The 72,089-nt window shown below is 36.6% G+C and overlaps 5 protein-coding genes across 6 annotated transcripts; 1 reads left to right on the top strand and 4 right to left on the bottom strand.

Annotated features, from left to right (window-relative positions):
• Positions 1-17,017: 17,017 nt before the first annotated feature.
• LOC142172712 (uncharacterized) lies at positions 17,018-17,461 on the bottom strand. The gene has a single exon (XM_075236386.1). It carries the CDS (start codon positions 17,459-17,461, stop codon positions 17,018-17,020), a length of 444 nt encoding a protein of 147 aa, XP_075092487.1.
• A 4,123-nt stretch (positions 17,462-21,584) lies between these two features.
• Positions 21,585-22,483, bottom strand: LOC107826388 (uncharacterized). Its single transcript, XM_016653353.1, has 2 exons — positions 21,944-22,483; positions 21,585-21,899 (listed from the first exon to the last, which is right to left on the bottom strand). Exons 1-2 carry the CDS (start codon positions 22,481-22,483, stop codon positions 21,585-21,587), a joined length of 855 nt encoding a protein of 284 aa, XP_016508839.1.
• A 1,619-nt stretch (positions 22,484-24,102) lies between these two features.
• Positions 24,103-35,405, top strand: LOC107826389 (ABC transporter G family member 3). Of its 2 annotated transcripts, none has more exons than XM_016653354.2 (12): positions 24,103-24,290; positions 25,747-26,367; positions 26,461-26,540; positions 27,182-27,468; positions 29,189-29,360; positions 30,073-30,186; positions 30,484-30,612; positions 32,005-32,196; positions 32,536-32,622; positions 34,278-34,550; positions 34,852-34,959; positions 35,069-35,405. In XM_016653354.2, exons 2-12 carry the CDS (start codon positions 25,896-25,898, stop codon positions 35,324-35,326), a joined length of 2,172 nt encoding a protein of 723 aa, XP_016508840.1. In that variant the 5' UTR covers positions 24,103-24,290; positions 25,747-25,895; the 3' UTR covers positions 35,327-35,405. The 2 variants fall into 2 exon arrangements, with proteins under 2 accessions (XP_016508840.1, XP_016508841.1); XM_016653355.2 differs by having other exon boundaries at positions 24,104-24,290; positions 25,744-26,367.
• A 1,870-nt stretch (positions 35,406-37,275) lies between these two features.
• Positions 37,276-39,974, bottom strand: LOC107826390 (elongation factor 1-alpha). Its single transcript, NM_001326165.1, is given in 3 exon segments — positions 37,276-38,458; positions 38,535-39,013; positions 39,965-39,974. Coding segments are annotated over 2 exon segments (1,344 nt in total). The 5' UTR covers positions 38,997-39,013; positions 39,965-39,974; the 3' UTR covers positions 37,276-37,576.
• Positions 39,975-49,863: 9,889 nt separating this feature from the next.
• On the bottom strand, positions 49,864-58,887 carry LOC107826392 (protein disulfide-isomerase 5-1). The gene is made up of 5 exons (XM_016653357.2): positions 58,570-58,887; positions 57,188-57,246; positions 54,698-54,873; positions 50,392-50,497; positions 49,864-50,176 (listed from the first exon to the last, which is right to left on the bottom strand). The coding sequence occupies exons 1-4, from the start codon at positions 58,687-58,689 to the stop codon at positions 50,403-50,405; spliced, it is 450 nt and encodes a 149-aa protein (XP_016508843.1). The 5' UTR covers positions 58,690-58,887; the 3' UTR covers positions 49,864-50,176; positions 50,392-50,402.
• Between the last annotated feature and the right edge of the window lie 13,202 nt (positions 58,888-72,089).

The following is a 72,089-nucleotide window of genomic DNA, read 5'->3' as shown; positions in this document are numbered from 1 at the left end:
CGTTCGGAGTAAATTGGAAGAACTCGAACCCTCGGAACGCATAGAATAATATCAAAACTAAGAATCACACCCCAATTGGGGTTGGGTAATTACTCAAATAGTTAAGTTATGAACTTTCAAACATGTATTGATTAATTTATATAATATTTGTCTAGTTTCGGATCGCTTGGCACCGAGTTGAGGCTTTAGAACGAAATTTGTGACCTGAAAGTAAGCTTTGAGACGAGGTAAGTCTCTTTTCTAAACTTGTAAAAGGGAATTAACCCCATAGGTGAATTGAATTAATATGTGCTTCTAATTATGGGGGCTACGTACTCACGAGGTGATGAGAGTTCGTGCGTAGCTACTAATTATGCTTATATCCGGGTAGTTTAGGACCCAAATCATAAAATACTTGTAATGTGTGCACTCTACTTGTTAATTTAAGTGCTTATATTATATTGGAACTTGATGACGGAATTTTAAAGGATTGAATTTCATTAACTTAAGTTGTGACGGGTTACTTGAATGTTAACAGGAACTTGTGCTTCTTTGTATGTTAGCCTCATAATAACCTCTAAATCCAGTGTTTATAAAATATCTTTCCTTCTTGTGGAGCGAGACGAACGTTTCGATAGTGGAATAGATGCATCTATGGTTCGTGTCGTTCGACCCTCGGTAGTGCACAATATATATGTTTATATTTTGGATCGGACCGTACGACCTCGATATAATTCGTGCGTAATAATACTTGGAGCTCAATTATACCTGATATTGTTTCATTGGCTTGAGAGGTTAAATTGTTAAATGATGGAAATTGATTTGGGGTTTTTTATCAGTGAAAGAATTGTTTAGTTGCTTCTTGTTATTGAGTTTCAACTTCATTTATGTAGCCCATGCTTAATTATAATTTCAGTATTTTATTGTTAGCCCATAGTGAGTGTCGAAGTCGCCCCCTCGTCACTACTTCTTCGAAGTTAGACTAAATACTTACAAGGTACATATTATTTATGTACTCACGCTACACTTCTGCACAAATCGTGCAGAATCTGAGGCAGGTGCATCTGATTATCATCCCGGCGCGCACTCCTGATACTTGAGACTTTGCGGTGAGCTGCCTTCCGAGCCCGTTCTACAACACCCGAAGTCTTTCTTTTGCTTTTACTTTCTGTCTTCTTCATTTCAGACGGTAGTCTGTATTTTTTTGTATATTCTACTAGTAACTCATACACTCGTCACACTAGGTCTTGAAATTGTACGAGTAGACACTTGATGATTTTTGATTATTTACTTCACCTCATTTGCTTTTAAAACAGTCTATTTCTCATATTATTTAATTTTTTACTTCTTATTTATTCAATAATTAAAAATCAACTTGCCAAGCGGTAACGTTGGGTGCCATCACAACCTATAGGAGAAATTTGATCGTGACAAAAAAAACCTGTGTAAGCTAAATGTCTTGTATTAAAGCATTACAAGATTGTAGGTAACTTCATTATATTTCTTGTGTCTTGGATCGTTTATTCATTTATCTAAAAACTTTACATGTGTTATAAATATATATATTATAGATGTTCATTTAGTACTCCGTTATGGATAAATATTATCCCTGGTAGAAGATTATCTATATCTGGTATAGTAGCAGCTTACACAGCAACTTGCAGTAGTAGCTTACATGACAGCAGCTTCCTTTCTTCTTTAAATAGAGGAGATTTCAGTTCATTATGTACATGAATTTGAAGTTGAATAATAAATCTCTCCTTCTCTCTATCTCTTCTTGTCTTTGATTTCTTTACTTTAAAGTCTTAATTTTATAACACGTTATCAGTACAAGACTCTGTCATTTTGAGCACTTACTTCGAATTTAATTTCTATTTCAGTGTTCATCTGTGATGTATGGAGACATTCTTACATCCGTGGTTAGATTTTGTTCATTCCAAGCATCATAAGGCAGACTATATCCTTGAGGTGGTGAGCTTTTTTTCTTGGCGTTAGAGATGTGGATATCACTTACGTCTGGAGGGGCCAAATTTGTGTAAAGTAACTTGAGCCTTTTGCTTATATTTGATTTAATATCTTTATCATCGCTTGCTTGGTTATATGCTACGTATACAGTACCTATTTTAGTATTTATTTTCTTTATCTTAATAATCATAATAAAGGATTATAAAGTGGATAACATTGTTAGATCCACTTAAACTCCAGCAGAGTTTGCAAAAAATATATAACCACCAGAAGTGGTTATGTTTTGTATATCTCATTGTAACTAAATTTTGTTAACCACCAGAAGTGGTATATGCCTATAACCACCAGAAGTGATAATTTAGGCTTTCTATGGTTACAATTGAAGATAAGTTAGAGAAAATTTCTCTATATTACTTGCATGCCTCGATTTGCTCCTGAAGTAGCAATATCTTAAAAGTGGTTCTAAGCCGTCATACAATCTGGTGTGATTAATACACATTCAAATAATTATGTTCTGTTCCCCAAAGGAAGAGAACTTTTGACAAATATTAACCATTCCCGAAGTGAATGTGACAATATTAATAAAGCTCTCATAAATATGAACGCGCTTTTGATGTGAATATATTACAATTCACCTCTAGAAGAGGTAATATAATTGAGGGAATATATACTCAATATTTCGTATTTTAAATTTGCTCCTGAAGAAGTAACACAATTGAAATTTTCTCCTGTAGCAGGAAAATATTATGAAATTGTGTCTTTCTGTGCTTAAACAAAATAATAAGCTATTCAAAGTTATTTTTGAAGCACATTTTTATTCCCTGGAGTGAACGAAGAAATACCATAACTCACCTCCTGAAGAGGTAGATAACAAAGGATATAAATCTTGTTTTTGTGGCATAAAGATCATTGTCTCACGTACCCGTTGTACGTAAAATATCTTGAAATATTTTATTAAATATTATTCCAAGGCAAAAGTATTCTTGTAGAATGCTTTCTACTACAACCACATCAGTACATTATGGTTAGTTATTGAGTTCCCCGAAGGAAATAACAACTCGTGTATCTTTTCTTAAAGGACGCAATGACTATGTGATTGCCGCATTGATACAAGATATTTAGATGTTAATGGTATTTCTCCTTGAAAGAGATATTTGTCACGAAGTTAGTAGTAGAATATTAAAATTCTTGATTTTCGTCATTTATAAATTTAGGATTGGCTTTGTATTGTCTATTTGATTATGATTTTCTCTCATGACACCAAAAGTGTTTGAGCAATATTTGGTAGTACAAAATTTATCAAAAGCTCCCGAAGAGCTATCTGTTTGTCTAGAAGACATATGACACCAGTAGTGTCCGATAAATATTAGATTGTGGATAATGAATGAAGGCTCTTGAAGAGCTTATATATAAATATGTCATTCATATTATATGATTATGGTCAAAACACATGTTGTAGTAAACTTGAAGTTTACTAATACAAATGACAATCATACTCAAGACTACAAATGATTGAAAGATTGAAAATCTTCATGTTTCCACAATCATAGGGGGTAAATATGTATATGAGAAGTTACCTGCCTTATTTTTCAATTTGTACTACATCATGTATCACAGTAAACCAGAAGTTTACTAATGCAAAAGCAGCTACAGTAAATCAGAAATTTACTTATACAAAAGTAGTCGCAGTACATCAGAAGTTTACTAATGCAAAAGTTTGTGCCATAGTAAACCAAAAGTTTACTAAAAGATAGCACATGCCATGATAAACTTGGAGTTTTCATTTGCCATTTTTAAATGAGCTATTTGAGAATTCATATAAGCATATACTGAAGAACTAGAAGATTCTTCAAGAATTCTCCTATGTTGCTTGTTCTCATAATAAATTGATTATACCAGCTAAAGTTGGGACTAAGACCCTTGATTCTGAAATATATAATGGTGAATATGGGCCCATTCACCTATCATGTGAACCACTTATAGATGCATATATAAGATTGTTACATGTGTGTTCATTGTCAACCTGCAGTTTGGCATTTGAAATTGCTTTTCTCAACTAAGAGCAAAACTTTCAGATTATGAAATCAAGACAGTTCATCTTGATAATGCTAATTTATATCCAAACTGGTTTAGCATTGAATACCTCCTATTAATGGCTAAACCATTGCTTATGAGAACAAAGCTTCATGTGTTGGTCTAAGATTTTCTAAATTGCATATAGCAGCACTTGTATGCATCAGACCAACAATATATGATATGTCCTCCCCTCACAATTGGTTTATGATCAGAAACCAAATACTTTTACTATCTTTTGATGTGTGGTATATGATTAGTTTCTCTACCACAATGCACAAAGATATGTTTCCCAAAGAAGATTGGGGATATATGTTAGTTTTTCTAACATTTGGGGGATGGAATAAACAGCTGAAAAATATGCTATATGAATCGATTTATCATTAATATGATCCTCACTTAGAAGATAATTCAAGTAAAATGTCAGAAGCATTTGCTGATCCAAAATTAAATATCATATTTTAGCTGCAAATGCTCCTATTAAAATTTAAAGTCCTAAAGTTTATTGTACGCATGAAGCGTGGTAGACCAACCGGTTCCAAAGGTAATAATCCTTGAAAAATGATAAAGAGCTAATGATCAAAATGATCATAATGAGGAGGAAATGAGCTCTAGAAGAGCCTAAGACATAACATTTCATGAAACTCCAGAAGAAGTTTAGGTATTTAAAAATAAAAAAAAGTGATGAGATCTCAACAAGTTATGTCGCTTGTGAACCGATGCAAAATGATCGTCGACGATATATTTGATACAATATAGTGTACAATACTGTGAAATATTGTGAGGATCAGACCGGTAGTCCAGACACTTGAAGATGCCATACCATTTAAATGCGAGTCATAACCTATATGACTCATTTGATCAAATCTCTATAAAGATCTCTGAATGATTTAAAATGCCTGAAGCATATTCAAAATCTCAGGAAATGTACTCAATCAAATTACAAAGATCTTTGTACGATTTAAAGCAATCTGGGCTCATGTGGTATAATCGCCTCAGTGAATATTTGCTTAAAGAGGGCTACATAAATGATGTTATTTGTCCATGTATTTTTATAAAGAAAATGGCTTCAGAATTTGTTATATTTGTTGTTTCTGTTTATGACATAAATCTTGTTGGAACTCCAGAAGAGCTCCAAAAGGCAATTGAATATCTTAAGAAAGAATTTGAGATGAAAGATCTTGGGAAGACAAAACTTTGTCTTGGTCTGCAAATTGAACGTTTAGCAGACGAGATCTTTATCCATCAATTTGCCTATACAGCAAGGGTCTTAAAACGTTTTTACATGGACAAAGCGCACCCATTGAGTACACCAATGGTTGTTCGATCACTTGAAGTGGATAAGGATTTGTTCCGACCTCCAGAAAAGGATAAGGAACTCTTTAGTCCTGAAGTACCCTATCTCAGTACAATTGGTGCACTAATGTATCTTGCTAATGCTACAACGCTTGATATAGCATTTTCTGTTAATTTACTAGCAAGATATAGTTCTTCCTACACGGATTAAGGATTCGTTCTTACCTCCAGAAGAGAATGATGAACTCCTTGGTCCAGATATACTCAAGTCTCTGCACTGTACTCTTTTTCCCTTGCTCGGGTTTTTTCCCACTGGATTTTTCCTGGTAAGGTTTTTAATGAGGTAGCTTGCAATGTATATTATTAGTGTACTCTTTTTCCTTAATTAGGATTTTTTCCTACGGGGTTTTTCCTAGTAAGGTTTTAACGAGGCACATAATAATGAACATCCAAAAGGGAGTGTAATGAAGATATTATTGTAGATGTCCATTTATTACTCCGTTGTAGATAATCTTCCTGAAGAAGATTATCCATTTAGTACTCCATTGAAGTTTTATACAAGCAGCTGATGCATGCAAGTTGCAAGGAACTCAATGAAATGACTTGTAGTAGCTTCTTGGTTTGATGAGATTAATTTAAATCGATCTGAAATAGTGGTGGATAATATTCTCTAAGAACTCAACTTTTTGAGAAGATGGTATACAAGTTTGGAATTCGGTGACTCAAATATTTGAAACAAGGTTTTCATCAGGGGGAGTAAAATACGCGATGCACTCTTTTTTCCTTGCTAAGGTTTTTTTCCCACAGGGTTTTCCTTATAAGGTTTTTAATGAGGCACGTAGCAATGCGTATTACTAAATATGTGTACTCTTTTTCCTTCACTAGAATTTTTTTCCCACGGGTTTTTTCCTAGTAAGGTTTTAATGAGCCACATTATCCTTTAAATGAACATCCAAGGGGGAATGTTATAAATATATATTATGGATGCTCATCTAGTACTCCATTATGGATAAATATTACCCCTGGTAGAAGATTCTCTATATCTGGTACAGTAGCAGCTTACAAGCAACTTACACAACAACTTACAGTAGCAGCTTACACATCAGCTTGCAGTAGCAGCTTACACAGCAGCTTCCTTTCTTCTATAAATAAAGGAGATTTCAGTTCATTATGTACATGAATTTAAAGTTGAATAATAATTCTCTCTTTTGTCTTTGATTTCATTACTTTAAAGTCTTAATTTTATAACAACATGCAAAATCTTGATCCACGAATATGTATAAATTATAGAAACAAAAAATAGCTAAAACACATGAGCTAGTTGACGTGAATACAAGGTGAGTGGGGCATAATGGTGCCCACTTGAGCACAACCTCTGTCTATATATGGTCAAAAGTTGGTTCAATCATAAGACAAAATACAAGCTCTTCCTTTTGATTCGGGGAATCCCTGTAGGGACCATTCCCGGCGCCTTTTTATTCGTACTAATAATAATAATAATAATTTCAGTTTACGTTGATTATTGAGCCATTAACTTTGTTTTTTAGTTCTGGGGCAAAATTAACTTTGTTATTTGACCACAAAGCATAAATTGATGCAATCTTATCTATCATTCTTTGTATTGACTATTGAGAAGGAGCCAACACGGAAATGTGAAAAATTGGTCTTGATTAGTGGAACAAAAAAAACAAAGATCTATATTCAATATGGAATCAAAGGATTTCTCCTTTAAAAAAAAAAAAGAGAAGAATTCGGTTGTTTTTCTTTCTCTGCTCGTGCGTGATTATTTACAGAGTGGCATACTGGGAAAAAAATATCAAGATTTTATATATACAAATAATAATAAATAAATTGCTTTTATTCGAATCTATTAAGTATAAATCCTGAATCTATTAACTATAAATCCTGAATTTTCTTAATTCTATTGCTTATTCCTCCTCCTCATCCATCTCAATCTTCTTAATAAGAGTAATAATTCTTCCAATGATGATGATTAGCATGCAAACTTTCTCAAATATCATTTAGTTAAGTCATCCAATATTTTGTAAAATAGACTTTACAGAACAGTTGCACATTAATACTATTTGATAAAACTTTAATTAGATGGAATAGTTCCTTTATATCATATGAATGTATTCTTTGCTAAAAGTATGTATAGAACTTCCTAAAATTATAAATAAATATCCTAGAAATGCTGGGTTAAGAGGTAGTTTTTTTTTGGATTTCTCACCCGGTATCCGGTACTCACATTGGGGCCCGATTAATCCGGATTCGCGCCGGAAAAGCCCACATTAGGGGTAAAGTGCTCTCAAACAAAGGCGACTCCATACTCAGGGGCTCGAACTCGAGGCTTCTGATTAAGAATGAAGAAGTATACTTGTCACTCCACCACAACCCTTGTTGGTGGAACAAGAGGTAGTTGTTTACAGTACAATAGCCGTTGCTAAATAAGTTGAAACAAAGGTCTTTATTCACTTTATTTATGTTCGATTAAAGGCAATTTGAAGTAAAACCTAAATATACCTATTTATACAAGGGAAGGAAAAGGAAACAACAATTGCTAGACCATTTCCCTTTCAGTTCCCTGTTTACCTCTTTGGGACCCAAAAATCTTATGGAAATATATTCCAGACAGCACAAAGGAAGAAAAAAAAAAGATAAAAAGTACAGAAAAAAAATGTGCAGAAAGATTCTGATAATATTTTTGTTGCCTCTGCAATTGTTGAGTTGGCATTTGTAAAATATGCCCTAATCATGAAGATCCAAGCTGGAAAAAGAAAGAAAAGAAAAAGTAATTACTTTAATTATACCACTAACCATTTCTTTATTATGATATAGGGGTTGTAATTATAATTATCATTAATCTTATTAATAAAGACACTTAGCTTCTACTCAACTAAATTCAAATTGCAGATGTATCTTTTTCTTTAACACATTTTTCTTTTCAAGAAAAAAGAAGAAAAGGTTCGTGTTCCCCTCTCTACTTTGACTTTTCCCCCATTAATAATTCACAAGCTCTAACCATAGAGCGTACTACTAGACTGCTAACTTATTTTCATAATCAATTGAGCTACACAAAGTAGTACTAAATGCTAACAGTTCTTCATTTGAATTGGCACTCATACGTTTAGAAATTACATAAATAAACCACATAGTAAAAGCATCTGAATTTAAATATAACAATGATTAAAAAAAATAATAAACAAACTCCTTTTAATCGAGTTAAACATAATGCAATAAATTCGCAATTAATTTGTATTATTCGACTAAAATGATAAAAGAATAACACAACATTAAAAATATACCACATCCATTAGGAAAAAAGACAATGAAATCATGTAATTGTAGTTGTAACCACAAATAATTTATGTAATTGTAACCAACAAGGTTGGAAAAATACATAAGTACCCTCTGACCTATGCCCGGATTTCCAATTACACATTTTTTCTTTGTGGAAATCTTGTTACCCCCCTAAACTTATTTTAAATGGAATTATTTGCACCCTAAAATTAGACAATCAAACTCTTGGCAAGTGGTTAGCTACATGCGCCCCACTTATACTTTTAGTACTTTTTTATTCTTTCTTCTTTTTCTTATCCTTTTTTCCTATTTCTTATTATTCTCATTTTTTTTGGTTAATTCATTCTCTTTCTTTTTGTTTTGGTCACCGGCGGCATAAAATGGCGGTCGTCGGAATTTCACAAACATCATTTTTTCCGGCGATAAATTTTTATCCCGATCTAAGTATGTTTTATTTTATATATATAAATTTTTCTTGAAAGTGTAATTTATGTGTGGGAGGAAGAGCAAAAGAAATAAAAATGAATATAAGCTGAGAAAATTTTTTCCAGTTAAAATTTCAATACATCATTTTTTTTTCCGGCATGGGAAGGTTTTCCGATGATGAATTTTTGCCCCCAAATCTGAGTATATTTTGCTTTGCTTGTGAATAGATCTTTTTGAGAGTTTAATTTGTGTGTGAAAAGAAAAAATGAAAGAAAAATGGTTAGACAAGTCACCGGTGAAATAATATCCGCGGGAATTAGAGAAGAAACGAAAAAAAAAAGTAAAAGAAAAAAGACAAAGAAAAAGGAAAAGGAAAAGGAAAAAAAATAAAAAATGGTAAAAAGGAATAAAAAATAATCTGAAAATCATTTTTTCTTGCTTCTCACTCTCTTTTGGGAGAGTGAAATACACACACTCTGCCACATCAGAGTTAAGGGTGTAAATAATTCCATTTAAAGTAAGTTTAGGGGGGTAATAGAATTCCTCCAAAGAAAAAGTGTGTAGTTGGGAATCCGGGTATAGGTCAGGGGGGTACTTATGCATTTTTCCCAACAAGATTTATAGTGAAGTGATAAGTATTCCACCATAATCTTTAATCAGAAGTCTCGGGTTCTAATATGTAGTCATATTTGTTAGGAAGTGCATTATCCCCAAATATAAGAATTTTCGACGCGAATAACATTTAATCGAATCCCAATATAACTACCGAATATCGAGTAAGAATTCCAAAATTTTAATTAGATCCTCCACTTGTGGGACGATACTGGGTATGTTTATGACAAAATACCTTAAAACCTCCCTAAACTTGACACAGATTATTAGTTACAGCCTTAAACTATTCGTGGTCTTAATTACCTCCCCCAACTTGGCCTTTTGAGAGTCGTTACCCCCTGGATGCTGATGTGGCAAAAAGGGTGGGTGCACTCGCCTGCCACGTGGATTTTTCTGTATATGTGAAATTTTTTTGAAAAATAAAATATATTTTTACCTTTTATAAGAATGTTATTTTTTAGATAATTTTTTTCGAATACAATTTATAATAAAACTTGGATAGAACTACATTATTTAGACTAAATTTTTTATCTGGCTAAAAATAATAAAGTTTTAGTTAATCTTTTTTTGAATTTGACCTGAAAATAAAAATTTATACAATTGAAATAAATAGTCACGACATCTAAAAAGTTATAAAAAATAAGTAATTTGAAATTAATTATTTTGGCTATAATTTCTTATATAGCTCTAAATTACTTTGCTCTAAAAATATATTTTATTTTTACAGAGTTTACCTGTAAAAGTAAAATACACAATTGAAATAAATAGTCATTGCATCAAAAGAAGAAATAAAAAGAGTGTACAATTGCAAGAAATAAAATGAATCACATGCATTATACTGCAATTGTACACTCATTTTATTTATTCTTTTGATGTTTTTTTATTTCATCTGTAAAAAAAAAATTAGAGCACCGTAATTTAGAGCTATATAAAAAGTTATATCCAAAATAATTAATTTCAAATTATGTATTTTTTATAACTTTTTTAGATACCTTGACTATTTATTTCAATTGTATAAATCTTTATTTTCATGTCAAATTCAAAAAGAGATTAACTAAAACTTTATTATTTTTAGCCAAATAAAAAAATTTAGCCTAAATAATATAGTTCTATCCAAGTTTTATTATAAATTGTATTCAAAAGAATTATCTAAAAAAATAACATTCTTAAAAAGGTAAAAATATATTTTATTTTTCAAAAAATTCCACATATACAGAAAAATTCACGTGGCAGGCGAGTGCATGTTCGCAACAAATTTTCGTAAGACGAGAAATAAACTGCAATAAAAATAATATAAAGAAAAAGAGATTTTATTGATAAATATTTGCGAGTACAATTCTATATATCCCTTGATTCTCCTCTCTAAAATTCTCCGTGATTCGAGGGCTTGAGAAGCATCTTTCTCGAATGCAGGATGATGCGGACCTCCTTGTGATGTATTTAATCACCAAGAACGTCGAGCAGCACTTTGTTGTTACCGGTTGATCTCCGGGAAGAACTCCGTTGATCACTCCTTTGTTGAAGAACTAAGCACTTGATGATTAATCTCTCTGTTTGTGGATGCCTTCACCAATTGCAGAGTGTTCTTCTCCAACTCTTCCCATTGAGAGTTATGTGACCCCTCTATTTATAGTTGTAGAGGATGGACAGTCAAGCTACATAAAAATTCTCTTGCTTGATTCTGATTGGCCCATGTCATTTTAGCCACTTGGCGACTTGTGGTTGGTTCTTGCTTTTTGACTTGGATTGCCACATCATTTAACACATGGCGTCACCCTATTGGCCTGGAGTTTGACTGGATATTCCATGTCGTATGGCATGAGTCTGGGCCTTAAGATGAAATGGATTTTGGGCCTGAAAATAATAAAATGGACTTATTTAATTTGTAAAGCCCAAACTAATTATTCAACCCAATTGAATTAATCCAAATTTTGTATGGACTAGATCCAATAAATTTTATATGTCTACAGATGCCCCCTACTTCAAGGCTTGTCGCGGTGTAGGCTTGCTGAAACGAACGACGAGACTTGAAGTACCCGTGAACGTTGATATTTTTGTTTCAGCACTTGTGGTGACTTCTACCGGTCAAATCTAAACTTTTATCGAGTTGCACAATTATGTGAAATGCTAAATACAAACTCCAAGCAAAAATTAACCTTCCAATACTTTGGTTGTAGAACTAAATTTGTAGCAACTAAATTTCGCTCCTGAAAAATAATAATCAAGACAAGAAATATAGCGACAAATATTATATTCGATTTCAAGTGATGGGGTTACAATCTCTAAAATATCTCTAAATCTAAAGAGATGTAGTCTTTTGATTCTTCTCCTCACGGTCGATAGTTCAAGAACTTGAGAACTTGATCTTGAACTTGACAGATTTCAGATTTGTGGTTCAAGAGCTTGAGAGCTTGATCTTGAACTTGACGGATTTCAGATTTGTAGTACGTCACAAACTATTTGAAGGTCGTCACGAACCAGGATTTGGTGTTGGGTTATTACGAACGGAAGATTTGAAGCCACCCGCCTATGATTTGGGTTCGCCTTTGGAATTTGACCACAGACGATGATTGCAGATATGGATGGAGACCTTGATGTTATTCTTTAGAGCTTTTTTAGCCTTTCCTTCTGCTTACTCGCTTCCAATAGATCTTGGACTTGGTAATGGTGGCTTCTCCATATGTCTTTTACTTCCATGTATAACATCTTTCAGATTTGCAATTGACCTTGAACAACCTGATCTACTTACTGTCTTTTTCGTCGATATTTTGCTTAAATTTTTTTTGTTGCCATCAGTTCTTGGATCATGAACATATCTTAGCTCTGATTTGCATTGTAGTAATCTCTTTAAAGCAAACCAAACTGCTGGCATTTTTTCCCCTCCTCCTGTCTTCTTCTATAAGATCGTATAGTATGAATCCAGCATTAATAACTTGACTATCACAAACATGGAAAATTTTACTGTCCAGTGGCATCAAATATAGAAAATTTTAAAGCTTTTCCCACTTTCCCGTAACAACACTTGGGCTAACAGTAATTTTCCTTTCCTACTTTGAATTCCTAGTTTCAAACCTATTCATGTACAAATCGGACATGATATTTCCTTATTTTCACATGTTAGTAGCTTGAATATCAAGAATTTCTTTAATTTCTTCCTTGCTGGTTCCTATAAATTGGCCACTTTCTCCTTGTATCGTTACCATAGCAGTAGTCCTCCGCTCTTTGATGAAAGCAATAGTACTACTTTTTGGTTGGTTTTAAAGGTACTCTTCAATAGTTGGCAACGCAATCCTATCGCTCGATTCTCCTAACCTTTTTTTTGCAACTGCTACCAGGAATTTCAGCTTTGCGTGTTTTAACCAAAAAAATCATATCTTGGTATAGGAATGTCGAAATCATGAGCGGTTTACGGCTGCAGAAACTAGAATCAAAGTACTACAACATATCAAAAATTTGGATTTAAGTTCATATTCTACCATCCCAGGTGAGCTTCCTAAACTTGGCTCAAGTTCTGTCACGTTTGATATAGATCAGTTTGCGCGCCTTAACTAAAAAAATCATATCTTGGTGTAGGAATGCCGAAATCATGAGCGGTTTGTGGCTATAGAAACTAGGCTCGGAGTATTATAATATACCTAAAATTTGGATTTAAATTCGCATTGTACTATCCCAAGTGAGCTTCCAAAACTTGGTCCAAGTTCTATCGCGCTCGACATTTCAGTTTTGCATGCTCTTGCTAAAAAAATGCATATCTCAAGATAGGAGCATCTGAACTAAAAGCTGTTTACACCGTTGGTAAGAAGACTCGGTGATACACAACATATATAAAAGTAAAAGCTCCATCCCTTTTGATCCAGACGCAATAAATCTTTGATCAATCAAGGGCCGGAATCGAGATGATTGTTCCGGCAACATACTTCTTTTCTCCCTTTTTTTTATTGCAGGCTCGGAGATGATACATGGTGAGTTCTCCAATATGCATCATGAGAAGATGGGGATGTTCACCACTCCTTTTTTGTAGGTTCATGAAGCGTATGATCCATCAAGATTTGACGGAGAAGTGCACGTCACAATGCTCACCATCCGCATTGAAGCGTCGTGTCATTGACACTGGTACTTGTTGTTGAATCAAAGCTTTGTGTCATTGGAACCAATCAATCATGTGGGATTAACAGCTTCGTATCACCGGAATCGTATCCATCAGTCGAACTGAAGCGTCATGATATTGAAGCATTGTGCTACTGGTACTATATTCACATAAACTTCATGTTGTTGGCATCGAGAATTTCGACAATAGTTTTCATTTGCAAGTTTTTGCGAGAGTACTGGAAGTCTTTGATATCCCTAAGAAGATGCAATATTGCTAGCGAACAACTCTCCTATTTGTTGCGGCTTGGCGAGAGAGACATATGGAGTAGGACTTTCCAACATCGGCGAACAAGCACTTGGCGCATCTCTTATGCTTTGACTTCATAGCATTTCATGCTCGCATTGAAAAAAAATCGTACCTCGACTAGGCGTGTCCAAACTGCGGTTCTACAGAATTAAAACTTGCACCACATCGACATATCCAAAATTTAGGGCCAATTTCATCAGGACAAGTCGGAATGAACTTTTGAAGGCGATGCACAAGTCTGTCATTACGGCTTCACAGCACCATATGCTATCATTGGAACGCACATATCTCAAGCTAGGGACGTCCAAATTGCAAGTCGTCTACACCATTAGAAATAAGACTCAGAGATAATTAAATTTTCAAGATATCATGGAAGGATTCCAAGCAGATTAGCCGCAACAATATTTTGAAATTGACCCACTTGTCTGCCAAACTCGCTATTCAGCTTTGTGCGCACTCGTGGAAATTCATATCTCGATCTACAAGTGTCGGAATCGTGAGCCATTTGTGCCATCGTAACACTTGAAGATATCATGTATGAACTCCTTTTAGATTGCCTGCAACAGTAGTTTGAAATTGCTCCTAACGTTTGCCGCACTTGCGATCCAACTTTGCATATTTTTGTAGAAAACTTCATATCTCAAGCTACGAATCTCCGAATTGCAATACGTTTGCACCGTTAGAAAGTAAACTCAGAGACCTACAACATATATTAATTTCATGGAATAACTCATTTTGATTTGGAAACAGAAAATTCTCAAAGTCCACCTAGCAGCAGTAAACTTTTTGATTCGTGTAGTTCCGGCGGAAATAAAATCATATTTTGAACTAGAAGCCTCCAAATCACAAACGGTTTGTGTTGTTGACACTAGGTACATGCAGATACAACATTTGAAAAGTTAGAGGTAGAACAAATTTAAGATGGACTGCAGTGGCTTTTTGAATTTGATCGAGACGTCCGTTGAGCTTGATTTCCTACTTTGCGCACACCTGCGGAAAAATTTCTAGCTTGGGATACGGGTGTCTAGACCATAAATGACTTGATTCTATGACATTTAGATGTGAATAAATATAACCATGTCGAATATCAAGGCTTCATTTTCTCTGAGTTGTCCTATTTTGAGATTGACTCTACATTCTTGTATGTAGTAACTTCAAGTACCATGCCTCACAAATTTTATCTCTTGTTTATTCCTTTTGTAGAGTCGCGAAGGAGCTCAAAGGGTTCAGATGTCAGACTGAGGAGTCATACAGATGCAGAGTCAACCCTATAACAAATGTTGCACTTGATTTGATAGTCTTAAATTCATCAATGACGGCTCCCATGCTGATTAAAGGTTTTTCAAGAGAGACGACTTCTCATATGTGGGACCTTCAACCCACTTGCACAAGAGAAGCAAACTATCATGCTCGAGGCCTAACAACAATATATGTGGTCAAGAGATCATCACAACTACTGAGCACGAGAGATATACATCGAGAATGGCATCAAATGTGGAGACGTCATACGGAAAGGCATTTAAGATGCATCAGCAACAAAGCCTAGTTTATAATCATCTTTATGATTTAGGCTTTTGTATAGAAAAATGTCTAGTTCCTTTTGTCTCTACATTTTTGAATGTATCCACTTTTGTACTATTGAAACAATAAAACATCTTTTATATTTCAACGCAAATCATCTTCTTTTCCTTATAGATACGTGCCTCTACACTTGGCAGAATTAATGTAATGATACGATGACGCCAAACTTTTATTTTTTTAAAACTCATGCGACTGAACTTAGAATAAAACTTTAAGCTGCCTACGTACCTCGGTGAAGAGGATCAAGTCATAACGTAGTTCAGAGGGATGAGTTTTTTTTGTCTTGACTTTTGCCTAAGCCACCTCTTTCGAGGTTTTCAACCTAGCAGACTCTTTTTTTTTGTCGTACATAGTTTAGACTCATGCAGGCCAGGAGTGTAGCAACGTGTAGTTTAAGCTCATGCATCAAGGAGCGTCATGACTTGCAGTTTAGGCTCGTGCGTCGAGGAGCGTAGGTGACTTTCATGGGAAGTACTGCTTCATAAATTTTCCGTTGATCGGACCAAGTCTAAGACCATCCTTATCGACAATTTTGTATGCGCCACTTGAATAGGTTTCTTTCACAACATATGGCACATCCCATTTTGAGGTAAACTTGTTGCCTATGCATTTGTTGAGGATTATGGGTCGTCGAACAGCTAGGACTAAGTCTCCCACTTGGAATGATCGTGGCCGCACTTTCTTGTTGAAGGCTCTAGCTAGTCGAGCTTGATAGCATTCCATTTTTTGTTGCTCTTCCAATCTTTTCTCATTCAGTGCCTCTAACTCTGCTAGGCGAAGTTGAGCATTCTCTTCGGACGTGAGTCCTTCTTGGATTGCTTTCCACAATGATGGAATTTGTTGCTCCAACGACAGGACTGCTTCTACTCCATACACCAAAGAGTAAGGAGTTGCTTATGTAGCAGTTCTAAAGGTTGTCCGGTATGCCCACAAAGCTTCACCAAGTCTCTCATGCCAGTCTCTCTTATTCTTTGCAACAACTTTCTTCAAAAGGTTACCAAGCGTCTTGTTAAAAGCTTCAGCAAGGCTGTTGGCAGGTGCATTATACATTAAAGACTTATGTTGTTTGAAACTAAACTTCTCGCATAGACTCTTCAAGAGCTTGTTGTCAAATGGCGCTCCATTATCAGTGATTATGTATCTTGGTATGCCGCACCTAAAAATTATATATGACTTGATAAAATCGACAATGGCTTCCTTTTTCACCTCCTTGAGTGGAACAGCTTCCACCCATTTAGAGAAGTAGTCTGTAGCAGCCAATATGTACATTTGTCCCTTTGATGACTTTGTAAGTGGTCCAACAACATCAAGTCCCCACTCATCAAAAGGCCATGAAGCTACAGTTGGGTGAAGAGGCTCTGGAGATTGGTGGATGTAGTTGGCATGAAATTAACATGCTTGACATCTTTTGGCATGATCCATGCAATCCTTCACCATTGTCGCCCAGTAGTAGCCCATCCCCTTGATGTGAAAATAGAGATTGGGACCAGATTGGTGTGATCCACATGAGCTAGAATGTGCTTCCTCCATCATTTGGCGGGCTTCTTCTTTGTCAAGACATCGCAAGAATAGTCCTTCAAAAGAGCGGCGAAACAATGTCCCCTTATAGAAGATGAACCGTGGTGCTCTTCGTTTGATGTCTGTTCTTTGTCGCGGATCTTCAGGTAACTTTCCATGTTCAATGTACTCTATCAGTGGTCGCCTCCAAACTTCTTCTTCAATCACTTGAACAGACGTATGATGGCTTTTGTTGACTTGAAGATCCAGAAGTCTAGGAATAATCCATTGATGACATACATATACCTTTGTTGACTCATTTTCTCCAAGTTCCATCGTCGTGGCCAAGTTAGCCAAAGCATCAGCCTTGCGATTTTCTTCTCTTGGGACGTGGTTTAAGAACACCCGATCAAATTTTTCAAGTAAACCGGAAGCGTATTCATGGTATGATAATAGATCTCCCTTCTTTACCTCGTAACTCCCAAAAGTTGGTTGATGATTAGATTAGAATCGTCGTAGATCTCCAGCTGTAGAATCTTCATTTCTAATGCCATTTCGAGACCGACGATCAAAGCTTGGTACTCTGCAGCATTGTTGGAGCATGTTTCACCTAAAACAAACGAGAATGGCAAGACTTGTCTTTCTGGAGAGATCAACACAACACCTGCCCCCGCACCATTACGACGTGCAGATCCATCAAAAAACATTGTCCACAGTGGCGATTCTTCGATGAACAAAACGTCTTCATCTGGAAACTCATCTGAAAGCTCCCATTCTACCGGACGAGGGTGATCAGCTAGAAAATTGGCTAGTGTTTGTCCTTTCACAGCTTTTTGAGGTGTGTATGTGATCTCATATTGGTTAAACAATATGGACCATCTTGCTAGGTGTCCAGAAAGAACAGATTGAGTCATCACAAACTTCACGGTATCTGCTCGAGAGATGAGTTTGATGGTGTATGCTTCAAAATAATGCCTTAGCTTCTTTATTGCATAAAGTAACGCTAAACATATTTTCTCAATAGGCGTATAGTTCAACTCAACTCCTATCAGAGTTTGACTAAGGTAGTACAAGGCTTATTCCTTTCCTTCCTCATTCTCTTGAGCAAGTAGTGCTCCGGGTGAACTTTCCTGTGCTGCGATATAGAGTATCAATGGCTTCCCAAGCATTGGCGCCCCTAACACAGGTGGATTCAGCAAGTATGTTTTAGTGCTTTCAAAAGCATTTTGACATGACTGATCCCAATGAAAAGGGATATTCTTCCTTAATAGATGATTGAAGGGTTGACACCGTCCGGCTAGATTAGAGATGAACCTCTGGATGAATGCTAAGTTTCCTTGGAGTCTTCAAAGCTCTCTCAAGTTCTTTGGCTTGGGAATTTTCTGAATGGCGTCAATCTTTGCAGGATCAACTTCAATTCCACGATGACGCACAATGAAGCCAATAAACTTTCCTGAGGTAACTCCAAATGCACACTTGAGTGGATTCATCTTCAGGTCGAATTTTCTTAGCCTTTCAAAAACAATTCGAAGGTCTTCAAGGTGGTAACTCCTACTCTTCGTCTTCACCACTAAGTCATCGACCTAGCATTCAACCCTCTTATGAAGCATGTCATCAAAGATGTTTTGCATCGCGTGTTGGTAGGTTGCACCAGCATTCTTCAGACCGAATGACATCACTTTGTAGCAATATGTCCCTTTTGGATTTCGGAAATCAGTACACTCTTCATCTTTTGGAGACATTCTGATTTGATTGTATCCAGAGGACCCATCCATGAATGACATAGCTTCATGCCATGTTGTAGCATCAACCATGAGTTCAATAATTGGTAACGGGAAGTCATCTTTTGGACATGCCTTGTTTAGGTATCGAAAGTCAACACAAACACATATTTGACCATTTTTCTTCTTGACACGTACAATATTCGATATCCATGATGGATACTTTACCTCTCGAATAAATCCCGCCTCGATGAGCTTGTTGACTTCCACTTCAATTTGTGATACAAGCTTGGGTCGAAACATGCGTTGTGACTGCTTCACATGGCGTGGTCCATTTTTGATCCCTAAATGATGAACAACTACCTTAAGACTAAGACTAGGCATTTCTCTATACGACCAAGCGAAGACATCCTTGTACTCGGTCAACAACTTGGAGTATTCCACCTCCTCTTGAGGCGTAAGTAGTGCACTAATGAAGGTGAGGCGTGGATCTTTCAGAGTACCTAAATTGAGTTCCTTAAGCTCATCCACAGTTGATTTTCCGCCATCTTCTAGTTGAGGGGGAGCCTCATGTACTTCATCATCGATGTTAAGGCATGGGCTATCTTCCACGGTTATGTGATAGGATGTTTCCACAAAGTCTGACTCTTCTCTTTGACTTCCTTGGATGGTCAGCATGGCTTATTTCTCTTTCTTTGCTTCTTTATGAGGCTGGCAAGTGTAAACAATGGTTCTCCTTTGCACCTTCAGTGGACCATCTGTGGATATCGACAAAATAGACTTCCTCTTCCTACGTGATGGGAAAACACTACAGATTTCTTTGTCAGCAACAACTTCAAAATGATCTCGCTCCTCATGGACTTGCTCCTTGTATTTTAACAGTATCTTTTTATATGGAGATTTCCTTGTGGTCCCTAGGCGACAAAAGACAGAGGTCTTTGAGGTAGTGGAAACTTCTTTTAGATGTTTGGAAGATACACATTCACCTTCGTGGCTTAGCCTTTCAAACACCGAAACCGGAGGGGTTGAGCCTCCAATGCGATCAAATATTGAAGCCCATTTTTTTTATTTTTCTTGCCCTTAACTTCCTTCATCTCCTCTACCGGGAGTATTGTGATAAAGCTATCTCTTTGCTTCTCTTTGATGAAATTCGAAGAGGCTCTGCCAAACTGAAGCCCAACCCAAACTTTAGAGTGGCGACGTAGTGCCCTTGCTTTCTCAACTTCATTTGGGACTTATTGAGCCCATGTATCTTTTCACCAGTTACTTCGTCTTTGAGTTCTCCTAGTTATGATGGATTGGAGAAGTCATAACCGGACTTTTCAATCAGTATGAAGGCCTTAGGATCATAGTGCCTTTTTATTTTATCAGCTTGAAGATTGCCTTTAGCAGACTCACCCGTCACAGATGGGATTTGTGCAACTGAGACAGTCATATGCTCCTTCAAATATTGGATATCTTTATGACTCATTTGCTTCTTTGGGGTACATTCCTATAGTAAAGGTTGCCCTTTCTTTCGACACTCACGTGGAACATAGCGAAAAACCAGATGCTCCTCAGTCTTTATCTGTATGTCACCTTTAGATGATGATATCTTAATGGAGACTTCTTCCATTCCCTTCTTAGGCAGCTTGGTGGTAGTCCATTGAGCCTCAATTTCCTCTTCTGACTTAACACCATCTTCGTCATCTGATGATGGTTTCTCCACTTTCAGTTCACAAGAATCTAGGTAGAATTTTGCATCTGCAAAGTATGACTCCATCTTAGTGAAAGGCTTGATATCTGCAACAATTTTGACTATCTCACCATCTCTTATGTACTTCAGACATTGATGCAAAGTAGATGATACCACCCCATTCTCATGAATCCAAGGACGTCCAAGCAACAAGTCGTATGATGTTTTAGCATCTATGACATGAATCAGGGTGTTTGAATTCATCTCACCAATAGATAATCCTACGCGGATCATACCTATGGCTCGTTGTCCTCCTTGGTTGAAACCTTGGATTGTTAGGTTACTTTTGGATAGCTCATCGATAGGGATCCCAAGCTTTTTTATCACCATATTTGGCATGATGTTGACAGCCGAACCATCATCAACAAGTATGCGATTGAGATGTTATTCCCGAATGGACCCTACAACAAACAAAGATGTGTTATGTGGCTTAGACCCCAGCAGCAAGTCATCATATGTGAATCAAATTGTTGCACAACATGTGACAACTTTTCCGTCATCATGATGTTCATGTGTTTTTATTGGAGCAAGATCATCGTTACTTTCCTTTGTTTCGTTAGTACTAGAAACTACATGAGTTACACTAACGTGACCTCCATGAAGGAATTTTCTCGGAAAGAATTCAGCAATGTGATGGGCTTTCGGAACTTCGGCGATAAGGCACTGTTAATCTTCTTGCTAGTAGAAGATTTGATACTTTTTGGTGATTGTAGCCTATCTGTATTGCTCATCATCACTCTTGAATTAGGAATTCGTAGCCTCAAAACTGCCTGATGTTTTCACTTCTTGTGAGTGACTAGAATCCAACCCTCATCGTCTTTGTCTTTGGAGTGATTGTCTAACTCTAGTGAACCTTCAAGAGTTTTTCTTGGAAGATCAACTTCAACAGGATCGAAACTTCCAAATTGTAAGAAGGTAGTGCTTGACACGTTATGCAACTTTGAACACTTCTTTTCCTTGATCGCGATACTTGCATGATTTGCTTCTGCTGTTTCATTCATGTCTATGATGATTTTCCTTCACTTACAAGAGCCATAATTTTCTCCTTTAAGATAAAGCATTTCTCTGTAGGGTGGCTAATGACGCGATGAAACTTGCAGTATTTCGGGTCGCCAACTTTGTCAATTTCCTCTGGCCTTTTTGATTCAGGGAGATCGATGACTTTCTTGTCCAGCAGTTCATCAAGGATGGTGGGTACGTCTGAATCTGGAAATGGATAAACCTTCGCCTCTAATTCCTTCAAGGTGGGACGACGCTTCTCCTCTTTGGGATATTGACTTGGGGTCTTATCCTCCTTCACTTTTTGCTTAGTAGTGACCTTCACAGAAGTTGCTTTCACCACCATTGATTCTTTGATGCAACATTTTTCTTGAACTCCTTTTGATCAGCAAATGGAGATGCATTTCCATGACTTGCGATGCTTAACTCCATGTCGTGCGCTCGTGTTGCAAGTTCTTCAAAAGTTCGCGGTTTGATCCCTTGTAGGATGTACAAAAGGTCCCAGTGGATTCCTTGAATGCACATCTCCACAACAGATATTTCTGATAGCCGATCTTTGCAGTCCAAACCTAACGCCTTCCAATGATTAATGTAATCCACCACGGGCTCGTCCTTCCTTTGCTTGGTGCCTGTCAACTCTATCATGCTTACAGTTCTTCGGGTACTGTAAAAACGGTTGAGGAATTCCTTCTCAAGTTGCTCCCAACTATCAATGGACTCGGTCTCCAAGTCAATATACCAGCCAAATGCGTTTCCTTTCAGAGAACGAACAAATTGTTTTACTAAAAGGTCACCATGCGTTCCCGCATTGCTACAAGTCTCGACAAAGTGGGCAATATGTTGCCTTGGGTTCCCTTTGCCATCAAATTGATGCAGCTTTGGTGATTGATAATTGGTTAGCATGGTTAAACAATCAATCCTCTTAGTATAAGGCTTAGAGTAGTACAACGAACTTTGCGATGGTCCGCTATATTGAGCTCTGATGGTATTTGTTATCATGTCTTGCAATTGTTGGACAGATAACGCCGCAACTAAAGTAGATTGCTTTTCCTTTTGAATGTTTAACTTTGCAAATGATTCCTCAACAGTTGTTTTCTAGGAGGTGAAGACAGGTGAACGAGGAGGGACATGGCTCGACTCTCCAGGTGCATAGGCCTCCAATTTGTTCATGAGTTGAGCGATTTGAAGGTCTTTGTCTTCAACTGATTTCTTCAAGACCTCTATAGTCTGTTCCATCATGGCAAACTTTTCGTCCACATTAGTTGCGTCAGTCATCAAGGCATTGACTTTTGTTGAAACTGAAGAATACACCAAATCCTCAAATTCGCCAAAGTTTGAGGCTGTTTGAGAAAATTGGTCAATCATCGAGAATGGGGTGTTGCCCCCAGAGATTGCGGTTGTGAACGTCATATGAGATATGTTTTTCTTTTCCATCTCCAAGGAGGCGAAGTATTCAGATACATCCAAGCCACTAGTCTTGAACTTGCTTCGAGTGATTGGGCCAACATGACCGAGCTCAGCGGATGCGGCAATAGTAGCATCTTTGCATGAAATATCACACTTGCGGAAGGCCATTGTAGCAGTAGATATGAAGCTTGTAGTTTTCAACTTGCAAGAAGGAGAGATGAAGGGCATAATTGGTCCCACTGGACGAGCCAAAATTTGTTCGCAACAAAAATAATATAAAGAAAAAGAGATTTTATTGATAAATATTTGTGAGTACAATTCTATATATCCCTTGATTCTCCTCTCTAAAATTCTCCGTGATTCGAGGGCCTTGAGAAGCGTCTTTCTCGAATGTAGGATGATGCGGACCTCCTTGTGATGTATTTAATCGCCAAGAACGTCGAGCAGCACTTTGTTGTTACCGGTTGATCTCCTGGAAGAACTCCGTTGATCACTTCTTTGTCGAAGAACTAAACACTTGATGATTGATCTCTCTATTTGTGGGTGCCTTCACCAATTGCGGAGTGTTCTTCCCCAACTCTGAATGTCCCCTTAAGAGTTATATGACCCCTCTATTTATAGTTGTAGAGGATGGACAGTCAAGCTAAATAAGAACTCTCTTGCTTGATTCTGGTTGGTCCATGTCATTTTAGCCACTTGGCGACTTGTTGGTTCTTGCTTTTTGACTTGGATTGTCACATCATTTAACACATGGCAGCACCCTATTGGCCTAGAGTTTGACTGGATATGCCATGTCACATGACATGAGTCTGGGTCTTAAGATGAAATGGACTTTGGGCCTGAAAATAATAAAATGGACTTATTTAATTTGTAAAGCCCAAATTAATTATTCAACCCAATTGAATTAATCCAAATTTTGTATGGACTAGATCCAATAAATTTTATATGTCTACAGTGCACTCACACTTTTTTGCCGCATCAACGTTCGTGTTAAGTTTAGGAGGGGTTTTTAAAGTATTTTGCCTTATTGTTGTTGTTGAATCCCAAAATAAAATGTAATTAAAAAAGAAAAGAAAAAAGCTACTAATATTTAACAAGAAAAAGAAGAGAAAGAAAGAAAGCAGAAGGAGCTAAATTTGAAGGCGGAAAAAAGGGCTGAAAAGATTCTTTAGATTTAACACTTGAATGTCAAGTTTCATGACAACACTACTCTATTCAGTATTCACTGTCTTCAGTAGCAGCACTCTACATACTCTTTTTTCTCTCTCAACTCTCTCTCTCTCTCTCAGTGTTCAGATCTCAGGTTAGTGCTCTTTCTTCTCCCTACTGGTAGCTTCTCTTTTTTCATTTTGGAAGCTCAATCTCTGTCACAGCTTTTGCCCCCAAGGCTTGGGTGGTTATCATTTCTGCTCCACCTATTTTGCTGTGGTTTAATCGATTCGTGCTTGAATATATTTTCTTGGTGTCGTTTTTGCTTTTACTTTTCTTTACTTCTACTTTGTTTTTGTTTGAGGTTATGTGACTGAAGAGTTTGCCAGGTAAATACTGGCAAGTGTTGGTTTGAGCTGAAAAGTTTTTTGCTTTCTGTTCAATTTTAATAGGATAAAATTAAATATGTAGCATTTCTCTAGAAAAGGGGGTTCTGTATATGTTCAGGCTTAAAAAGATTTATACAGGTTCTCTAGCTCTTCTGATCCTTATACTCAGTTACTATTCTGTTTTTTTTTTTGAAAATATAGTTGAAAGATTTAACAAATGGAAGCAAAGGATTAAAGCTTAGCTGATATTCTTAGGTGTCGTTTGGTACGCAGTCTAAATTATCCTAGTCCTGAGATTATAATCCCTAGACTAATTTATCCCACAAAATAATACCAAGTTTGATGGGATATCCAGGATTAAGTGTGAGACTAAGTTTGTACTAAGTTTGGTTGATGGGGATAAATTTATACTGTCAGCCAAACATAGTATCAATTTAATACCACACTTTATCCCACGAGAATAAATTTATACCTCCACACTTTATCCCACCTTATCCCGCGTACCAAATGAACCCTAATTTGTATGCACTGACTGTTAAAAGATATCTATGCAATCAAATCACTTATTAAATAATTGAAGGTCACTCTCTTGATAAATGTTAATTGTTAATTTGGTAAAGATGGTTTTACTATCACATGTTAAAATTTGCTGTAGTGTGGAAAAAACATTTAGACTGTCAGATTATACAACTTAGAAATTCTATTCTTAAAGTTACACTAGGTCTCGTGTTTGGGCATTAGGGACTTGTATGTTAGTGTATGCTTTTGTGTGATATGCAGAGAACCTCTAGTTTTAAAGAACACCTAAATTTACCTTTTAAAAATAAATTAACGTATCTGTCCAAGCCCTGGTACTTGTAGTGGTGGGAGGTAGAAGGTACCCTATGAAATTAGTCGAGGTGCCAGCAAGCTGGCTTGAACACCACGATTATAAAAAAAAAAAAATTAAAGTAGTGAAATGAAATTGGTCCAAATAGAGCGGAATGAATATAGAAGATTCATGTAGTTGCGCCAACTAGTTTTGGGATGGATGCGTTGGTGATTGAATGATTGATATAAATTTGAAATAGCTCTTGTTTTTGCAACCGGCTATGGATTCTGTTTGATGCAAAAGAATCTGTATGAAATCCCTTTTGATGCTCAAAGTTGCTTGAAGGTGGTTACTTCTACTGTTGTTGTAACTTCTTCATTTTTTAAAATTTTTACTGTGATTTGTAGCAGGTTATCTATAGAGTAGTTACTTGCTGCTCTGTCAAGGGGCTCAAAGAATACTTGCGAAAAATACTTGCAGTGTTTCACCTTCCGTCTGAATTTGTAGTTCGGAGTGCCATTTTTCCAATAGTTGAGCAGAATTAGAGAATTGAAAAGAAATGGAAGAAATACAGTCCCAATCGGATCATTACAGGTCTTCATCTTCTTCAGCAAGTAGTCCAGCGAGTAGGGTGCCATCAAGTAATTTCTTCTACTTGAGGAAACCTGGTTCACTTAGACAACCAATTTCATTTGAAGATTCACCTGATTGGGAAGACACGGATATTGAGGTCAAAGTGGACGAAGGAGGCGACTCCATCAATGCTGCAACTACACCAGCCTCACCTTCCCTGTCAAAGATTAATAGTGGTTCATTGCCGTCTCCACCTTTACCAGAGGGGGTAGTTATTACAAGAAAAATTGCCGGGGCATCGATTGCCTGGAAAGACTTGACTGTTTCTATAAAGGGAAAAAGAAGATACTCTGATAAGGTGGTCAAGAGTTCGAATGGTTATGCGTTGCCCGGAACAATGACTGTAATTATGGGACCTGCCAAGTCAGGGAAATCAACGCTCTTGAGAGCCCTTGCAGGTTTGTGTTGTATAGGCAAACATCCATTTACTTTGACTGCCTATATCAGTCCGTATGAATTGTTCATAACCCATTTTGGTTTCTCTTCCTTAGGAAGGTTGCCTGATTCAGCCAGAATGTATGGTGAGGTTTTTGTAAATGGGACAAAAATGTGCATGCCTTATGGTTCCTATGTAAGTATGCTTTTGTCACATGTAGTTGAGTTGCTGTTCACAGTAGGCAAAAGCCTGTCCATGGTTATTGTTTAATATCCTATGGTGCGCTTTACTTTTCTTGCTGTGTAAAAGTTCAACGTGTCTGTACATGATTAGGGTGTGCGCTCATTGACTACAACCTATACCCTCAACCAAAGTTGGACTTTAACAAGAACTAGAATTGGATTCTCATGCGACAACCCTGATGGCCTGCAATAGTAGCATTTGACTGAATGTTGGAAGAACACCCTCCATCCCATCATTGTAGATACTGTTTTAATAGTGAGAAGAGGGCTTTTTTTTCCTTGTTGAATTAGTAGTTGCCCGAATGAATTGAGTGTGTGAAGCCACATTTGTTCCTAACCTTCAGATGGAAATTCTCTTATCACAACCACCAGTCCTTGCTCAGGGTGTATAAAATCTGCATTATACCCATGTTCGAGAAAACCTACTAGAATCTTCTCATATGCTCTCCATCCACAACCCAAACAATAGCTCATAAGTCATTACTATAATGGTGAGTAGCTTAATGAAAATGTAATGCAGTATTATTATGGAACGATACAATAGCATTATTTTATCAGCTTTGCCTTTTGATAAGGAACTTCTTTCGTCTGCAGGGATTTGTTGACAGAGAAACTACTCTTATTGGAACGTTGACAGTGCGTGAATTCCTCTATTACTCAGCATTGCTTCAGCTTCCTGGTTTCCTTTGTCAGAAAAGGAGCGTGGTGGAGGACGCTATTGATTCTATGTCACTAGGAGATTACGCTAATAAACTTATAGGTGGCCACTGCTACATGAAAGGTCTTCGAAGGGGCGAGAGAAGGCGTGTCAGCATTGCAAGGGAACTTGTTATGAGACCACACATATTATTTATAGACGAACCCCTTTATCGACTTGACAGGTTTAGTTGTTAGACCAACTTTATACTAACCTATTCACTGTTGGTAACTGCACTAAATAATCTTCTCCATGTCTAGATCTGAATTAAAGTAGCAAAGAGAGCTGTCAGATTGTGTAGTGTGCTATACCTTTTTGGTAGCCACAAAATCCAATCTTTAACGTATTCTATCTTCTCTACGTTACAGTTGAGGCATTTTACAGCTGTCTTCTCTAATATGTCATGGATTAAATGGGCAAAGATTGGCTGGTCTTATATGTCACATATGCTGTGGGCAGATAAAAAGATTGAGTTTCCTATTGAAGTATCTGAATAGAGTTGGTCTGATGGAAAATATCAAATCGAGCTTCCAATTCCAAATTTTAATGAATTTGACTTATATGAAGCTTGTTAACAGTTGGGAACATTTCAGATGGATAGTCTGTGGCACAAAAAAGTAGGGCATAATGTATTTTAAACTCATACTATAAGAGGCGTTTTGTTCATCTACTTTAGATAGCATGTAGGAAAACAAAGTATCAAATATGTGGCTGTTTTGGTATGTTCCAAGTCTGTTCCCAGTAGGAAAATTTGAACTTCCTATTGCCTGTAAATCTGCTACCTAGGCCAAGGAGCTCTCATTGACAACCTGTCTTAGCAGTTTTAGGACCTTTTGTTATATTTCTTGTTGCCATTTTTGTCTTCTGAGATTATTGGACTAGAACTTAAACCAACAGAAAAAATCTAAGAATTAAGAAACTAATCAGTGATAAAAGTTTTTTTTAACGCCGATCATTCTTTAGCTGTTATAGCTCTTGCCTAAAGAGGTAAGCAGGTCACAATAGACTGCCTCAAATATATCTGTTAGTGTGACTTGTAAACTTTTCTTTTCTTTTAAAATTCCCCCTCTAAATAGAACAAATTCACACGTACTACTTAATGGCATGACAACCCTAACAGATCTGATCATTGACAGAAGATACAGGAGTGACCTACCTAAGAGAGAATGCAAGATGACTTCGCCCTATTACTTTAAGGACCGCATGAAAAAAAATATCCCATAGCTTTGGAGTACTTTAGGAATTTGAGGTACTGCTTGCTAGGGCAAGCTATGTTTGCAGGAGAAGTGGATCGAAATGCTATGCATGATATAATAGGGTTTGTTTGTGCATTGATCAGGTGCTTTTGAAGTGTTATGAACAGAAGTGCAAGTTATTTGAATTCTAAGAATCTTCTGACAGTAAATGCTTGAAAAGGTCAATAGTAAAAAGTTTGTAAACATTTTAGCTGTAATGATGCTAATTCCAAAAGACTACAAGATGGAATCTAGGACTGCTAGATTTCTACATGGAGGCCAATAGTTTCGCAACCACCCATTTTAAAAAAAAAATGCAACCCGTTGCTTTTGTTCAATGGTTCGTGAAATTCTTTTTTGTCATACATAGAAGCATCAATTTAGGAATTGATGGAGATATGGTTGATGGTGGCTGCATTTCTTTTTTCCATCTGACGGGGTCAAAATTGATAACTTTCTGGAATAGTGGAAATAATTATGGGGGCCTTCAATCAAATGAATGTCCTATTATGCTTCTCTCTAAAGTTTCTCTTCCTTCCCATCAATTATCCCAGTATAATCTTGTGATTCATTATGGTTGAGACTTGGTGTTTTAGGCCCTTCGCTGTATTATATATGTTTTTAATGCATCCTCTTAGTTACTGAAGTGTAATCAATTGTCATGTTCAGTGTTTCTGCACTTCTGATGATGGTTACACTGAAGAAGCTCGCAAGTACTGGCTGCACTCTGATATTCACCATGTACCAAAGCAGTACTGAAGTTTTTGGCCTTTTTGACCGCATTTGCCTCCTCTCAAATGGAAATACGCTGTTTTTTGGGGAAACATTGGCTTGCTTGCAGGTAATATATCTGAGTATTCTTCCACACACTATATCCTTCTTGATTCTTGTACAGCTTCTCTTATTAGCGATCAGGAGTGCATCAAATAGAAGAATAATATACTAATTGATATACATTGGTGCTATGATGGGCTTTGGTTGCTCTTTTCTTGTATGTAATCCTCCCAGACAGTTGAGGGGTGTGGCTTATTGAAAACAAAGAAGCCAAATGCTTAATTCAGATGACACGCTCTACTATAGGATAGAAGTGGCCCTGTAGTTGAAGCATAGATGCTTTATGGACTACCGTTCATTCAAGGGTGCTAATTATTTGAAGTACCTAGGTTCTCATAGCTAGGGTGGTTACATTCTTGTTGCCTGCTTCTCTTACAATTGAGCTGCGGATACAATATTGTTTCTGCTGAACTTATTTTGCAACACTGAGCATCTGGATTTTAGTAGTCCAAAAGTGGGTCGCATACAAGCATCTGCCAGTTAAAACTTCCTATGACTCCTTATACAGTCAATCGGAGGAAAATAATATGTTTGAAATATTGGGGCCAGACTTTCCCAAGGGCTTATATTTCAGAATTATAGGGTTTTGGGGGAAAGAAGCAAATGGGTTTATTTTTTATTGGGTGTGGGAGTGGGTGGGGAACCTGTGTTTTCTTAATCCACATTATTTTCTTGGTACGGATAACTTTCAGAGACTGACATATTATTTATTGATGAAGCACTTTTCAAATGCTGGTTTTCCTTGCCCAATCATGCAAAGTCCTTCGGATCATTTCTTGCGTGCCATAAACACAGAGTTCGACAGGATTATTGCGATGTGCAAAAGTTGGCAGGTAATTGCATGAAACTATTTGAACTTTTCTTCTTTGTTGCTTTAGCAACTCAAACTCAATCATACTGATTGTTGTTGGTTTGTTAACTATAATATCAAATAGAAGAGTTTTACCAGTTATAATATCACTCATGCTGCTGTTTCTGTTGTTTTAGAGTCAATTCTTCAAAAAAAAAAAAAGGAATAGGTGATCATTTCAGGCAAGCTACCATAAGAGTGTCCTACCAGCCCTCAAGAAAAAGAAAAGAAAAAGAATTTTAGTCTTCCTTTAAGTTTGTTGCACTTGTTGTCTGGACAGGATGACCATGGAGACTTGTCAGCGGTGAACATGGATACTGCTGTTGCTATACGTACCCTTGAAGCAACCTATAGATCATCGGCAGATGCCGCTGCTCTCGAGACAATGATAGTGAAGCTCACTGAGAAGGTAGGATTTTACAGGAGATCTGATATCTGTCACTATGAACTTCGCTCAAAATTTAAATACTCCTACCTATGAAGTATAAATACATATCTGGAAAGCTAACATATTTAACTCATTCAGTTGACAATGAAATTATGCACATTATGTAAAACAGTTACTCCTTTTGTTTCATATATTTCCTTATTAGTCCAGTCCAAAAACTATGGCACCTTTCTATATCTCGAAAAGTGTAAACTTTTGTAGATGACATTGTATTGATTGATGAGACGCGAGACGACGTTAACGCGAGATTAGAGATGTGGAGGCAGACCCTGGAGTCTAAAGGTTTCAAGTTGAGTAGGACTAAGTCGGAATATCGAGAAAGTTTGAAGTACCTTGGGTCTATTATACAGGGAGATGGGGAGATCGACGAAGATGTCACGCATCGTGTTGGGGCGGGAATGGATGAAATGGAGACTTGCTTCTGGTGTCTTGTGTGATAAGAAGGTCCTAGCAAAACTCAAAGGTAACTTCTACAGAGCGGTAGTCAGGCCGACTATGTTGTATGTGGGTGAATGTTGGCCAGTCAAAAGCTCCCATGTCCAGAAGATGAAAGTAGCAGAGATGAGGATGTTGAGATGGATGTGCGGACATACAAGGTTAGATAGGATTCAGAATGAATTTATTCGAGACAAGGTGGGTGTGACCCCAATTGAGGACAAGATGCGGGAAGCAAGGTTTAGATGATTTGGACATGTGAAGAGGCGGAGCACAGACGCTCCGGTCAGGAGGTGTTAGAGGTTGACATTGGAAGGCCTAAGGAGAGGTAGAGGTAGGCCGAAGAAGAATTGTGGTGAGGTGATGAGATAAGACATGGCGCAGCTTCAGCTGACCGAGGACATGACCCTTGATACGAATGTGTGGAGGTCAAAAATTAGAGTAGTAGGGTAGTTAGTTTAGTGTTCTCCCTGTCATACCGGTAGTATTAGCTTGTACTTTAGTATTTTGTTGGCATTAGATTTCTACGACTACCAATCATTTCTTTCATTGCTGTCTCTTGATTATTTGGTTGTTCTTTATGCTTTACATGGCTTCTCTCTATTGTGATTTTTGATTTTCTGCTTATGCTTCTTTGAGCTGAAGGTCTATTGGAAACAACCTCTCTATCTCCACAAGGTAGGGGTAAGGTTGCGTACACACTACCCTTCCCAAATCCCACTATGTGGGATTATACTGATTTGTTGTTATTGTTGTTGTTGTAATTTAAGTGTAAATTTTCCATCTTACCCATAATGCCATACTTCTTTTTTTTTTTGATTGTTCATAATGGCATACTTTTATAGCCACACAAATGACATGGCAGGTTTAGCGCTTGAACTTCAATATACTTTCTGATTTCTTGCTATTGTTGCACAGGAAGGTCCATCTCTCAAAAGCAAGGGCACGGTAGGCAACATAATGCGAGTTGCTGTGTTGACTTGGAGATCCTTATTGATTATGTCAAGGGAGTGGAAATATTATTGGCTTAGGTTGATTCTCTATATGCTTCTCGCACTTTGCATTGGCACTGTATTTTCTGGATTGGGGCATTCCTTATCATCTGTTGTGGTAAGCTAATAATATTCAAAACATTAGATATGTCCTTTTCTCCTTTTGTTTTTCCTGCTTCAGTGGTGCGTTATATGATGTATATAGGCATGTCATCTTCCGAGAAGCTTGGTTACCTAAAATATTATCTTTTGTTTGCCAATGCAACTTCCATTTCTATGTCTTATTGAAACATATAATCTTATGTAGTCCAAAAAATGCATGTATTTCTCCCAAACCACGTTTACTTGTTCATTTATGGACTGAGCTTCTCCATTATGCTGTTAGATGTTCTGCTCATGATAACTTTTTGCTATTCATTTTTCTAATTTAAACTTTGACCTCTTTATTGCCATGCAGACAAGAGTAGCTGCAATTTTTGTATTTGTTTCATTCACCTCTCTATTGAGCATTGCCAGTGTACCTGCACAAATGAAAGAAATCAAGGTGATTCAAATAACTTTTTCGTGTTTCTTTTGGATAGCACACAAGGATACATAGAACTTATTGCACATATACTGATTTCTTGTTGGAAATGAATACGAGAAATGCATGTCTTCTGAACATAAGGGGCTGCGTGATAGGGGAGCTGTAGACTGTAATTATCCTCTTGTGGTCCTTAGTAGGCCATTGCCATTTTCGTCAAGACAAGTAATTTTTTATTCAGTTCCTTCTTCAATTCCCTGGAATATCAAGTTCAATATTACAGCCCCAACACTATAGTTTTCTTTTATTTCTGTGTTTCAATTTCTGTATCCGAAATGCTAGAGGTTATTTTCCACTATTTCTATCATCTTTATGCAAACTGAATGATCGCTTAAAGTTGTGAAGTTATGAGCTCCAGTGATATACTTGTATAAGATTTTAGGGGAATAATATCAAGAAATATTTGCTTGAAGGTTTTCGACTAAAAATTTCAGAATTAGGATTCTCTGCCCAGGTGAAGTATCTCCATATATTCATATAACAATATAAACTTTCCCGGCATGTTGCTTTAAGTCAATTTCCTGGCTAATTTTCATCAGGTCAAACAAGAATGCTTTTGAACTTGCATCCCTAAAGCAGCTAGAATAGTATGGCAGGGTGTCAAAATTTAAAGAGTACAAATGAATAGATCTCTTTAACCAGATCATATTTTAGAAAAATACAATTCAAATACAGTACTCAATTCTCCGACGACGAGCTTTCATTCTTTGAAATGTATCCATAACAGACTCGGTAAAAATATTGCTAAATATTTTTTTCTGTATAAGACACCAAACATTCACTCAATAACTCATCATCCGTTCGATTCCATAAGTCTGATTTGATCAATTTCATGGCCTCTCAGTTTGTTCAGTTACTCCTTTACAGGTAAGAAGTTGGTAGATTAGAATTGTTTATTCTTGGCGGTGACATGCACATAATGGATGGTGGCTTGGTTGGTTTAGTTGATACATTTTCGGTAAACCGTCAAAGGTTCAAGGCCTTCTGCCTGCTGCCTGCTGGTTCCTATATTTTTCCAGAAGAATGCTAAAAAATTAAGAAAAGAAAACCGTTAATCTAGCGAGGATTCAAACGCTTGGCCCACAAGTAGAAATTGGAGCATTTCACCAGCGGGCCAACATAGCTCTTATGTTAAGTGGTGGGGTTTAGTTATATTTAGAAATATTTTCTTTTGCAGATTATTTACATGTATATAAATGAATAAAATTTCCGGCCAAATGGTGTCGGTTGACACCACTTGGCTCAACGTGCCTTCGCCCCTGAATACTATACCTTCATTTCCATGTAGTACATTCATGGAAACATCGCTTTCATGTGAGTTGTATCACACACATGCATTGTGTGGATTAATAATCTAATCATGTACTAATGAGACCGAGCTCAATTGGTAAAGCCGAAGGCCTTGTGGCATTAAGATCTTAACCATTCTCCCTATAAGCAGGATAATTAGTACAGTGCATATCTAATCTGTCCTTCAATTGAACTAGTCACTTTTTACTTGTTTTGTATAAGTTTGGTTTTTTGTTCATCCTGATGTAGGGCAGTTTGTACTTTGGTCATCCAGCTCAAAAGAAAGGAAACAAGCAAAAAGCTAATCAAGTTTCCATTATATGCAGATGTATGCCTGCGAAGAATCAAACCTGCATTCTGGGGCATCTCTTTTCCTACTTGGGCAACTTTTTGCCAGCATTCCTTTCTTGTTTCTCATTTCCATTTCTTCAAGTCTCGTCTTCTATTTTCTTGTTGGGCTGCGGGATGAGTTCAGCTTGCTGATGTACTTCGTGCTGAATTTCTTCACATGTCTATTGGTAAATGAAGGATTGGTACTGGCTGTTACTTCCATTTGGCAAGATATCTTCTGGAGCATCTTAACTTTGGTGTCCATACATGTGAGTTCCATCTTAAAACTTAATATATTGAAGATATTATTTACCTGGAATGAAGTTTACATATTTCAGTAATGGAGGCTGTATGAGTTTCTACTACTTTATAAGGTTCTAGTCCTGACAAGGGAATCAGGGGAGTTGGATCTCTCTGAAGTTATTGCTTTTACGTTTACTGATGTATAGGGTTCTTATACCTGAGATCTTTCCTTTTTTCCATCTGTTAAAGAGAGATCTTTCCCTTTCTAGGATGTATTTGATTTCACATCTGGCTTCTTTCAAATGTATCTGGTGTTCTGTATTTCAGGTGATAATGATTCTTTCCGCTGGCTTTTTAAGAATCAGAAGTGCTTTGCCTGGACCAGTTTGGATGTACCCCGTTTCGTATTTAGCTTTTCATACTTACTCTATCCAGGTAAGTTTGATATCGGCTGAATAGTTGGCTATAAATTCTTTCAAATGCATGTACTTGATCTCAGTTGGTCATCTCTTTTGTATATCTAAGATCTGTATCTTTGTTTCAGGGACTCTTGGAGAACGAGTACATTGAAACCTCTTTCGCAGTTGGTCAGGTGAGGACCATATCTGGAAATCAGGCTTTGCAAAATGTATATGACATATCTACTAACAGCAACTCTAAGTGGAAAAATCTATTAGTATTGTTTCTTATGGCCGTCGCATACAGAGTTATTGTTTTTGTTTTGCTCAAGTTTTGTGTCAGGAAAAACATCTTTGTTCGCAAACTGTTTCTATGTAACCAAAACACAAGGAATCCAAGATAAATACTATACTGCTCCCAACTATTGGCTTCAGTTTGTTGTTTCATAGCTTATACAATGTTGAAGTAACTATTGTTCTCCATATCCCTTGGTTCTCCTGTGCATTCAATCAGTCAGTAACGCCTTGTTGTTAACTTTGAGCTCTTGCCAGGATTTAGAATTATTATGCATTTACTTATAGTGATGAGGAAGAGTCAGAATAATTTGTCTTCATTTCCCCTAAGAATTTCCTACCTAGTTCTGCCCCCAGAACACAAAAATCAGACTTAGTTGCGAGTCACAACTTGTGACTATCTGTTAGGCTATAGCCTGCTACTTTGGGAAAACACAATTTGTTAAACTGATTAACCATTCACTCCTAAACAGTTCGCGCATAAGTATTGTGTTCTGATCCAAGAACAAAAACAATCTTGATGATTTTTGAACGATCAGAAGGTTGAATTTTTTTGTTACTCAACTCATGGGGCTCAAACAAGCTAGGCTTGTAGTTAGACCAAGTTTGTTGTAATCCGGCTACATAAATACATTATCTCAACAAGCTATTCAGGATAGTACTCAACTGCAACTTCTAGGGGTCGTTTGATTTACCGCATTAAAGATATATCATAGCATGAAATTCCACATAAGTTTTACAATGTTTGGTTGGTCGTACAAGAATAAATATACAGCGTGTGGTTGGCCTCATTCTGAACTCCATATTGCTAATACATGCATAAGTTTTGTAAGAAAATGTGTATATTTTCAACATAATAGAACGTCAAATAAGAACACGTATTCTATTTGCATTACATATATAAGGGTAACTTAAGACCGCCAAAAAAAGGAAAAAGATAGCAATCCCTACATAAGAATTCTTATACGTTATTATGCGCACTAACAATCTTCATTATGTTAATAACAGTAAATCCCTGCATTACTAATACGGGGATCAAACAATCACTTATAGTTTGAGACTAAACAGGTTAGATGGTGAAAGACTAACAGACCATCACTTTCTTTGTACTTCACCATCCAGTTTCAACTATTCTTTTGAGGTAAAAATCATCTTGTAGTCACTCCATTATTCTTGAGGCACATTTTATATGTTACTTAAGGTCAATAGCCTCAAATCAAAATCCAGAAAAGATGCTCGAACCCACATACACGTTAAGCGTTGGACTATGCTAAAGAAATAGAGTTCATGACCTATGTAGAATTTACCCCTCTTTAGGGCTTCTATTTTTCCCTTCGGTCATAAATCCTAATCTGGTTATCTCCAAGACCTTCATTTGCTAGTTGTAAACAGAAATACATGACTGTCTTAGGCCAAATGAAAGAGCAGTACAGCACTGGTAGCTTCAATGCTAAGTTTATTGGTCGAATATGGGAATTCCTCTTCAATTTTATATATATATATTCATGAACATTTAACATCAACATAGAATCCATGCAGGTATTCACTATTCTCGATTGCATAGTACAAGGATATTTGAGACACTGTTAACTGAAACCGCAGATGCATATCCACAGATTTAATTGCCTGACCTTGAACGCTTAAACAGAAGATAGATCAAATATACGAGGTATTTATCTAAATTTGATTTCTCGGATTCCAACAAGGAAAAAATTTCTATTAGCAATCAAGATTTACAGAACATATATCCGGAGAAGAGAGAGAGAAAACGAGAAAGACAAATTAGCAAAAGAAAAAGACAATACAAGGGATGAATCTCACGGCATCTTACCCTACTCGATGAAGGAACTAAAGTTTGATTGAGAGCACCAACACCTGCGGCTAGAGTTCCAATCTATCATAACTTAGCTCCCTTCCCACGGATTCCATTTCCTCTAGCACAGGTTGAAATAACAAGAATACTCTAACAAGTTAAACCAAGATCAAAGAGGAAGCAAGTACTTGTAAAGCTAAAGATATAAAACTACCAGACAATAGAAATAAGAACACATTTTTAACACAAATAAATAAGTTCCGAATTAAGTATCTTAAGCAACATAACAAACAAAACTTCTGAGCCACCTTGGAAAACCAAGGCACCTCAAAAGAAAATGCAGACAGACTCAACAAAGTTTTTCTCGCCACCGCCTGTCAAGCACCCAACTCTGGGAGCGGATACCAGTCATACAAGGCAGAAATCTAGAACCTAAGAACCACATTAAAGACCGAACAAAAACATCACAAGCAGAGAAAACAATGTCTCCATAACACACTTTATTGTAGTAGATATCGCGAGTACCACCAGAATTGAACTGCAACGTTCATTTCTTCTTCTGAGCAGCCTTGGTGACCTTGGCACCAGTTGGGTCCTTCTTGTCAACGTTCTTGATAACACCAACAGCAACAGTTTGACGCATGTCCCTCACAGCAAAACGTCCCAATGGTGGGTACTCAGAGAAGGTCTCAACAACCATGGGCTTGGTGGGAATCATCTTAACCATACCAGCATCACCATTCTTCAAGAACTTGGGCTCCTTCTCAATCTCCTTACCAGAACGCCTGTCGATCTTGGTCAAAATTTCTGCAAACTTGACAGCAATGTGGGAGGTGTGGCAGTCAAGCACTGGAGCATATCCATTTCCAATCTGTCCTGGATGGTTCATGATGATGACTTGGGAGGTAAAGCTGGCAGCACCCTTAGCTGGGTCATCCTTGGAGTTTGAAGCAACAAACCCACGCTTGAGATCCTTAACTGCAACGTTCTTGACGTTGAATCCAACATTGTCACCAGGAAGTGCCTCCTGAAGAGCTTCGTGGTGCATCTCAACAGATTTAACTTCAGTGGTCAGACCAGTGGGACCAAAAGTCACAACCATACCAGGCTTGAGGACACCGGTTTCCACACGACCAACAGGGACAGTACCAATACCACCAATCTTGTACACATCCTGAAGTGGGAGCCTGAGGGGCTTGTCTGAGGGCCTCTTGGGCTCATTGATCTGGTCAAGAGCCTCAAGAAGAGTTGGGCCCTTGTACCAGTCAAGGTTGGTTGATCTTTCGATCATGTTATCACCCTCGAAACCAGAGATGGGGACAAAGGGGATTTTATCAGGGTTGTATCCTACCTTCTTGAGGTAGGAAGAAACCTCCTTCACGATTTCATCATACCTAGCCTTGGAGTACTTGGGGGTGGTAGCATCCATCTGCACAAGGAATAAAGCTGGTTAGCAAACACACATCAATCTTCAATTACAAAGCCACTAAAAAATACAAGCAAACCTTGTTACAGCAGCAAATCATTTGCTTGACACCAAGGGTGAAAGCAAGCAATGCATGTTCACGGGTCTGTCCATCCTTAGAGATACCAGCTTCAAAACCACCAGTGGTGGAGTCAATAATCAGGACAGCACAGTCAGCTTGGGAGGTACCAGTAATCATATTCTTGATGAAGTCCCTGTGTCCAGGAGCATCAATCACAGTGCAGTAGTACTTGGTGGTCTCAAACTTCCACAAGGCAATATCAATGGTGATACCACGCTCACGCTCAGCCTTGAGCTTGTCAAGCACCCAGGCATACTTGAATGACCTCTTGTTCATCTCAGCAGCTTCTTTCTCAAACCTCTCAATGACACGCTTGTCAATACCACCAAGCTTGTAGATCAAGTGACCAGTGGTAGTGGACTTACCAGAGTCGACGTGGCCAATGACCACAATGTTGATGTGAAATTTCTCTTTACCCATGTTGATTTGAAAAAAGACTGCAATAATAAACAGTCTCCAAGTCAATACATACATAAAAACAGGTATAACATGTCAAAGCAGCCAAAAAATAATGTGTTATGTATCCACAACAATATAAAAATTCACACAGAAAAAAGACAAACATACACTTCAGTTACCAAGAACCAATAATATAGGATGTTGGATTAAAAAATTAATTAGCAAAAAGAATTCTCTACTAAGAGACGACAAGAACTAGAGAATATAGTAGTATAAAACACATTGGAAGAATGATCTAGTTGGTTCTTTGGCTATGAAATATGAATTTAACACAATTTAAAATATTTTCAATTATAAGAACTATGACATCAGTTTTATGTGGTCATTAAAGTAAAAATATGATTACTGGTACCCATACACAGTGTTTACACCATTCCATATTAATTTATGGTTTTAAGTAATAAATTAAGGTAAACATGTGTATTTATTAACCACAGATTAGTGAAAAAGAGTGTATGCGAAGACACACGCCATATGCCATTGGATGGGTAAACACCAGGTGTAACTTTTAATCCATGAATCATAAACAGATCATATATGCACAGCAAAGCATGACAAATCTAGACAGATATTACTAATAATTATCAAAATCAAGCCGGTTTCAAAGCCCATAAAGCCACTTCAATTATCGAGTTGATTTATGGAGAAACAATGAACCACAACAGCATGCTAAAAATCAAAACTTACTAGCTAATCAATGAATTATAGAATCTGATAATGCTCACCACATCAAATTCAAAGAACGTATAGTCTAGATGTAATCAGTCTACCCCAAAATCATACAACATGCATATGTTTTAATTAAAATAACAATCGGATAAAACACACATATGAAGATATCATCAAACAGATATGAATGAATCAGATCAATCAAAGCTAACAACAAGTCTATAGAAACTGAAGAGAAACGAAAGAGGATAAGATCTAACCTTAAAAGCCAATATAGATCTGTTGCCGCACAGCAGAAGGAGAAGCAAAAATGAATGAGAGTATTAGGGTTTCAGGGGGGTTATTGGGGTCTATTTATAGGCGAAGGATGAGTGGAGCTAGGGCTTCTCTTAGTGCCGCACTTTAGTCGGTTTACCTAATTACCCCTTAGATCTTTTTTCTTTCTTAAACCTAACCATCAACGGCCGCGTCCTAGTTTTTTTGTTTCCACATTTTCTTTTCTTTTTTCACAATTTCTTTACACGTCATGTTCGAGCCAACTTCCGCCACCTCAATTATTTTAATAGTTGCTTGTTATTCTCTCGGATCCATAATAAGTGACCAATTTACTTTTTTATTTTGGTCCAAAATAAGCATTAATTTATATAATCAAGAAAAAATTCAATTTGTGTTTACAAAATTAACCTTATGTACATATCCCTAAAAAGTTTTCTTACTCCTCACATTAAATATTAATTAAGGGTGGTTTAATCATACTAGGTATTTTGTATAGAATTTAGTATTTTCTTAATGTGCATGCTAAAAGCAAATTGGTCACTTATTATGAACATGAATGAGTAATTGTTAACTCCCGTCAGCACAAATAAACTTTACCTACTATTAATCATAGGGAAATTTTCGATCTTATAACATATAGGAAACTATATTACCAAATATGTTCATAGTTTGCATTTTACCCGATATGCTAAATAAGAAATTATTGTAGCTGTAGATTTCCTTATTTAGTCGCGCTAATATTGGGGAATTAAATATTCTCCCATATTTTTTACCACACAAATCACACATTAAATAGGCTACAATTTAGGTCCATTTACCTAAATGAAAACATTATTTTTCATTCTTTTTTTTTCGGTTACCCAAACTAAAAAGATTTATTCTCTCTTTCTTCTTCAACATTTTATACCAAATGTCCAGGTCTCATTTTGAAGAGTTTAGCAGTGCCATTTCTATTGTAGGTACATGTACTACATATATTTTCACACTGAAATAATGTGGTGCTGAGGACACGGCCCTTGACAGGGAATTATGGAGGTCGAGCATTAAGGTTGTAGGTTAGGGAGAGTTGGGAATATTTCTACAACACAATAGAGTGAGACTAGCCAGTTAGGAGTTAGACTAAAAATGTAATTGGTCGTCTATTGATGCAGGGCTTTACCTTCTAGTTTTACTATACCAGCCATCTATTTCGTATTTCGTATTCTGTATTTCATATCTCTTATATATTGCTGTTATTTTATTATGCATTTTTATGGTACTAATATATTGACTCCTGTTGCTTTTTTGAGCCGAGGGTCTCCTGGAAACAGCCTCTCTACCCTTCGGGGTAGGGGTAAGGTCTGCGTAAATATTACCCTCCCCAGACCCCACTTGTGAGATTATACTGGGTCGTTGTTATTGTTGTTGTTGTTGAAATAATGTGGTGCTGGAAAATTCCTTCACTGAACAAATGTAGACGTAATTTGACGCACACAAGGGAATACCTCTTGATTTCATCAATCAGTTTATAATTCATATAGTTGTATGTTTGTGCTGCTACATTTTATATCAAATTCTAGTTGTATATAAATGTCCTACATTTTATCTACAAATAAACTATATATAGAGAGAGAGATTTTCACAATATCTACAAAATTTTTACATATATTTTACAATAAAATTACATATCAGTTGAAAAATACAGAATTTCAATGTTTCTACAAAATTTCTACAAACTGTTCATAACAAAATTTATCTTTATTTTCATGCATCTTTGTCTAGAACACTAAAGTTACTTGATATGCCAACATCTCCCGTTATAGAGGAATACAACTTATCTATAATTTTTTACAACTTTCACACATTATTTCCACCCAGTTAAATACAACTACAATAACATAAAACTTACATACAAATTTTATACAAATTTTATACAATATGTCTTTTGTATCTGATTTATACATAGTAAAAACAAATTTCATACAACTAATTATATATTATAACACTTATCTAAAGTTATCTACAATTTTCGTACATTATTTCTACTAAGTTATATACAACTACAATATAATATCACTTAAATATTATTTTTATACAAATATTGTTCAACTTTCATACAATAGTTAAATGAATAAAAGGAAAACAAATAAATAACAGAATACATTTTTTCTACAATTGTTCTACAATTTTTCTATAATTTCTGCAATATAATGTATGTCATGTCGTCTTCTTTTTCTTCTTCTTCTTCTTCGAGTTTCAATCTGAAATCCAACCAAAATCAAGTATAATCTTCACTAAAACCCCTCAAAATTGAGATATAAACTCCAAATCATATTCCCAATTATTTGCAACAACACCAAATCCAAACAAATAATGATTTTTGAAAACCTAAATTCGAATTCAAAGCTTCAAAGTTTTTTTATGGTTGTCAATGGTAGAATTGCTGCTCTCTTTTCCTTTCCTCTTATATTACTGAAATTTGGGATTGAGAGATAGAGAGAGACGTAGAGAGAATTCCCAATTCTTTACAACAACATCCAATCCAAACAAACAATGTCTTTTGAAAACCAAAATTCGAATTCAAAGCTTCAAAACTTTTTAATGGTTGTCAATGGTGGAGGGGTTACAGATTTTCGTTGGTTTTAGAAGAGAAATCATGGGTGATTGAAGAGGAAATCGTGGGTGTGGTTTGAGTAAATCGGATGGAGAGAGAAACTTGGGGGAGTGAAAATATACGGGTGAGTAAAATTAGGAACTAATTAATATCATTAAAATCCTAAAATGGTACGTAAATGGTAATTAGGTATATAGAAGGTAATTATATTAAAAGTTAAGCATGGAGGGTAATATAGTTTACTATATGACATAAGAATGATGAGAAAAATCATCAAATTTTTCTTGTCTTCGTTGAGAATTTTTAACCTAAAACTTTATGATTATCCTTTCACTGTATTGATTTCATTGATCGCTAAATTATACTCTTGAATATTATTGGTTCACATTTTCTAGACCACTAAAACAATATTTATTTACATAATTAAATTACTCCGTAAAATATAATTTGCCCGTGTACCACTTCTATAAATTACACATTCTTTTTCTAGGTTAATTAATTCATGTGTTACACATGCTTCTATATCACTCCGTTTGTTACAATGTTATATGATCCTGTTTTTCTTTCTAAGTTTCTTGCAAAAAGAATGACTTTTTTCAAATTATTTTTAGATCATGCTTTGTTGGCTTATACATTCTTTTTGCCGGGATATTTTTATGTATATGTAATATACATGATAATACTATGATGGTAATATTGCAGTTGTAATTGATCAAGAAGGAACTCGAATTTTTGGTGTCATCGTCCGGAAAATTAAGAGAATTAAATTTTGCTAGAATAGTTTCACACGTCGATCCGTTAATTCAATAAAATAGGGATTAGCACTCGATTTCGTTGGCACCATGCAATTGAACCAACTCAATTGCATATATATAATACTGAATGGTGTTTTCATAACGTTTGAAATGTAACGGCAACACAATGAGAAAGCTGTTTTCCCATTAGCCATCCACCAATGAGATTTTGTACTATAAACCTATAAAGGTGGACCATTGACCCTTACAGCATCAGGTCTTGAACGCAATCAAATTTGCTTGGCCTCCAAGCCAAAACATTCTATGTCCACATTTTGCGTTTTTTGCAATGTAAAAAGTGATTAAAGGCACTTATTTTTTGCATAAAAAGTACAAAAATAAGTAAAAAGCTAAATATTAGTATTATCAGAAGCGGATCCAGAATTTAAATTATATGGGTTCAATTTTAATATTTTTAACATTGAACCCATTATAATATGGAAAGTTATGAGTTCATATCTATTATTTTTGGAATTTTAATAAATTTTTACATATTAATTTTTACTCCTCATTTAAAGTTATGGGTTTAGTCGAACCCGTAGTTAATACACTACATCCACCTATGTATATACGTGCCAATTTACACATATTTTGATTATTCTATGTGTTACTTGTTATTTCCTACCAACAAAAAGATCTCTCGACTATTTTGTGGGAAACATGTTATCTCCCGCCAACGCAAGTACGAGATAATTATGTTCATCGAGACATAGAGAGATAAAGAAGAAATCACCTAGTATTTTTTATTTTCATTAAAATTAACCTTGTAAGCACGTGATTTTTGCCCTATGAGAGAATTACTCCAAAAAAATTCAAAATAAAATAATTTTCCTATGTGTGCAATTTGAGAATTTTCGTGGCATTTTTGATAATTATTTGTATTTGTCCATGCATGTTTATTTGTTAAATTAATAAAAAATACAAAAAAAATATCGCATTTGCATTTAGGATTTAATTCTACAATTAGGAGCAATTAAGTTTGTTTCTACAAGAACAAAAAAATCATAAAAATAATATACGTTGCATTTTTAGCATTTAATGTCCAAATTGTGTGATTTTATCGTAATTACTATTTAATTGTGTGTTAATTGTTATTGAGAGTTAATTTGCACTTTTATAAATTAATTTAGCTCTATAGGATAATTTAGGATTTTTAGAATTTAGTTTTAGTTTAAGAAAAAAGAAAAAGAAAAAAGAAGCAATAAAAGAAGAAGAAAATCGGATTGGGCCACCTTTTAATTTAAATCAACCAGACCGAAACCAAATAACTCAACCGGGTCGACCCGACCCAGTCCGCCCCATAACCCAAACTAATCCCAACCCCCATTTTCATTTTTTCATTTTTCCCAACCCTAAAAAACCCTAAAACCATCAGCCTCATGTCCAGCAGCCATTGCTGCTGCTTCATCTCCTCATCCCAAGCGACCACACATAGCTGCTGCTGCTTCATCTCCTCTCTCGTCAAACTGCTGCCCAAGCTCCTTCTTCTTCATCGACGAACAACACACAACCTCGTCGTCCACCCAACTCCCCATGGCTGCTGCTCCTTCATTTTCTTCATCAACGTCCAGCGACCTCACCTCTCATGGCTGCCTTCGTCGAGCTCCGTCGATCACCCTTGCTGCTTCTTCTCCTTCATCTCAACTACGTCGAGCTCCAGTCAGTCATCATGGCTGCTGCTTTACCTCTCATGGCTGCCTCCGTCGACCACCCTTGCTGTTTCTTCTTCTTCATCGTTGCTGCGTCGACCAACCACCTCCCTCACGTCCACCAGTAGCAACGTCGGTGACCCCTCACGCCGAACTCCATCTCTAGCCACCTTCACAAAACCAATAACCCACAGAAAAACACCATCGCCACCCGTCTCCACCAGCTGCTATAACAGCAGCGACGAACACACTAGACATACGACCACCACACCCAAAACACCCTAAAAGTCCACTGTTGCTGCTCAACACACATACACACAGCTTCACGTCCAAACAACTTGTTGTCTCGTCGTTTCTTCAGGTTTAATCCGTCAAGGTCGTCGTTTGTCGTTCTGAGTTCGTCGAGATTAAAAGAGAAGGTGGGTTTTCGTTGAGTCGAGATCCATTAGGTCGTTGGCAGTCTTGATCCGAGTTTTCCGTTTCCGTTCGAGTTCGTCGTTGTTCATTTCCGGTTAGTTGGTTTAAGTTTTATTTCTGTCCGTATTTTGTTTGATATTCTCGGATTTGAAATCAGTATATGTTTAATTCTTTTCTTGTTCGTTGTTTTTCATTTCTTGATTATTTCTTCAGTTTGTTTTTATTCATTTGTTTTTGTTTACTTTTAATATAGAAGTGTGTTAGTTTAATCACTTAAATCATTCATCTTCGTTGTTTGAGTTAGATTTAATTCGTGTTCATTTTTTGTTTGAAGTTCGTTTTTCATCAAGTGATTTAATGTGAGTATTTTGGTTTTTAGTTTTTGATTTAGTTTGAATCATCCATCTTTGTTGTAATGTTATTGGATTTAATTCGAGGTTCGATTGATGATCGGGTTTGGTGATTTGTATTTACTTGTTTGTTCTGCTGAGTTTGTTTGGATATGAATCTGACTGTATTGTTAATTCATGAACGTTGTCGATTAGGAGTTTGTTTGGCAAGTTTATTATGCAGAGTTTGATTATTAGTTGTCAATTATCAGGTTTGATTGGTTATAGCTGCTGTATTTTGGTTAATTGATTAGGTGAATTGGTTATAGCTGATGTGGGTAGAATGGTAAATTGCAGTATTTTCAGGGGTAGAATGGTAATTTCAGTAATTTTAGAGGGGTATTTTTGGAATTAAAAATTTGAACAATTATTTATTTTGAGTGCTCTGTCCACTAATCTAATAATATTAAAATAATACATAAAATAATACGTAGTGGGGGACAAGACATAATGGTGAGGAATTAATACATTGTTTAATATAGTGGGGGACAAAGCATGCGGTAGTGGGGAATAATGGAATTAATTAAAGAAAAGATATGGATTAGTGAGAACTAATGTATTTGTTTAATATAGTGAGGGACAAAACATTAAGTAGTGGGAAGTTAAAGGGGGATGGGTAGAAGATGGTGGGATTTTAGTTTAAATGCTTCAAGTTTGTAAATAAATAGAGGGAGAATTCCAAAAATAGAGGGGAGGGGGATTCGAATAAGAAAAAAAGAGATTGGCTGAATATTGAGGAAAAATTTGGAAGGAGATTCGAAAGAGAGAGTAGTATACACCCGATATACAATCTGCATACATTGGATATACAGAGGAGTCAGAATTTAAGGGTTAAACATTAACTGGTCTTTCAATCTAAAAAAATATTCACTTTGTGTCTGCCCGTTGATTGTTGTTGGTGTTTCTGGATTTCATTTGATTTGTTCTTTAAGTTTGGTTGGTTATTTGCTACTACTTCACTGGTTATTGCTGGATTTTTGTTTGATTTTAAAATCTGTCACTGGTTTCTCGTTGCTGGTTGTTACTGGTTGCGGGGTGTTGCTGTTGTTATATGCTACTGCATTTCTGCCGATCTTCCTCTTCTTTTACTTCTAATATCAGGTACACAACTGACACGCTGGTTACTGTAAGCTGAAACATGAAGCATGAATATGAAATGAAGAGTTGAAGTTCTGAATTTATCTTAACTATATTCTGAATTTTAGTTGTATATATACATTATTTAGCTTCCTCTTATCAGAATCATGTAGTTGTTTAATATATATAATGGAACATCTGACAATAGCTTAGTGGACGAACTGTCTATGTATTGCTAATAAATAAATAAATGGTGTAGTAGCTCTGTTCAGTTAGTTCGTTATTGTTTGATGATTATCATGTCTCAAAAAACATGTTAGCTGATTTAGACTATTCTTAAACATTCAACAGTTAGCTCATTAAACGAATAGCCTGTTTCGGAACTTGTAGGAATATTGTTTAGCTAGATACTATTGGTTAATTTCAGCATGTAAATGGTTTAGGATTAAAATTAGATTGCCAAGTTTTTTTAATTTGACAAACTGTGAGCATGCCTAGTATAATGTAACTAGGTAGTAACATGTGAATGAGATGGCCCGGGTCCAGTTTTGTGCCATACACGTTGGGCCTGGGCCCACGTTGGTCAACGGGCTGTCCATATTGTGTTTACATTCTGATTTAACAAATTGCATTCGAAACTCGACTATAACAGTAAGCATGTAAATAAATTAGGACCTTTTCTCTTTCATTTTTTAGAGACAAATTTAATAGAAAATGTAGTCACTTTAGGATTGTCCTTTTAAAATAAATGAGATGAGATGAGCCTAGTAAAACGCACAGATTGCGGGACCCTCACACATATATGCATTAATTACTTAGAACTCGGGATCGGCCGCTTAGCGAACTTCACGGTCTTTTCCCAAAATAACCATGCTTTAGTCTCTTTAGGCGCGTACTTTAAGTAACATTACCTTCTTAAACCCGGGTGCACATTTATGTGACCCAAATCCAAATCTCAACAAAGTCGAAATGTGTCTCTAACCACGGGTGCATTGATGTGACGTGGTTCGAGATGTGTTTTCACGACGTTGCAATTCTCGTTGAAAAATAACAATAATAAAAGCGGTAAAAAGTTTAAATTTGCACATAGGTTCAATATGAATAAAAAATCAGATAAATAAGCCAAATATGACAGTTGAGCGACCGTGCTAGAACCACGGAACTCGGGAATGCCTAACACCTTCTCCCGGGTTAACAGAATTCCTTATCCGGATTTCTGGTTTGCGGACTGTAATACAGAGTCATTCTTTTCCTCGATTCAGGATTAAAACCGGTGACTTGGGACACCATAAATCTCCCAAGTGGCGACTCTAATTCTTAAATAATAAATCCCGTTTCGATTGTCCCGTGATTGGAAAAACTCCCTTCCGCGCCCCTTTGAGGCGGCGCGGGCCGAAAAAAGAGGTGTGACAAACCTGAAGCCTCACGGATCTCCTCTCATTTTATTAACCACTAGGCCACACTACTAGTACTTGTAATGAGCATGCAAGGTAAGGAAAGATTTAATCAAACCCAAAAAATGACAACCCAGTGCACAAGACATCTCGCGTTCATGCAAGTTCCGGGAAAGGGTTGCACCCCAAAGAGTGTGATATAGACAGCCTACCCTAATGCAAGTATTACTGGCTGTTTCCACAGCTCGAACCTATGACCTAAGTCATAAAAAACAACTTGGTCATTGCTCCAAGTATAATCAAACCCAATTCTACAAAATATCCAATAATCCAAAGGGTAGGTCAATAGGTCACTTAAGAGTTCTCCACATTGTCATTCATAGAGAGGTTGAAAATGGCAATTTCTTTCTGAAATGGAGGAGCTGGAATCTTAAGTGGAAAGCAGCACGTCCCCCATTTTAATTTATTTAATTGTGGAATAAATGAATAATCAAGCTGGCTGATCCTTTTCTTTTCTTTTATTATATATTTTCTGTTTAAAAAAAGGACAATTATATTACAGAAAAAGACAAGCAAGAATTTGTATTAAAGGACAGTAAACTTGGTCGTTTCTTCCAATAGCCAACAAATATATATACACAAAATAAACAAACATTACAGTCTTAATCAAATTAGTACCCAAGATTCGGTGAAGACACATCATGTTTGGCAGGCATGAGCTTGTAGGTAATGTTTCATTTGTCAGCTACATTTGCAATGAAAAAATTAATGTGTGCTTAATTAGAACAAAACCCTGAGATCCCGCAGTATTATTCCTAGAATGTTTCCTTGTTTCTCAGCTCACCACTCACTTCCCCTAAATGAGGTCTGTATCAAACGTAAAAGTTAAGCAAACCCAAGCAAAATATTCTGATCTGTAGTGTTACTTCCTACAGTTCCTAGGAACATGTGTGTATCTTAAGCAAACAATATGTAGCTATGAACGTCTACTCATGTGAGACAAGAATGCTCTGTTGCTCTCATATTGATCCTTAACCCGCAAATTGAAATATGTATTCTATGCTTGACTAAAAAAATGCTACCCTCCTCTATTCTAAATATTAGTCGTTTTGACAGATTGAATTTATTTAAAATATTTGACGTTTAGAAAAACAAACAGTCATTTATTATTTTTCATCTTCAAAACTACCACTATTGTTTCAATTAGTGAAATGTTTATAGAGAGATAAATGATAACTGTGCAAATACTCTTATTTTATCTGTTAAGTATCTTTCTCTAAGTAGCGGGCAAAAATGTCACAAGACGGACGGAGTAATACGGTAGACATAGCTTTTAGCTTTGAGGAAACAAATTGTAGAACAAATAGCAGTTGCTAAGTCAAGGCCATCAAAAGGAGATGGAACATGAAAATTTCAAAAAGTATCTTGAAACGCATATTGAGTTAATATCCACTTATCATTTTCTTCCGTAATTCGTCCTGTGAGAAATTTATGTTGTTCCTAGACGCAAAGAGAAGCACGTCCCAATCATAATCAAGCATTATACTGTGGGCTTGTCATTACCACTGCATAGCTCAATATGACATCTTTGCTCATACCAAAAAATGAGAATAACAAAATTTCATGTCTAACATCTCTTTCGAGTATCTTTGGAGTTTACAGTAATCATTTAGCAAATTAGATCCTTTTTCGTCTAGCCAATGTCAGCCTAATCAGATTAACAAAATCCTAGACAGCGAAATCTAGGAGAATAAGAAGGCCATCACCAACCCAGTGTCAGTACAAAAGAAGACTCACTGGCCATCTTCATCCATTCTAGCGTTTTCCAGATTCTGCTAGGGAACAGTCCTTCCGGTGAAACATGGCAAGACTGTACCTGTTACCTGTCAGTGTTAAACCACATTTCAGTGGGAAGCTTGCAAATGTGTATAAGCGAATTAATTTTACAAGAGAAACTCCACAAGGAAGGAGGATGGTATACATGGCTTTTCCACTCATAGCAGATGTTTTGAGATGGAAATGCAGATAAAAAGGAGAACCTGCATATAGCCATGCAAAAGACGGAGGCATTTAGAGCTTTCAGTCTTTCAGAGTTTACCTGGCAGTAAGTTATAACTCTTTATCATCACCAGCTTCAGCTTTTGTGGCGGCTTTCTCTGCTTCTTCTAATGCAAAAATTTTCAGCGATTCAATGTCTCTTGGTCCTACAGCAACAGATGTAAAATACAGGATTTCAGGTCAAATACAAGTTAATGGGCATGGAGTGGCGAGACCAGCTTGTCGCATTTTATGGTATTATTGTCTTAACGTCATGATAGATGCTAAAGGAGCTAAAAGGATGTTTTGATACAAGTGGGATATATGTTAACAATTGTCTTACCTATATTTACAGCTTTTTGATGAAGTAGCAGTGAGTACTTAGCTAAATATTCATTGATTGAAAGATCCTAGGTCCTTTTAGACAGCTTCAATATACATGATCTTGGGTCTACCTCATCCCTTTTCTGCACCATCAATCATCATATCGTTACACCTATGGACCGGTGCATTTAGAGGTTTATGTAAGACATGATCAAACCATCTTAAGTCGCCCTCTTTCAGTTTAAATTCTATGAGTGCTACTTGCATCATCTCACTGATGTGCTTATTTCTAACATTTTCCAATCTTGTGTGACCACATAACAATCTTAACCTCCGCAATTCTACAACACTAATCTTGTTGATATGTTGAGCCTTAGACGCCCAACTTTCTTTCCCGTATAACATTGATATTCTCACTACCTTTTTATAGATCGGCTTTCACTTTTTAAGGTAGCTTTTTATCGTATAGCACTCTTCCATTTCAACCATATTATTAAGTCTATATGTCACATCTCCATCTATCATGTTTTCTTTTTGACGACTAAGCCTACACATCCACATTGTTGTGAAATAATAGTAACATTACAAGAACTAAGCAATTAACAAAAGTTTAAAAAATAAAGAATATAAATACTAGTAAGAGCACAAAAAAGTAACTTCTTTTCTTCTTTCACATGTGTGTTCTGCCTATCTCAATTATCAGACCTTTTATAGGAAAGAAAGGTGAGAGATAGCTTGTAAGAATCACCACTGCACTGTGACAAGTATGGACATATAGCATGGGAATCCATCCATAAAATATTTACAACACTCCTCCTTGAATGGCCACGTAAAAAAGGAAAGATATGCCTTGTTAAGACCATACTAGGAAAAAACCCACTGCAAAAATATCCTAGTGAAAGAAAAGTAATACTACATAGTTATTTGTAATATATATTGCTTGTTGCTTCATTAAAACCTTACCCAAAAACCGAATGGGACAAAAGCCTTAGTTAAGGAAAAATAGTGCAGCACATATTTAACTCTCCCGGATGAAAACATCACTTATTGTCTTGAAGATGACACATTCCAATAATGTATGAGATTGACAATTCTTTAATGAACAGAACCGTCAAATTATCATTTGAACGAAGTTGTTGAACATCAATTTCACCATTCTTTTGAAGATCACGAGTAAAAAAGAATTTTAGTGAAATATGTTTTATTCTATCTCATCCTCCTTTTAGTTGAGCTATGCATGCAGCATTATTTTCATACAATGTAGTTGGAAATTCCTTTTGAAAGGAAGACCACATGTTTCCTGGATGATTGAGTTATTGATCTCAACCAAATGCATTCTCGACTTGCTTCATGAATGACTATTATCTCTGCATGATTTGAAGAAGTAGCAACCATAGTTTTGCTTTATTGAATGCCATGATATGGTTGTACCTCTACATGTAAATAAATAACTTGTTTGAGATCGATTTTTATTTGAATCAGACAAATATCTTGTATTTGCATAGCCAATCAATTGTGAGTTTATTCATTTGAATAAAACAGTCCCATATGAATGGTCCCTTAGAGGTATTTGAACATATGCTTAATACCACTCCATCGTCTTCGTGTTAGGAAGAACTAAATCTTGCTAACAAGCTTATAGAGAAAGCTATGTTTGGTAGAAAATTATTGGCAAGATACTTTAATGCACCAATTGCACTAAGATATGGTATTTCAGTACCAAACATATGGTTGCTACTTTATTAATCTTTATTCTCATATGGTTGCTCTTCATTATTCTCATAAGGTCGAAATAAATCTTTATTAATGTCAAGCAATCTCACAACCACGTGGACTCAATGGATGTGCTTTATTAAGTTGTTCGGACTCGGGTGCGGGTATCCGATACGGGGACGGATCTGAGTATCGGATTCGGCAAAATCTAAATTTTAAGATTCGGGTGGTACGGATCCAAATATGGATACGGGTGCGGGATTCGGCTAATAAAAAAATAGGGCTATAAAAATAATGTAAATTTTGAGAGATATTCTGTGAAAAACTTACATGAATATTGTAGAATTCAATCTTTCATTCTCCAAGATGGACATTATGCTTTCATTCTCCTAAATCTGTTTTATTTTTTATTTTGAGAAATCAAAATCTCAATTTTTCTCCCAGATTTGCTGATGGACTCCGATCAAAGTGTCCAAAGTTAGTTGACCGTATCCGGGACGTATCCCGCTCCCGTCCCTGTCTCGTATCGGGACGGGGACAACACCAAAATCGAAGATTCCGCGCAACTTAGGTGCTTTATCCATGTAAAATCGCTTTAAAATTTAGTATACACTGATTGGTGGACAAATATTCCATTTGTAAAATGCTCAAACCAAGATAGAATTTTGTCTTTCCAAAATCTTTCATTTCAAATTCTTTCTTCATATATTCTACAGTCTTTGGATGTTCTTCCGGAGTTCCAGTGATATTCAAGTCATCAACATATTATGACAAATTCAGATCCAGGCCTCTTAATAAAGACATAAGAGCAAATTGGGTCATTTTTGTTCTTTCAACAGATACTCGTTAAGGCTATTATACCACATGTGTCCTAATTGTTTTAATCCGTATAAGAATTTCTGAAGCTTTATTGAATGAGTTTTCCAGAAATCTTTATATGCATCAGGCACTTTGAATCCTTTAGGGATTTTCATAAAAAATTTATTGTCCGGTGAACCATATAAATAGGCGGTGACAACATCCATAAGATGCATATCAAGTTTTACATGAACGGCAAAATTTATAAAATACCCGAAAGTGATTGCATCCACCATAGGATAATATATACTCTTTTTCTTTCACTAGGATTTTTCCCAATAATTTTTTTCTAGTAAGGTCTTATGAAGAATATTAGTAGTGTTGTAAATAGTTTATGGATGGACACCCATGCTATATGTCAATCCTTGACACTGTGCAATGATGATTCTTACAAGCTATATGTCACCTTCCTTGCCTATAAAAGGCATGGTAATTGAGATAGGCAGAACATACATTTGATAGAGGAGAAGGAGTTACTCTTTTGTGCTCTTAGTCTTACTAGTATTATTTATTCTCCTTACGTTTTAAGTTTATGTTAATTCTTAGTTCTTGCAATATTACTTATATTTCACAACACGTCAGAACGAGGCTCTAATCTTCTCCAAGTAGAGTTTTGAGTTTCTACTTCAGATTAGGTATGCATTTAAAGTTTTATGAAAGAACTTTGATCATTACTTGTTTTTTTCCAGATAACTCCTTTTTCTTCTTCCAATTGTATGTTATCATTGTCAGTTATATCGCCTTTTATAGGCATGAAAAAGTAAAGAATTACTATTGTAAAATAGTGAAAGGAATGAACACCCACAACAAGCATGAGCATCCAGTCCATATTATTTACCACAACACCAATATTTTGTCTACTCTTGCTTCTTTTTTATCCCTCTTATTGGGACTAAACGTGTTGTTGATACACTATGTTATTTCTGTTTTTGATAATCATACTATCTTACTTCTGTTATCCTCAAAAACCGCACTATTAAATACATTTTCTCCGTAGTTCCAACATTTGATTGGCTCCATCACTAGTTCCGTTAAGTAAACTGCATCATCTGCAAATGAGATGCACCATGGAACCTCATCCTATATAGTTAGAGAACTCAGATTTAAATGCTGCGTTGCACCAGAGCAAGAAATGGCTAAAAATGCCCTCCATCCTAAATATGTTTTAGAGTTGACACAGCTTCACTATTATCCTAATAATTTCACATTGTTCAAAAATTCATTCACTGAACAAACCAAACTTAAAGCAAGATGTAATACTTATATTATCACACTAACTTTAATATTTTCTTCTACACGGACTGATTCTTTTAATAAGTAATTCTACAGGCACTGATATAATCACAGGTCAATTTAGAAAAGCAGATACAATTGGGAGTAGCAAAAGAAATCCAAATTATGCATCCTTGTAACTTAAACTTTTAAATCGACTATGAGATAGTTAAGAGATGTTTCAAAGAAAAAACTCCTACCTTGGTACTTTGCAACTTCTTCTCCATTGTAGAAGAGTTTGAATGTAGGATATGAATGGATATCAACTTTGTTACACACTGGTTTATGTGTACCACAATCAACTTGTCCCACCTCTATCTCATCCTCCCCTTCCATCGCTTTCCCTAGATCATCCCAAAGTGTTCCCAGGTTCTTACTGAAAAAAGGTCTCAGAATTAGCAAAACGAAAGAACCTTCTTAGGACAATACAGCAAAGGAAATATCAAGGACTAATTTTGTGATATATAACGAAATTTAAAAACTAAAATGAACCCAACTCAACATTATCTTACCAAATACATATTGGCTGAAGAATCATGTTTTTTCAGTTAACTAAGCCAGTCACAGACAGGTACATGCCTTGTGATGGACTAGTAAGTATGTTTTAAAGTCCTTGGACATCTACAATTATTATTCTCCAGAAAAGTATAGTACTGGCACTTGGGATTATTAGGTCTATCATCCAGTTAATTCTCTTACTAGTTGCCATATATAACCAAAAATATTAGCTAGCTACAAGTCAAAATGCCACTTATAAAAAAAAAAAAGCTACATGTGAAAATTTTAACAAAAGAAGAGTGTCAGTATGTAAAATACTAGATAGAAAACTGCTAGATTTTTCAGCATTTCATTATCATCAGTAATAAGAATAATGAAGATCTAACTAATTTGTATTTTTGATGTAATAACACTAAAGACATCGCAAAAGTTTGAGTTGACAGTTGTTCCAGAGGTACTTCACCACTCAGGTTGCTCAGCAACGGCACCGTGAAGTGTCCCTATCTCACGCTGGCCTGGATACTTTAGAATGTAAAATTATTGGTTGAATCAGCATGCTGAGATGAGTTATATATATATATATATTTTAATTTTATTTTATTTTTTTTATGACCGAGAAATCTGTCTGGAGCCGATCCTTTGAACCAACCGCAGCCTTCAAAACTCGGTGGATAATGGGCCCGCCCCTCTAAGTCACTAATATAATTACCATCTTCTGAATTAACCCAAATAAATCTGCAAACGACCTAATCTCTTTCCCACCAAACAACCAACATCCATTGGTGCCCTTTCCTTGACCAATGGCACCACTGTTCGAACGACCTCAGCAATAGTCATTGAACAAGAAGAACAAAATAGAGAATTTAAATTCTCAATATGATCCATAAGAGTAAATAATTAGAATAAGGGATATTTCAGTGAATCACCCTCCACTTAACACTGACCCTTTCATGTGGTTCAGTGACACTTAAGCCCCCTTCCCCCAACCCTTTAACTTCATTCATATTCTGATAGGTATCTGTCATCGGAAATGGGTCACAAGAAGACCATAGAGAGAGAGTAGCCCTCTAAAGTCAAAACTGTCTTTAAGTTCAAATTCGCGACATGTATAATCTTTAAAATGGGTAAAATACTGATTCAATTTTATCCAATATGAATATATCAAACAAACTTCTTCACAAGGCGTTCCAATCTCTATGTGGATTTTAGTCATATCAAATACCTCAACAGTAACTTTCTAATGTAGTCTTCAGAGCCAAAGCATTATGGGTGATTTATTTTACCTCTCAGCATGAAATTGTCTCCTTCAAGAGACTTTGGCTTAGCATTTTTTTTCTTTTTCTTTTTGAGAAACGTAGAATGTTCATTAATCTTGGAAGTTTCCTTTCCTTGTACTACTAGATCATAGTGTAAATGGGATTCCATACCCGTTTGGCCAAGCTGCAAAAATTAGCTTATTTTGAGAAGTGCTTTTCTCAAAAGTACTTTTGGTGAGAAGCAGTTTGTGTTTGGCTAATTAGTTTGAAAAACACTTCTGAGCAGCAATTAGTGTTTGACCAAGCTTAAAAAAACTACTTCTAAGTGTATTTTTCTCAAAAGTGCCTCTCAAAAAAGTACTTTTGGAGAGAAGCTACTTTTTTCTGCTTCTCCTCAAAAACACTTTTTTTTCCTTCCAAAAGCTTGGTCAAACACCTCAATTTTTGGCCAAAAGAAAAAAGCACTTTTGGCCAAAAAGAAGCTTGGCCAAATAGGCTAGTTAACCTTGACAATGAAATGAAAGAATATTTGATCATTTTAACATAGCTCTTCCCTGTGGCCACAGATATAATCAGGCCCACCTGTTTACAGAATATGCTTGAACTTGCAGTCAAGAGGCAAGCCACATTCATGCACTACAAGATTCAGAGCATCATGGTACCTTTAGCAATTTGAATTTGGAAAATGAGATCCTTCATGGATATCACAGAGTATCTATCTACGCTACTAATAGAGAAGGCTTTACGCATTCATAGTGGCAGTTTGGACACCAAAAATGCCTAGAACTTCCTAAATTTTCCTCACATTAAAGAACCAAAAAAGTAGCTAGCAGGCAGAAGTGGAAATTGAGTTGAGAATTCAGACAAGCCAACCATTTCTACAAGAGGAAAAGGGAAAACATTAAAACTAAAGCAGACTAGTTTTGAAAGGCTTACCAGTGCTTACACCACGGTACACAAAATTTGACAAACCATGCAGTGTCCTTCTCATTTATCTAAATGAAATCCAAAAGAACATGTGAGTATGGCTATGGAAACCATTCAAAAAGTTGCACAAAACCACCAACAGCTAACTCAAGACTGCAACTATTATTTGATTCAATGTTGAATACTACTTGATGTAAAAGAAATCAACAGAATATATAAAGAAAACTTAAATATTTAGCTATGTGGCTGATTAAATTAGCTACATGTACTCTATGTCCACCAATGGATAATCACTCTTCCAAACCAGATGAATGGCAACGGGATGAACAGAGATTACAGATTACCCACCACGTGGAAACCACCGATATCATAATCATCAACCAAACCTGAACTGAAAAAGGTTTTCTTTTTCCTATTTCATTTATTTTTCTTTTGAGTTACTAACTCCTGCTGCTGAAATGGTTTAGCCACCCACGTGTTACATAGGCCTTCAGATGCACCAGTTTTTAGATGTGAAAACATGATGATTGAAGGTGTTAACAAGATGAAGAGAGACCTAAAATCACATGGAAAGAAGTAGTCGCAAAAGATTTATAATATCTCAGACTCCAGGTAGATCTAGCAAAAGATAGAAAATAATTGAAGTTGAAAATCCGTAAAGGTGATAGCAACTAGAACACTTGTGCTTACGAGAAGATTCTTAGTATATTATTAGTGATATAATGACTGGAGTATATTAGTGAATCCCTAGTGTTAGATAATTCTTAAGTACGCAATATTGAAATATTATTGAACCAAACAGAGCATTTATGATATTGAGTGTTGAGGATTCATATAGTCAGTACCAACTAGCTTGGGATTGAAGCGTCGTTGTTGTTGTTGTTACCAGCATCTAATCATATTACACAAAGAAAAATCCGTATGAGATTGAGTATTGAGGATTCATACTGCCGGACCCAACTAGCTTGGGATTGAGGCATAGTTGTTGTTGTTTTTGTTGGCTGAGATAGTATGAGACGCAAATGTCCTATGATGCTCCTAGTTCTTTCACGATTTTTTTTCCTTACAATTTAGATCAAATAACCGGTTACCCAATATGGACACATTCAATTTCCTACTTTGGCAAAAATAACCAAAAAATCACACAAACTATAAAAATTAACAATAAACCGAATTAAATTTAGATATCACTACTCAATAACCAATAAAATATCATCTCCATAATAAAACACATACAGTAAAATAAGAACAATAATTACGTGAAAACTCTAATATACATGTTACAGATCGTATAAACCCTAGTAGTTTTCTAGGAGGCAAATCTGATCTCTGATCTAAAAACAAGAAACTAAACAGCTCTATCAGAAGCAACAAAAAAGAAGTTTATTTACCTTGTCATTAAAAGTATCGGCTGTGAGGGTAATGACTTCAGCTCTGGCGATAAATATCGAACTTAACAAAAAGATGCAACACAATAAGATAAAGGCAAATGGGAGCGTACAGCGTTTCATCGTAGCACCAGATTTTGATTCTGAAAATCGAAATTTCAGTATAGCTGAAAATCCTCCAACTTATTGCTTTGAATTTGAAGTAGACTGGGAAGAAGGAAGAATTAAGAGAAGAAATGGGAAAAGTAATAAATAGAAGGATGTTTGGGAGTATTTCCAATATGGAATATTTTAGTTATACTGTTTCTTCTTTGTGGGATTGTTACACAAATATAATATATATATATATATATATATATATATATATATATATATGTATTATATGTGCATAATTGTATATAATCAATGGTAAACTATATATTTTGCCTAAAAAAATGACGTAATTTGACCAACTATTTATGTAAAAGACACCTTTTCTTTTTCTTTTGTGGGTGGACTTAACTTACGGGTTTGTTCCATTAAGTTTTGACTAATGAAAAAGGACAAAATACAAAATTAAGGAGTTCGTCAAGGCTAACTACATTCGCTACCTAGAAAATATATATATTAAATTTATATAATACCCATATATACAAAAGAAAACGTTTTATCAACATTATTGTTCCATTAAGTTTTGACTAATGAAAAAGGACAAAATACAAAATTAAGGAGTCCGTCGAGGCTAACTACATTCACTACCTAGAAAATATATAAAAAATATATATTAAATTTATATAATACCCATATATACAAAAGAAAACGTTTTATCAACATTATTGTTCCATTAAGTTTTGACTAATGAAAAAGGACAAAATACAAAATTAAAAAGCATTTTTCGGTTATTATGGGGTTACATCAAGGATCTGCGCTCAGCCCGTTCTTATTTGCCCTGGTGATGGACGCACTAACACACCATATTAAAGGGGAGGTGTCATGGTATATGTTATTCGCTGACGACATAGTTCTGATTGATAAGACGCGAGACAGTGTATACGACATGCTGGAGGTTTGGAGACATACCCTTGAGCCTAATGGTTTCAAATTGAGCAGGACTAAGACAGAGTATCTTAAATGCAAGTTCAATGTTGAGTCGGGGAAGTGGGCATGGACGTGAGGCTCGATCACAGGTGATCCCCAAGAGAAGTAGCTTTAAGTACCTGGGTCGATTATCCAGGGGACGGAGAGATTGATGAGGATGTTACTCACCGTATAGAGGTGCGGTGGATGAAATGGAGGTTAGTATCAGGAGTTCTATGTGACAAGATAGTGCCACCGTTAATCAAAGGTAAGATCTATAGAGTTGTGGTTAGACTGACCATAATGTATGGGACAAAGTGTTGGCCGGTTAAGAACTTACATATCCAGAAGATGAAAGTGACATAGATGAGGAAGTTAAGGTGGATGTGCAGGCATACTAGATTGGATAAGATTAGGAATAAAGTTGTCCGGGGAGAAAGTGGGTGTGGGTCCCATGGATGACAAGATGCGTAAAGCGAGGCTCAGATAGTTTTGACACGTGCAGAGGAGGAAACCTGATGCTCCGGTGAGGAGGTGAGAGAGTTTGGCCTTGGCGGGGAACGAGAAAAGGTAGATGGTGTCTAAGAAGTATTGGAGACAGGTGATCAGACAGGACATGACATTGCTGCAGATTTTCGAGGACATAGCCCTTGATAGGAAGATGTGGAGGTCGAGCATTAGGGTTATAGGTTAGGACGTAGTCGAGTCTGAGGGTGGCGCGACCCCAATTTCCCTCCACAGGATGTCGTGATAGCACCTAGTCTCTAAGACATATGGAATATAGTTGAAATGACAAATAACTCTCAAATACTCAACAATTTAACATAAACAAACTCAACAACTCAGTATATACAATTTCTCAAAACACGGCGAATACAAGTCACAAGCTCTAAATAGTAGTACTAAATAATCCTATACATCAATGTATATATATAAAAAAGGAAATAAGAATAGTCTAGGTAGAGGAGGACTCTGAGACTTGCGGATACCGACAGGTATACCTTGAAGTCTCCGAAGTTGAGCTCTTCTCGCTAGTACCTGAGCTGAAGTACCTGGATTTCCACAAAAAGAGGTGCAGAAGTGTGGCATGAGTACACAATAACGGTACCCAGTAAGTGCCAATAACTTTAGGATGCATCTTTTTAAATCAATATGGGTGATTAAGTACGTGTATGCTTGTGCAAGTATTCTATCACAACTCAAGTCAACAAGTAAGAGTGGAGACAACAAAGGGCACATAGGAAACAACACAACAAAACGTAAAATGTACCACTCACATAAGGTAGGCACACCACTCCACAATTATCATCAATAATAATGCCCCCAGGCCATCACAAGTCATCACAAATCATCCTCTGACATAACCCACCTTGTCTCGCCACATGCGCAATAATGAAATAAATTCCCACCTTGTCTCGTTGCACGAGCATAATAATATTCCCACCTTGTCTCGCTATATGCGCAAACTCACATATATAACCCTTATTGTCATACCGCATGTGCAAATATCAATAATAATAATAGCACGTACAACTCACATGCGAACATCCTGACAATCCGCTCAACGATACCACGTGTGCTAAAAATATAACAACACAATATAAGGTCTTTCACTATATGTGCCCATCACCATATGTGCCCATATGCCACAAGCTTTCCTAAAAACAATTTCAATACCACAATCACGCATAGCCCTCGGCTCAACAATACCGAGTATAACACAACAACAACAACAACAACAATAATACGAGAGTGCGGCAAGTAAATCAACACAAGAACAATAGAACATAAATAAACGGAAGAACGAACTCACAATAAAAGAAACACAGGTAATAATGGTTTCCACAAGAATAGCTCAACAAAAGGGAGATATACTGTGAAACAATGATTCCACATAAGTATAAGTCAACAATTAGGGGGATAACAATACTTCAGTTAAGGTTAAGCAATTACAGAAGAGATAATAATAACTTCAATTAAGGTTAAGCAATTACGGAAAAGACATCAATAACTTCAATTAAGTTTAAGAAATTACAAAAAAGACAGCATGGCAATAAAAGATGCGACAACTTCAATTAAGGTATACAATAGTTTATTGACAACAAGGGTAGAACACGAATTAATCAGCTCCAAATAAGACACGTAGGGGTGAATTTAATGGATGGAGGATTTATCATGATAAGAAAACTTCATTTTTAATGTACATAAGAACCTAAGAGCCAAAAATGGTCAAATTCCCACAAATAAGCCTGAGTACGTACTTGTCACCTCGTGTACATGGCCTTCACGTGACACAATTAGCACAAATGACTCAATTCTAAGTGGCTCCTCAATTGTTGCTCTGACAGGTACCCTAGCTGTGGCACGTGCCCCTTCTCGGCCTCTACTTTGGCCCCAACCTCTCGCGACTCTAGTAGAGGGCACATGTGTCTGCTCAGCTGATCTGATTGCGCGTGTCTTTACCATATGTGAGAGAATAGAGATACAAAGGCTCAATCTTTGAAATCAACAAATTCGCATAATAAGAATGAAAGAAGTGAAATTGTCTTAATAGTTCTGTAGCATCTCGAAGATAAGTACAGACGTCTCTGTACTGATCTACAAGACTCTACTAAACTCGCTTATGACTCGTTGCACCTATGAACCTAGAGCTCTTATTACAACTTATCACGACCCCAATTTTCCCTCTATATGATGTCGTGATGGCACCTAGTCGCTAAGGTTAGGTAACCCTAAAACTTACTAAATTAAATGGCAGAATTTAACCAGAAACAATTATTAAGCATGAAACTAAAATTTTCTATAGTAAACCAAACATCCCGAGTGCAATACAATATCCCAAAACCGATAGTACAAGTCATAAGCTCTACTGAGTTTTCTAGGGAAAACCCCTAAGTACAACTGTTTCGGAATAGAAATAAACAATATAAGTACAAAATCAGAAGGTGACTCCGGGGCGTGCGAACGCGATGTCAAGTATACCTTGAGTCTCTATAGTAGAGCCCGAACATCTAACTATAATCAACCAGCTCTAAAGTACCTGGATTTGCACAAGAAAATGTGCATAAAGCGTAGCATGAGTACACCACAGCTGTACCCAGTAAGTGTCAAGACTAACCTCGGTGGAGTAATAATGAAGAACAATCAAGACACCTACTAAACATAATAAATTATACAAGTATAAATGTGAAACTAACATGGAACAATATCATTATAAAACTAAGCATGATAACAATAATAAAAAAATGCTTGTAATAGGAAACTAAAAGCAACAATTAGCAACAAGATACAACAGGTAATAATGCCGTGGAATAAGCTGAATACAGTTTAAGTCTGATGAAACCAAGTAAGGAAAACAATTAACCACTCAATAAGAGCAACCACTTTCACACAAGATTTGTTTAAGAAATTCACCAAAGTACTTTATCTCATAGTCACAATTCATGGGTCCTAGTTCATGAACCCTAATCACTTGGAATTTTGTGCCCACATTACAGTTTATAACCGCACGAATGACTCACGTGCTGCACGGATAACTCACGTGCCAATACCATTGATACCTCATATATGTACAGACAACTCATGTGCTCAGGGAGTGACAACTTCTCATATACGCACGGACTACTCATGTGCCAATATAACAACTTTCACACAGAAAGCAAGTAAACGGGAGTACATGTAAATGGTCAATAATTGTAGGATTCATCTTCTTAAAGCGATATGGGTGATTAGGTATGTGTATGCTTGTGCAAGTGTTCTATCACAACTCAAGTCAACAAGTAAGAGTGGAGAAAATGAAGGGCACATATGAAACAACACAACAAAACGTAAAATGTACAAGTCACACAAGGTAGGCACAACGCTCCACAATTATCATCAATAACATTGCCCCCAGATCATCACAAATCATCCCCGACATAGCCAACTTTGTCTCGACACGTGTGCATCAATGAAGTAAATGCCCGTCGTGTCTCACCGCACGCGCATAATAATATTCCCACCTTGTCTCGCCACATATGCAAACCCGCATATGTAGCCCGCCTTGTTACACCGCATGTGCAAGTATCAATAATAACAATAGCATGGACAACTCACGTGTGAACACCCCGTCAATCCTCTCAATAATACCACGTGTGCTAAAAACTTAACAACACAAAATAAGGTCTTTCACCATATGTTCCCATATTCCACAAGCTTTCCTCAAAACAATTTCAAAACTACAAAACACAAATAAATGGGAGAACGAGATCACAATGAAAAAAGAAACACAGGTAATAATGGTTTCCAAAAGAATAGCTCAACAAAGGGAGAGATAACGTGAAACAATGATTCCACATAAGTATAAGTCAACAATGAGGAGGATAACATAACTGCAGTTAAGATTAAGCAATTACAAAAAAGATAATAATAACTTCAATTAAGGTCTAGCAATTACAAAAAAGACATCAATAACTTCAATTAAGGTTAAGCAATTACGGAAAAGACAACATGGCAACAAAAGAGGCGACAACTTCAATTAAGGCACATAAGAGCTTATTGGCAACAAGGGTAGAACATGAATTATTCAACTCCAAATAAGACACATAAGAGTGAATTTAGTGGATGGAGGATTTAACATGATAAGACAACTTCATTTTTAATGGACAAAGGAACCTAAGAGCCAAAAAATGGTTAAATTCCCACAAATAATCCCAAGTACGTACTCGTCACCTCGTGTATACGGACTTCACATGACACAATTAGCACAAATGACTCAATTCTAAGGGGTAGTTCCCCTACACAAAGTTAGGCAATATACTTACCTCGAATAAGCTAAACCGATACTCTAAAATGGCCTTCTCGAGTGAAAAAACCTCTGGGGTGGCTCAAATCTAGCCAAAATAACTTAATATCATAAATGAAAACCATAGGAAACAATTCCGGATAATAAAGCTTTGATCTTTAATAAAAACTAAAAAGTCAACCCCGGACCCGCACCTCGGAACCCGATAAGAATTACAAAATTTGAACACTCACTCCGATACAAGTCCAACCATACCAAAATTATCAAATTCCGACATTAAATAGCTTTTCAAATCCCAAAAATTTAGCATAAGAAGTTTCATATTCCCCCCCCCCCCCCACACAAATTTTCAATCCAAATCACTAATTAAATAATTAAAACAATGATAGATTCATGTATAATAACTAAATCTGAGTTAGAATCACTTAGCCCAATCAACTCCTTGAAAATCCCTTCAAGAATCGCCCACATCCGAGGTCTCTAGCTCAAAATATGAAAAATGGGTTCAAACCCTCGATTTTGAAACTAATAGTTGCTGCCCAGATGGCCTTCTTCGCAAATGCGGAATGTGCCCCGCATTCGCGAAACACAAAATCTCAGCTGCCAAATTCCTCTTCGCGTACGCGAGAGCACCCATGCGAACACAATGATTAATGAACCAAGGCCTACGCGAAGGCGTTCCTTCGTTCGTGAACGCATGGCCATCTTCACGAACGCGAAGAACAAACTTCACCTACCTCCCAGATAGCCTTCACAAATGCGAGACATCTCTCGTGAATGCGAAGAAGGAAACCAGACATCAGAATTTCTGCATTTCGACAAGGCCAAATTCAATCCGAATCTCAGCCGAGGCCCTGAGACCTCAACCAAACATACCGACAAGTTCTATAACTTAACGTGGATCTGCTCAAGGCCTCAAATCACATCAAACATCAAAACGACGAATCACGCCTCAAATCGAACTTAATGAACTTTCAACTTCTACAACTTGCGGCGAATCATATCAAATCAACCTGGAACGACATCAAATTTGCATGCAAGTCCCAAATGAAATAATGAAGTGATTATAACTATCGAAATCACAATCCAATCCGGGTCAAACCCGTTAACCTTCCAAGCCTTCACGTTTCTAATTTTTGCGAAAATGCATCAAATCAACCTACGGACCCCAAATCCAAATCTGAGCATACGCTTGAGTCCAACATCGTCATACGAAGCTATTGGAATCATCAAAATATCATTCTTGGATCGTCCACACAAAAGTCAAACTACGGTCAACTCTTACCGCTTAAGCTTTTAAAGTAAGAATCCTTCTTCGAACTCGACCACACATGCAAGTTATAATACATAATACGAAGCTGATCGAGACCTTAAGCCACCAAACAAGATGCTAATTCTCAAAACTACCGGTCGGGTCATTACAAAACTCATAGGGAAAGGACATAACTATAATAACTTATTTTTTCGATTACAATAACTTCTATGTTAATTTATTAATATTTAAGATTTTAAAATTAATAAAATTTCTTCTATTGAATTCTTACTAAAAATATCTAGGAAGGTTTAATAAAATCAATTTCATAAGAATCATCCGTGTTGGTAATATATTATCACTCCATAATATGTAATACCAATAAAAAATAAAAGTAATGTTAAATGGACTGCATATAGCTTTGAAATTAAGAAAAAAATTCCCACGATAACATAGCTTTATATTATATTTGAATTGCTTCCTACTCGAATAATATTTTATTATTATTAATTTTTCGTGTAATATTGCAAAATATACCCAATTACTAAAGAAAAACTAAGAAATTTTTTAAGAATATAAATATGTGAGAAAGAAAAAAAAAAGGTTGGTAAGAGTTAATATCACTAATGATTTTGCAAACATAAAGATCTAAAAATGGAATGTCAGATTGATCTTTTTATTCTTTGAAAATAAAATTCTTGGTGGATAAAATTATAATTACGATTAAATATTCAAAATAAGAGATGAACTAATTTTAACAATCTGAATCAACTAAATATAAATTATTTTTTATGTTAAAACTAAATAATCAAATCTTTTAATTGTGTAAAAGATTATTTTTCTAAGTATGTAAATCTACGATATCAACTTTCGTCTTCTGAAACTAAAGTATATCCTTTAAATTTGTGTAAAAATATTTTTGTATGTTTATGTTTTCTTATTATTATAATAAATAAATCACAAAGACAAACATTCTAAATAGTGAACTATAATTACAATAATATATTTCTTGCACGAATAACTATATGTCGTACTTTCAAGAGGGATATTAATATCGATAATAAGAATTCTGGTTATGACATAACAACCAAAGCATTAGAAGAAAACATATAAAAAAATCGTCTACAAAGAAATGTTCAGTAAGATACCATCACATTACATACCTTTAAACTATAATACATAATTATTTAAGTAACATGACTAAATTGATCATTTGTGTAAGATCCGATGATGTCCTTTCATTTTGAATTCACATATTATGTAAATGTAATAATATTTTTCGGCATTTTGTCACGACCCTAAACCCAGACCCGATCGTGATGGCGCCTCTCGTGAAAATAAGGCCAGTCGACACAACAATAAATTCATTTTTAAGCAATTAAAAGGGCACAATTTAAGTCTTTAACATAATTTAATCCCAAATAAATAGTGAAATAATAAAAGTTGCGGAAAAACCAACATAGCCTGACATCGGGGTGTCACTAGTCATGAGCATCTAATATAGTCTAGGAATACGGAAAAGGGACTACACAGTCTAGTACATTATCCAGTACAAAAGAAAGAAATAATGACAAGAGGGAGAAAACACTGGGCTGCGAACGCCGAGCAACTACCTAGTGGACTCTGAAATCTGCTGGAAGCTATCAACCCTCGCTAGCAAGACCTGAAGCGCCTGAATCTGCACACAGGGTGTAGGGAGTAAAGTGAGTACTCCAACTCAGTGAGTAATAATAATAAATGAAGACTGAGCGATAAGAAATCACGTAGAAGGCACAACAATATGCTATAAAGAAGCAGTGTAAAACCAAATAAACGCAATAAAATAGTGAAATCTTATAAAACACCTTGATTCAGAATAAACTTCTTTAAAATACCTTTTCAACAGTTACACAAGTGAATGAAAAGCAACTAGAAAAGATAAACACATAAAAATCCGCCCCTCGGGCACAATGTCAACAGAATCAGCCCCTCGGGAAATAACATGGAACAACACCAGCCCCTCGGGCTATATCTCATATCACAATGGGTACCCACGCTCACTGGGGGTGTATAGACTCCGGGAGGGGCCCCTTATGGCCCAAGCGCAATATGAAGCCATCTCGTGGCATATTCAGTAGGCTCTCGGCCTCATATCAACAAGCCACCTCGTGGCGTACTGATAACTAGGAATTCTAATTCATTTTACACTCCTTTTTACTTGAGTTTTGATTAAAAATGTATACAAAAAAGTTCCAAAAGGCTTACATGTTGTACTTGTTTGCAGAGTTTGGTAAAAAATGTGATAATTAGTTAAAGGCAGCTCAAAAAGGAGTAAAACATGTACAAGTACCAAGAATAAATCAAAGTACAGCTGCAACTGGCCCACCGCGGCCGCAAGCTATTTAGTGTGGTCCGCAATGAGGAGATTCAGAGAGGTGCACTTTTGGAGCCTAAGGCAATGCGGACCGTGGAGGAGTTCGTGTGGTCGCAGTGGCCTCTTTGCGGCCGTAACCCATTTTGTTCGGTCCGCAAAGATGGGGGTTCAGAGAGTAGAGAGTTTGGAGATAAAGGCAAATGCGGTTTGAGGTCCTTTTTGTGCGGACCGCAATTGAAGCCACCGCCGCTGCAGTGCATTTTATGCGGCCCGCGGTGGCCAGATTTAGAGAATGATTAATTAAGCCTAGAAGCCTCATTGCGGTCCGCGGTGCATTTTGTACGGACCGCAGTACCTCGTCAGGGGTATTTTTGTCCAGAAAATTTGGCCTAGTATAAATACTTTCTTTTCACATTTTAGGTCATCTTTTGTAATCTAACTTTTAGTTGAGCACATGAACGGTGGTTATTGACTATTTTGAGTAATTTTATAGTGGGTTTATCATTGAATCTTCAATTATTAGTTTGTAATTGAATATTATGGGTTATTCTTCATCAATTTATCAGTTTTCTTTCATTATTATGAGTAGCTAAACCCATTAGCTAGGGTTGTGGCTCAACCCTAGTGTGGGTATTTGATGGGTCTTTTGATTTAAGACTTGGATATTTATGGGTAGTTGATATTTGGACTGATTTGTGTTTTCCATGTTGAATTAGTGGTTGCAAACACTAATTTGTGCCTAGATTGACTTGGGTTCTTCTTGAGAAGGAGAGCTTAAGTCTCGGAAAATCAGTCCAACAAGGAATTGGGGTGTAATCAAGAGATTGATAGTCTCAATTAAAGGGTTAAACCTATAGATAGTAATACCCGACTTGAGCCTATATTGCTTGCACAATTTTTACACCCAATTGGTCTTGAGAAAGTCAATTAGGGCAAAGTTACTCAAGCTACCGAGAGGTATAGAGTGAGTAATTCCGTGCATTGGCTATATCACAATCCCCAACATAACGTCTTTGCTTTAGGCTTTAGAACCCGTCAAGTATTCACCTAGGAGAAAGTCACTTCCCTAGTGCCTCTTTAACTAATTAAAAAACCCTACAACCATCATTCTTAGTTTAATTTAGCTTATCATTAGCATAAATATTAGAAGTAATAACCAACCAAAATATGATTGGAAGAGTAATTAAGAGCACTACGCATCTCTAGTTTAGATAAGAATCCAATTTCCACTTCTATCTCCCTGTGGATTTGATCCCGACCATCTCGAGTAAAAGCCGCTTCGACTGCTCTCGCCATTTTGTAGTGGTGTAGGGTTGACTCCGATCACTTTTTGGCGCCGTTTCCGGGGAGCTAATAGTTTTGGCTGTCTATCTAAATAGTTTTGTGTATTCTTCTTCTTTCCTTATGTGTTACTAATTTGTATGTGTCGCAATTCAGGTACAAAATGACAGCAAATAACGCACCTCTCAGAGATCTTCCGCCGGGGGAGGGGGTGGATGACAATATTGATGATGAGGTTACTATTGTACCTCAAGGACAAAAGAGAGGCCGCCAGGCTAATGATAATGTTCTAGACCCTCCCCTGCCACCTCCAAGAGTGGCTGCTCAAGTGTTTTCCAACCAAGGATATGCTAGTGCAATTGTCCTACCGGATCCAGGTGGGCAATTTTCAAATAACAAATGTGATGTTGACATTGTTAGAGCAACGAGGGTATTTCACAGGTACTCCCCATCATAATACTTACAAACATCTCAAGGGTTTTATCGATACCTGTTGGGGGAGCAAGCAAACTAATGTGTCAGAGGATGCACTTCGGTTGAGATTATTCTCTTTCTCACTTAGAGAGAAGGCATTGGATTGGCTTGAACGACTTCCCAACCATTCCATCACTACTTGGGATGAGTTGGCGGATAAATTCATTGCAAAGTTTTCTCATTGGGGCATATGGCAGCATTGAGAGATGAGATCTTAGCTTTCAATAAGGAGCCCACCGAACCATTACATGAGATATGGGAGAGATACAGAACCATGGTAAAGGAATATTCCAACAATGATATGACTGAGGCAATGATACAACAGACATTCTACCGGGGCATTAACACAACAAATCAGTGCATAGTGAACCAATTTATTGGGAGTAATTTCATGAAGCTGTCTTATGATGAGGCTTGTGACATCCTTGATGAAATGGCTGACACGTCCTCAACTTGGCAAAGTGGAGCCAATGTGCCACAGGGTGACCCCTATGGTCACTCACTTGCACAAAGAGCTACATGATCATGGGCAAGCAATAACAGAGTTGACAACAACAATGAACTAGCTAGCAAAGGCACAGTTACAACATGTTCAAAATCCACGCCAAGTAAATGCTATGAAGGGTGTCAACATGCTAGTGAACAAAAGAAGACAAAGAGGTCAATAGAACCAAGGAAGTTCAGATCAATATGACAATGATTGTGGTGGATTCCAAGATGACAATTATGATGGGCAGAATGAAGAAGTGCAATATGTGAACAACTATCAAGGCCAATGGGGCAATTCTTCCAACCAAAAACAATGGAGACCCCAAGGCAATTAGGGCAATCAATAATAAAAAATGAATAGTAATTGGGGGAACAACAACCAAAATTCCAATTGGGACAATCAGAACAATCAGGGTAATTGGAATGGAAACAACAACAACTGGGGTAGTAACAATAATCAGGGTGGTTGGAACAATGGCAATCAAGTAAATCGGGGGCAAGGTTTTCAAAAGGCCCCCAATGTATCAACAATCGAATAATCCACCCTCATTTCCATCCCAAGGTCCTAGTTCTTCCAACAATGAAGTGAGGAGAATTGAAATGATGTTTGAACAGATGATGAAAAAGAATGCAGACTCTGATGCTCAGTTGGCTTACCACAATGCTTCAATTAGAAACTTGGAGGTTCAATTAGGCCAAATCTCACAATCCTTAAATACTCTCCCTAAGGGGGCTCTACCAAGTGATACAGTAGTTAACTCAAAGGGAGAAACAATCATGTTATGACGGTAACTACAAGAAGTGGACGAGGCGGTGATGTGAATGCCTCCAAACAAAAAGAAATTTTGAGTGATGAAGTTGAGCTGAAAGAGAATGAGGCCCCTTTGGTGGTTGAAAATGTGATTGATGATAACGTGAATGAGGAAGTGAGGATTAATATTCAAGATGCCGAGGTGGAGACTCCGAATGACGTGAACCAGTCTAGAGAACACGTAATAGACATGCCGGAAATGGTTGTGCCTAAATCCAAGGATCATTTGCCAAGGTCACCTCCTCCTTATACTCAAAGGCTCGCGAAGCAGAAAAATAAGCATCAGTTTAAGAAGTTTATTGACATGATTAAGAGCTTATCCATTAATGTGCTTTTGGTGGAGGCTCTAGAGCAAATGTAGGGTTATGCTAAATTCATGAAGGACTTGGTGACAAAGAAATGATCCATGGATTGTGAAACTATCAAGATAACCCACCAAGATAGTGCAATAGTGCACTCAATGGCCCCGAAGCTAGAAGATCCCGGTGCTTTCACCATTCCTTGCACCATTGGGAGTGCGGACTTTGCAAAAGATCTATGTGATTTGGGGGCAAGTATCAACTTGATGCCCTACTCAGTTTTCAAGACTTTAGGTATTGGGCAACCAAGGCTGATTTCCATGAGATTGCAAATGGCGGATAGAACTATGAAGAGACCATTGGGTATTATTGATGATGTTCTTGTCCGGGTGGACAAATTTATCTTGCCAGCCAATTTTGTGATCTTGGATTGTGAGGTAGATTATGAGGTTCCAATAATACTAGGAAGACCTTTCCTTGCTACTGGGAAAGCCTTAGTTGATGTGGAAGAAAGGGAACTCACCTTCCGTGTGGGTGATGAGAAAATGGTCTTTCATGTGTGCAAGTCAATGAAGCAGCCCAATAGTTCTAAAGTGTGCTCTTTTGTGGACCTTGTCACGGCAGTGATAGTTGATGATACTAGTACAATGATCAATGTGGAAGACCCTCTAGAAGTAGTATTGTTGAATCTTGATGTGAATGAGGATGAAGGTCGAGTGGAGTGT

This window comes from Nicotiana tabacum, chromosome 18 (assembly GCF_000715075.1).
Source record: "Nicotiana tabacum cultivar K326 chromosome 18, ASM71507v2, whole genome shotgun sequence".
Classification (NCBI taxonomy): Eukaryota; Viridiplantae; Streptophyta; class Magnoliopsida; order Solanales; family Solanaceae; genus Nicotiana; species Nicotiana tabacum.
The sequence above is the reverse complement of the archived record's forward strand: the minus strand, read 5'-3'. Positions and strand labels throughout refer to the sequence as shown.

What these genes read in the sequence shown, in the direction of transcription:
- LOC142172712 (XM_075236386.1), bottom strand. Translation starts at nt 17,461, where the DNA reads ATGGAACTTGGAGAAAATGAGTCAACAAAGGTATATGTATGTCATCAA.
- LOC107826388 (XM_016653353.1), bottom strand. Translation starts at nt 22,483, where the DNA reads ATGCTAACCAATTATCAATCACCAAAGCTGCATCAATTTGATGGCAAA. An exon ending in AAAAGGAGTTCAAGAAAAAT is followed by an intron (nt 21,900 to 21,943) that starts GTTGCATCAAAG and finishes ACTTCTGTGAAG; the next exon opens with GTCACTACTAAGCAAAAAGT.
- LOC107826389 (XM_016653354.2), top strand. Translation starts at nt 25,896, where the DNA reads ATGGAAGAAATACAGTCCCAATCGGATCATTACAGGTCTTCATCTTCT. An exon ending in CCCCTTTATCGACTTGACAG is followed by an intron (nt 27,469 to 29,188) that starts GTTTAGTTGTTA and finishes TGTCATGTTCAG; the next exon opens with TGTTTCTGCACTTCTGATGA. An exon ending in TAACTTTGGTGTCCATACAT is followed by an intron (nt 34,551 to 34,851) that starts GTGAGTTCCATC and finishes TCTGTATTTCAG; the next exon opens with GTGATAATGATTCTTTCCGC.
- LOC107826392 (XM_016653357.2), bottom strand. Translation starts at nt 58,689, where the DNA reads ATGAAACGCTGTACGCTCCCATTTGCCTTTATCTTATTGTGTTGCATC. An exon ending in CCGATACTTTTAATGACAAG is followed by an intron (nt 57,247 to 58,569) that starts GTAAATAAACTT and finishes GATTTCATTTAG; the next exon opens with ATAAATGAGAAGGACACTGC. An exon ending in AGAAGTTGCAAAGTACCAAG is followed by an intron (nt 50,498 to 54,697) that starts GTAGGAGTTTTT and finishes CTGTTGCTGTAG; the next exon opens with GACCAAGAGACATTGAATCG.